Source organism: Fistularia commersonii, chromosome 33, assembly GCF_037954325.1.
Source record: "Fistularia commersonii isolate RoL2024-O1a breed Wild chromosome 33, RoL_Fcom_v1.0, whole genome shotgun sequence".
Taxonomy (NCBI): domain Eukaryota; kingdom Metazoa; phylum Chordata; class Actinopteri; order Syngnathiformes; family Fistulariidae; genus Fistularia; species Fistularia commersonii.
In genome coordinates, this window is record NC_141316.1 from 7,107,376 (window position 1) to 7,177,272 (window position 69,897).

Here is a 69,897-nt window from a genome sequence, read left to right on the forward strand (position 1 = left end):
AGAGGCTCTCAACCAAATCACAACTAGACTCCATAAGGATATTGTTTGACTGCATATTGGACAAAAAAAGCCCCAAAAACCCAAATTAAATCCAATTTACCCAACATGTAAATCAACAAAATGCAAAAAAATGAAAATAAACATGAGACCGCCATCCGCTCACAAAATGGAAAAAAAAAAAATCACATCTATTAGATGATATATATTTATCGGGTGCAATAACAAGTTTGCGCGAAAGATTTTATTTCTTTATAATGGTCTTTTCTAAAGTGACAGGGAATTTTGACAAGCCCAACCCGTGCCGGAGAAATGCGATACTATTGTGCTTGTATCAGATTTGTGATTTTACACGCCAAAGTCACCGGCTCAATAGATCAAAAAATATAAATACAGTTGTTGTTGAAATCCTCGTTGTGGCAGCAGGACTTGAATTTCTTCACTCAAATGACTTTTGGGGAGATTCCGACCGTAACTGCCGGATTATTGGGCGGGTCTAGGTTATGGTGGTTTGTTGTGTAAATGTAAGAGTTGATCGGAAGAAACTCAATCTCAGTGGGTTGTCGTGCTAATGTGGGTGTCGTTAGCTGGTAATCCCTAAAAGAGCAACTTTTGGGGATTATTGGGACTTACCGGTCCAAACCCGTCCAGGTATCGATCCCAGTACGGCGTTATACATTTGTGAAAAGTTGTGTCTGAGGCCCCGCCTCCTCTGTTCGGAGATGGTTTTTCTGTTTTGACACTCTTTGAGTGCCTGATCTGTCTTCTCCGGCCAGAATACCGGAGAATTGCCGTCTTGAAAAGAATGGCCCTCGTCCTTCAGGTGGAGATGGACCGCGAAGTCCTGTCTTGAAGTGGTGGCTCTCCTGTGTTGGCCCATTCCTTCGTGCAGAAGTTTGTTTGGTCTCTCCAATGTAGACGTCATTACGATCCCTAGTGCGAGTGACAGCAAACACCGCATTCTCCATTTATGCTGGGGCGTTTTGTCCTTGCGATGCATCCGTTTTTGTCTCGGAGTGTTGTGGGGTTTGAAATCAAGAATCAAGATTTTTTTAATTGTCATTGTTCAAACAGTGACATTTTGCATGTACAATAGACAGACAAGTTATTTCCACAGTTTGTAGTTATACACATGATGCGGATGGTTTGCAGTTTCTCCGGAACACCAGCAACATGTTGAGATACAGGTTCAATATATCTGAAAATAGACTTCCCATCAATGGCGTACTTGTTTGTTTTAGTCTCAAGCAGTTGCCATAGTGATAATGCCAATGTGGTGATACAGCGTAAACCTGCTGTTATTCGACCCTCATCAAAAAATAGGCCCCTTTATTTTCCTTTTTAAGGACGTTTTAGGAGTTGAACACACCTATTTTGAGGTTTGGAAGCTGGAACTGTCGGGTCTTTAATATTAGCAAATAACAATATAAAGATAATCATCCACGCTCGTGGAGGCGCCGGAGTCTGTCCCAGCTGTCAACGGACGAGAGACGGGCCTCATATTTAGAATATTTCGAAATATTTGATCATCAAAATATTTATGCAGTAATACAGAGGAGGCATACAAGTCACAGCGCCTGATGACTCCCTACATCGAGCCTGAGTCAGAGCTGCCCCGAAATTACTTCGCCGCAAAAGAAAAGTCATAAATTTGTGGAAGAGGTCCAGGTAAATCCCGGCCTCTACGTGCATCGTAGCTTAGATTATTACCCTCGGCAATGAATCATCTCACACAGTGCTCGTGCAGGCAAGGTTGTTTTGTTGTTTAGATATTTTCAGCTCCTCTCTTTCCTGGTCGCCTCATTGCAAAATTGCCATTGTAAATTATTAAGACATACGTATGTTTGCAGCCACTCCACACCTTTCATCCGGTACCAATATCCCTTATCAGTAATCCAGTGAGAGAGGTCTGAGCGTCTCTGCAGAGACTGACAAAACAGGTAAAAGCATGTGTGTGTGTGTGTAAGTGTGTGCGTGTGTGTGTGTGTGTGTGTGTGTGTGTGTGTGTGTGTCTAAGGGGGACGGAGGTAACAGGTGTTTCTTCAAAGTGTAGAGGGGGTTATACCGACGACTCACCAGATGGGTATGGGTGTGGAGTCCATGTCTGAAGTGATGCCAGGAGTTATCCCACCCCACCCCACCATGCAGTGCACACACACACACACACACACACACACACACTGTGTGTGATAGTGTAAAAGGTCAGGACTGTCCAGCGTGTGTGCAGCCTCAGAAAACATCAACACCTGAGGTTGCGCTCACGTGAGGTTCCATGTGCACGGGAGTGCTAACTTCTCATCCATGCACGCACACACACTTACTTGCACACAGTGGACTTTTTCTGGTAGAAACAATGGATTTCTGACATGCCTGCTACGGGAATAAGCCAAATATGATTTTGCACGAGTGAGAGATCGCAATGTGCCACGGCTTCACCGACGCGGACGAAAAAGCCGCAGGTCCAAAGCAGACGCCGCCACGCCTTCGGTTGCAGTGAGTTGGACCAGAAGTAAATAAAGATTATCTCAAAGCCATCCATGCACGTGGTCATAGTATTGATATCACATGACCGTTCTGTTGTCATGTAAAGGGATTGATCCTTGGTTTAATCAGGATCTTTGTTAATCTTTTACATGAGCCAATCGTGAAATACCAGCTAATGTTTATGGGATGGTAAATGAAAATGGTCTGATAACAGATTTGAGTAAAAGGGCGGGATGTTGGCAGACTGTGAGGTTTATGCCTATTGTTATTATGGACAGCAGAAAACGTTCATCCACCCCTTATCAACCGCTTATCCTGCAGGTGAACCCCGAGAAATGGGGATCAGATAAACGTTTCGCCCAACAAAATCCATAAATTAACCGCATCATCATTTAAACCGCAGTGTTCAAAGTCTATGAAAAATGTAGCGGCTTATAGTCCGGAAATTACGGTATTTTAGATTCATAGATTTTTTTTTTAATATAATTTCATTTATTAATTCACTCATAATCTACTCCGCTTATCCTGCACTATGCTGGCTGTCATTGGGTGGGAGGCCACGGAGCGGGCGCTAGTCGATCACTTGGATAAAAGAAACATTGTTCACAAGGGGTTCCCAAAGTTTGCAGCCCGCGACCCCCAAAATAACGGTGACAGAGACTGGCGACCCCCTCCATCTCCTAATAATACATATCAAGAAACACGGGCATAATAACAGCACAAAAGAATAGAACAGGCAGACGTCCGTGATGTGATTCTACAAGTTAGCAGAACAGTTAGCCAAAGTTAACTGGCACGCCGTAAACAGCTGTTTTTAAGGCGTGGTCACTTGACAGTGCATCCGGTGCACCATGCATGTTGGGTAGCTTATGACTTCAGTAAACAGTGATCTTATCCACACACATTTTTATGGGGTTGTTCAATCCGCCAGGCTTAAAGCCAAGTGTTTTGATTTGAGCTGTTCAGATCTACCATCTATGGTTCCGACTAAATACAATACACAAATGTTGTTAATCAGTCTTAATCACTTCAGGAGGAGTCTGACAATGGTCTCATAACTTTTTTTTTTTTCACACATAAAACGTGCGGCTTTTCATCGTCGTCACCTCATTGTGCAGCAGCATGGGTGCGGCCAAACCGCAAGGTCGATGCCAGGACTGCACGAGACGAAGGTTTCTCATGGAATTAATTTGTGAGATCACGGAGAAGCTGAAGAACAAGTTCTCTGTCGACATGCTGGTGTAAACCTGTGAGGAGTTTCCATTATTAAGGGAATACGTGTCATAATTCCCCAATGGCCTGGTATCTGACTTGGCTTAGTTGCATATTTCATAAAACTGGCTTCCCCCTTACCTTGTATCTTATGGTCCATTGATATGGACCATCACAGTGTGTTTTGTTTCTAATTTTGATGCAGGATTTTTTCCAGTCAACAACCTGAAGTTTTTTGTTTGGAAGGAGGATTAAATTAGAATTAGTAAATCAGCCACACTGGAGCATTCTCCATTTAGGTTGTTTGGGATTAACTGCTGCATTCATGTGTTGAGGTAATGTTGCAGATAAAAACAAAATAAAATAGAATACGCTACATTCTGAGGCAGAAAGTTTTAATAAACTCTTTTAACTCATTTACAGGACTGTCTCAGAAAATAAGAATATTGTGATAAAGTCTTCTATCTTCTGTAATGCAATTAAAAAAAACAAAAATTACTTTTTCATGATATTCTTATATTTTGAGATAGGATCTTTGAGTTTTCTTAAGATATAAGCCATAATCAGCAATATTAAAATAATAAAAGGCCTGCACTATTTCTGTTGATTTGTAATGAATCCAGAATGTATGACATTTTTGTTTTTGTAATTGCATTACAGAAGATAAAGAACTTTATCACAATATTCTAAATTTCTGAGACAGTCCTGTAGAAAGACTCAATCCCTTACTTTATCACCTTCAGAAATACCGCAATTTACGGACTATCGAGCTCAAAATAAATATATGTGTACATATATAGGCCGTACTTTCTTATAAACTGCAGGTGTTGATGCTGTAACACGAGATATTTACACAGAAACATTTTTTTTTACTTTTAATTAGATACACACTAATAATATCCACAAATACGTACCGGAAATGCTTTTTTCTGAACAGTGTCTGTAGCATGGCTGATAAAAAAGATTAATAATAAATAACAAGGAAAATCCATCCATTTTCAATCCCCGCTTTGTCCTACTCCAGCTGATCGCGATATTTGTCTTCCTCCTGCGCACCAACGCCATTAAAGTGGTCTTCGTCAGAGTCGGAATTGAACAGCCTCCGAATTTCACGGTAATTTTATTGGTCTGATGTGACGAGGCTAAATGTTTGGCAGCTTTGACGCTTGTTACCCTAAAAAATAGCCATAAAATAGCCACATCATTGTTTAAGCTGCAGTGTTCGATGCCTGTGGATAAAGTGGCAGTTTATAGTCCGGAAATTACAGCATTGGTTTTCACTGAAGGGATAGGAAACATACCAAAAGACGCAGGATAAGCGGTATAGGTGAGTGAATGAATGAATGAATAAATGAATGAATGAAAACTCCACACAAACAAATGAGAGCCACCTTTTCAGGACAGGAGGCAACCTGGTTGCTGCAAAACAACCAGAACTGCACCCAACCCAAGCCAGCCGGGAACTTTGCGAGGTTCATTTAGAGCTGAGCCTCTCGGTTGAGGAGGTGAAAGGTCTCCAAGACAAAGATCCAGTCACCACGACAAGATTCGGCAGCAATAAACCCTCACCCTGATGACTGCGATACCAAGAACAGAACAACTGAACATTCATTCATTGAATTTGGTGTCAGATTCACTGCTGAGAGGTCTTTTAAAAGTACGCGTATTGAGAAAAAGCCTTTCACCCAATTGAATTATTGAAAAATAAAGAACAAAAGAGCTCTCCGAAGGAATTTGTCACATTATATCGCAGAACAATCTAATCACAATCCTGCCTTTGTTAGAAGCTCCTGGAAACTAAAATCATCCACGTGCGTTGAGTCATACATTTCATGATTCATTTCATTTTCATCTCTTGGCAAGTTGATTGCTCTCACAAGAGGAGAACAAATCAAAGAAAACAATGCAAATTAGACTGACAGATTCTGCACAAAGCACCCGTAGATTTTTTTATATTTACTCACGTACTTGCACGTGCCTACGAACACACAAACCAGGAAGGGCAAGAAGGAGGAAGCAAAAAGGCCTTCTCTTTATCACCATTCCTGTAACATGGAAGGAAATGATGGCATTGTTTTATACATATGCACACCGCATTTGCCCGCTGGCGCTGTCATTCTGGTAAAACACTGATGGAATGATAATTGAATGTAAAAATTCTCATGCATTAACTGGCAACGTGGTCCCTGTTTAAAGACCACTCGAACATGGCGGCTAGTTTTAAACAAAAAAAAAACAATTATGTTTGTATATTAAATTGACTGACAGTATTTGTGTTTAGAAAACATGAATGAAATGATTGCGGTTTACAGACGGCATTACTCATGTCGTAATAGGCGGAGTGGCGAGATAAGAGCGTGCGCCTTCTGAGAAGTTGAAAAACATTTACCATGCGGGGTTCAACAATGTGGTGGTGCATCAATGAACACAACTGTTGTGTATTGACTGCCCGGAAAAGCAGCCACGCACGGCTCCGCCTTAACTTTCAGGAAATGTATTTTCAAATACCAATTAAGGCGCGGCTCTCGCGATCAACGTAAAGGATTGGAAAGCCTAAAGCGTGAGTCACTCTTCTCAAGTCCACCTATTGAATCTTCGTATGGGACTTTTTGTGATGAGGCAACTTTAAAACAAACGCTGCATTCAAGGACGGGGTTATTTTGACCCAAGTGTGCCAACGTGTTCTGTCAAAAAGAACCACCTAGCCAGGTGAACCGCCTCCAACTCAACATCTCCAAGATCAGGGAGGTGGTTGTTGACTTAAGGAAGAATCAGAGGAGGCATTTATCAATCATCATCCAGGGTGAGGAGGCGGAGATCCTACAAATACCTTGGGGTCCACATTAACTGGACTGGTCACACAACACAGATGCACTCTTCTGCAGGGGTACACACACTTTTTCAGCATGCGAGCTACTTATACAATGACCGAGTCAAAATGATCCACCCACAACAAAAATGCAAAACATACGTACAATATATGTTGATGTACCTCACAGAACCGCATAAGCCAGTATTGCTTGCTTCCAAAGTAAATGAATACTTTGGAAGCAAAGTAACTGCTTCCAGCCAGCCTTATTAACGGTGACGTGACTCACCCGGAACGAGGCTTCGGTCGCGGTTTCCGCTTTGGAAGGATGTTGCGTGAAAAATGACTGCTGTTCAGGAAACTAGGATTGTAGTTCCTTCACCTTTCTCATTCTCACCTCGCTTTTCGGCAGGATGTCCGTGTCGTATTTTTCACGAACGGTCCGAAAATGCTGCTCCACATTACCTTCTTTGTATTGCGATGTTAGTCCGGCAGCTGAGGCGAACGCATGTTGAAAATGTCATTGTGAAAAAAAGTCCTTCTCCCATTCCATATGAAAGTGATACATTTTTTAACCCTCTTATTATGTTAAGGGTCAATTTGACCCATTTCACCCGTTGACCCAATGGGTCAAATTGACCCTTAACATAATATGAGGGTTAATGTATATTTTGTCATGCGATCGTGCGATCTACCGGTATTACCCTTGCGATCGACTGGGAGATCGCGATCGACGTATTGAGCACCCCTGCTCTACAGGAAGGGTCAGAGCGGGATGTTCATCCTGAGGAGACTGAGGTTGTTGAGGTTGGTGTCTGCAGCTCCTCAGGACTTTCTACCAGTCTATGGTAGTCAGCGCACTCTTCTTTGCTATGGTGTGCTGGCGAGTTCAGTTGCCTCAGCAAGTTAGTGAGGAAAGCCTCGGTTTTGGGACTGAACTTGGACAATCTTGAATCGGAGGCGGCGGGGAGGGTGACGGACAAACTGGGATCTATCCTGGACAATCCTTCCCACCCCCTGCACGACCAGCTGCGGCCGAAGGGCAGTTCGTCCCACCCCGGTGCAGAGCTGAATGCTTCAGATGCTTCTTTGTGCCCGCGGCCATCAGACTGTATAAGAGCAGTCTGGACTCCACACAACTCCGACCGGCCGTCTGTGCTACCGCTACCTCACTACTGCACGTAGTCACACACGCCATGTCCTAATTCTGTTATCTTTCTTTTTTTATCCTTGATGTTGTCACTCCATTCTCACCCTGCTTATCCAATTGTACCCTTTTTTTTTCATTCTGTTGTCTATTTTTATCCTTGCTGCTGTTGTTGTCCCTTGTTTCTTCTATTTATATATTTATATTCATATTTATTGATATTGTTTTTTTGCACTGCCGTGACAACAAATTTCCCCTGTGATGATCAATAAAGTAATCATTTCCGGACGATAAGTCGCGACTTTTCTCCCTTAAACAACGTTGCGGCTAATATATGGATTTTTTTGTTGGGGGGGGGCTAACGAGCTCCACGCCGCTAAAACATTTATCCTCGTCACATTATACCGATGAAATGACCGATAATTCTGAGTCTGTTCAACTTCGACACCGAAGAAGACGACTTTGACGGTATTAGTGCGCAGGAGCAAGCCCAAGATAGCGATCGGCTAGCTGGTGCGGCTTATATTGAGGTGCGCTAAATAGTCCGGAATTTACGGTATCTTATTTGATAAAAGTCAAAAATCCTGATTTTTAAACTCCATTCTGGCATTAACATCACACCAGCACACCCAGTGCCTAGTTAGATGTGTGTCAATTAGTGAGCAGAAGTGAGACAGCATGGCAGGCGGAACAGGTGGATGTTACGCCGCTACAAGACCCCGGAGCAGCCACCGGGTGTCGGGCGCCGGGTGCTTTTGGGGTCCCCTCCGTGGGACCACATTGGGATTGGGAGGGGTCCTTTTCTGTTTCCGCACAACGTTGACTACTCCAAGGTCATGCAGGACACGGTTTAGTGAGTTAGGCGTTGCTGGCGGACTCACACAGAGCCTTGACCTCACATTCATCCCCTTCTACTCGGAGCAGGATGTCATCATAGTGTCTGCAGGTAAAATGTATGGGTGTTTCAGAACCTCTGTATATGCGGCAGATAAAAGAAATAGGAGGAGACGTATTTTTCACTTGTTAAACTGAAGTTTCATTACATTTTACAGGATTGAAATGACCTTTTACAATCCGCTAGGTGGTATTCAATATCCAATTTTCCTGCAAGACTTTTGTTAGCTGTGATTCACCTTTGACAAATGGACTGAAACTTCTTACCCCGATCACTTTTCGCAGAGGTTTGGGAACCAGAGCATTCAGAGGTGGCGGCAGTAAAAACACAAGCCCTAAATCCTAGCCAAATCAGTCACACTCCCCGTCGCTATCAAAACATTTTGAATGTTGCCAAATAAATCAATGCTGGTGACAATGAATCCCTCAGGTGGGGCTGCATTTCTGCCGCATCGGTGGTCAAGGGATCCTTTGTCACTCTATTGTTTGTAAAACATTGCTTTGATTCCAGTTTTGTGCCTGCAGGTAACACCAGTACACGTGCACAATTACTTGCTATGCAAAACACTTTTTAGCTCAACGTGGTTGCTAAATTTATAGGTCAGTCAAAACTATTCTTGTTAAAACTAAGACATCAATCAAATGATCCTACGGTTTATTGCACAATTGCCTCAGCTGACTTCATTTATCTCTTTCACAAAAAAGAGGGTGTGACCATAAAGTGACTTCAGGGCGCTTTGCTGTGCTGGCAGATTCACAGTTGCTTGAGGGTGTTTCTGGTGGACGAGTGAATAACTCAATATTTCTGTGCAAATGGAGGAGAAGACTTGATCAATAAGACGTTTTCGGCGGTACTGGGCCCTAAGGCGCCTGTGAGATAAGGATGGATAAAATTTCCACAACCTGAAATCACCGCCGTTGAGATATCCAAGATTGTTAAAGGAAAGCAAATACATAAATGGTTGAATGAATTTTTAAATAAATTTGACTTTTGAATTTGACGTTCTTTTTTCAAGAATAGCTTTCTTTTTGTGAAAGTTTTTGTTAAAACATTTTTAATTTTTGTACATTGATTACCTGTAAATTACCAATTGTTAGCGTCCGTGCCGGAAGCTCGTGTCGACCATGAGATGTACTTTGATTGAACAAAAAACATTTTTGGAAATTAATTAACTGTTACCTGTAAATAATTAGACATTGAGAAATGTAATTTATTGGGCTAAAACCTTTTTTTTTCTGTAGATTAATAAATTGTGACCAAGAAAAAAGGCCCTGAGCTAGAGGCAAGACAGTGAAAGCTAACTTTAGCCTAAGACGATCAGAAGGCACTGCCTCTGCTATGCTGATGTAAAGCTATAAAACTATCCAACGGCTCTGTGGCACCACAAAAACACTCATACGAAACGAACACTCCAAGATGAAATGTTGACTATTTTTTTCACCTTTGTGAACGCACGGGGAAACTGGTGATGTCATTGACAAAAAAAAACACAAAGGCGAATGAACGTACCTTAAAAGCTAGCTTAAGAGTTGCTGAGCTCATAGCTTAGCTACCGAGTTGCTAAACGCGTAGCTAAATCCAAGAAGAAAATGAAATTAGTGTAAATGCCCAACTCTTCGCCAGTGTGTGTTTTGTTGAAGGAGACGTGATAAAAAGACAAGTTCCTATAAGAGCTGGCAAAAGAGTTTCCATTCTGGAAAAATCTGAGCTATTTCGATACTGCTCGCATATTCCACAACATATCTGTGTAAGCTTAGCTTCTCAAGTATAACCGCTATAAGACTAAAAACAGAGACTGGAAACAGTTTGGAAAGAACTTTTTGTCATTCTTCAATTCCTGCCACAATATCAGCATTGTGTTCATCTAAAAACCACGTGAGTATAAATGAATTAAAAGATAATATCGTCATTATATATACTGAATTAGGATGTCCTGCTAACTGCTAACGGTTTCTGTCTGAGGTTTAATGCCCGGTAAAGGGCAAGGTTTCAGTAGATCACAGAGAAACTTCTGTCACGACATCATGACACTACAAAATTCATTGTCTTAAGTATGATCCCGATAATTAGGTCATATAACCAGTTTTGTCTAGTTGTGGGTGTTGGTAAGTGCACGTGTTACTTTTTTCCTCATTAGTTTGCAGAAAAAAATCCGGGTTCAAGAGGATAGAGACAGGTGTGCTGGCGTCGACTCAGATGATCCGTTAGACATCCGTCTTTTTTTATCGATTATTTTGCCGATAAAAACATTTAAGTTTAGGGCCGGTACAGGGTAAATTGAGTCAGGAGAGGCAGTGAATCCTCTATAGGGTGTTATGCATGACTTGTACATGACCCGCTCAATCACTCCTCTTACGTGAGTCACAAACTAAGTTTATAAACTCTGTTTATGTACACTACTGTCACAGCACAAAGGACCCTAATTCAATTTTCCACAGGGAGGCTGTCTTTGTGGAGTTTGCATTTTCCTTTCACAGTCCACAAACATGAATGTTAATTGGGAGAAATCGAGGAAAACTGAGAAAAATGTCCCTAATGTGTGAATGTGACCCTGCAATTGCCTGCCGACGGGTCCAGGGTGTACCCTGCCTCTCGCCCAAGTTGGTTTTGAGAATAAATTACTTTCCGGTTCTGTAATAATTTAATCAGGATCGATCTATAACGGGCCTATTAAACTGTGTCTATTTTTAATTACAATACACAGAGAATGCTAATAGAAAAGTACAGAGAAGGCCAGAGGGAGTTGCATTGCATTTTTGTAGACCTAGAAAAAGCATATGACAGGGTGCCAAGAGAGGAGCTCTGGTATTGTATGAGGAAGTCTGGAGTGGCAGAGAAGTATGTTAGACTGGTGCAGGACATGTATGCCAGCTGTGAGACACCGGCACGGTGTGCTGTAGGGGTAACAGAGAAGTTCAAGGTGGAGGTGGGACTCCATCAGGGATCAGCTCTGAGCCCCTTCTTGTTCGCAATGGTGATGGATAGGCTGACAGATGAGGTTAGACAGGAATCCTCATGGACCATGATGTTTGCGGATGACATTGTGATCTGTAGTGAGAGCAGACAACAGGTAGAGGAAAATCTAGAGAGGTGGAGGTATGCTCTGGAAAGGAGAGGAATGAAAGTTAGTCGCAGCAAGACAGAATATATGTGTGTGAACGAGAGGAACTCGGGTGGAGCGGTGAGGCTACAGGGAATGGAGATCAAGAAGCTGGAGGATTTCAGGTACTAAGGGTCAACAGTCCAGAGCAACGGAGAGTGCGGAAAAGAGGTGAAGAGACGGGTCCAAGCAGGTTGGAATGGGTGGAGAAAAGTGTCAGGGGTACTATGTGATAGAAGGCTATCGGCCAGAATAAAAGGAAAGGTGTACAAGACAGTAGTGAGACCAGTGATGATGTATGGACTAGAAACTGTTACAATGACCAAAAGACAGCAGGCAGAACTAGAGGTTGCAGAGATGAAGATGTTGAGGTTCTCTTTGGGAGTGACCAGGATGGATAGGATCAGGAATGAATCTATCAGAGGGACTGCACATGTTCGATGTTTTGGAGAGAAGGTCAGAGAAGCCAGACTGAGATGGTTCGGTCATGTACAGAGAAGAGATAGTGAATATATTGGTAGACGGATGCTGGAATTGGAGCTGCCAGGCAAGAGGTCTCGAGGAAGACCAAAGAGAAGATTTATGGACGTAGTGAGAGAGGATATGAAGGTAGCTGGTGTGAGAGAGGAAGATACAGAGAATAGGGTTAGATGGAGAAAGTTGACTCGCTGTGGCGACCCCTGACGGGAAAAGCCGAAAGAAGAAGAAGAAGAAGAAGACACAGAGATTGATGGAAGAAAGAAAAATAATGTTGAAATAAGCCCCTGGACAAGATAAATATGTTTGAGAGAAGATGTGAGATTTCCTCAGGTGATGTTTTCATATTTGGTATCACAGTGGAACAATGTGGGAAGGAAGGAAGAGCGAAAAACCAAAGACTGCAGGGTTCATTAATGCACACTAGAGGGCAGTGCAGGGTCAAATACATAAATACAGTTTGGGATTTGTATTCAAAAACCTTTGGCGCTCTATCAACAAGTACAGGTGATCAATATTGAGTGTGTGAGTCAGAAAACGCAGGACGCAGGGAAGGGTGTTTTGATATGATCTTTTTTTTTTTTTTCCAAATTCCATATTTCATTCTTTACAGTCACACTTTTACAATCAAAACTCAGGCTCATTCTCAAACAAACACACTTCTGTTTATAATACAACTCTTGATAATCTTTTAGAAAGATGGCACCATCACATGAAAAGGGAACATGATTAGGGTAATTCTTAGGCAATTTAACAAAAATATTTCCTTTCGTGAAGATAGATTCTGTTTTCATATACTATAGGGATAGAATAAAATGTCTCTGAAATCCGACTGCCTTGTGTTTTGGAGAGTGCCACGTTCAAAGTGTTGCATAGTTGAGGGAAAGTAAAATGTTCGGCTGGGAGGGGACTGAGGAGGGGGTCTTAATTTAAAAAGGGACACAAAAGGAGTAAAAAGCTCTTTCTCTAAAGCAGATCTGGGTAAAAAATACTCTTTTTTTGAATACTTGACTCTGATTGTTTTGGCTCTGGATGCTCCAAACAGTCAAACTCTTTTAAAACTAGTTAAAAACCTCTTTACTCAAAGGATGGGGGGGTTGGGGGGGGGCGTGAGATAAAAGCATTAGTAACATGTCATCCACCTTTGTGCAAATGTAACTTGACAGAACAAGATCCACAGCAATCGCGCGCATGTGTGTGTGTGTGTGTGTGTGTGTGACAAAAAAATCTCCTAAGCGATTTGATGGACACAGAGGGGGAGAGCCTGTCTTATGCATTGCCCACAACAACACAGAACCAGCTTAGCATCAAAGAAATACTCTGTCCAGCTTATGGGCTGATTTTTTTTTCCACTTATAAACCCCCGAAGAGCCATAATCATGAACCCAAGCCTCTCTCTTTTCTCTCTGAAGCAAAAAACACCTTCTCCTTCGCACAGTTCGTTCAGCGTTTTTTCAAAGAGCGGATTCCCCGGAAGGGAATCCTTGTCCGACAGTAGTCGAGTGGGCTCGCGCTCATTCTGCACCGGCGTGTCCAAAAAAGCTGGGAAAGTTTCTAAAACAAGGGGGAATCCCAACTTAGCTTATAAAGTGTCTTGAGAACTGCACCAAGTGTTTTTTTTTTTTTTTATAGTTTTTAAAGCCAGACATGAACACAAATGAACAAACAGGAACACTAGGAGAACCGCACCCCTGGGTCTGATGCCGGTCCTGACTTTACAAGCTCCAGCCAGGGAGCAGAACTGCATTTCTCTTTTGTTCTTTTTTCCTCTTCTCCTCCGTACATACATTCACATGTCCTGCCGCAATCCGCCGATCCGTACTTCGTCCGTCCGCTTATAGACAACACGTAGGATTTGACACTTTTGCAAAAAGCCCCAGTCGAGATTCTAGTCTTTCGCTTTTTTCCCCTCCACGTCAGTAGCATCCACAGACCTCTGCTTTGCCTCCAGTCTTTGTCCGTTAAAGAAAAAAAAAAGGGAAAAAAACAGATCCGCGATGCCAGCCGGGGTCACCGGAACTCATAGATAGCTGCGCTGTGCTCGGGAACGTGGGTGAGGTTTAGAGACTGGTACCTGTGGAGCAAAAACACACCATGTATTACGATAAAAAGAAAACCGCCGGGCACATCAGGTTAGACGGACCAGCTCTTCTTTCAGTAATGAAATTATTAAAAACAAGCAAAGCTAATTGAGAGGCAGATTCATGTCATGTTCTTACTTAATTTCTCTAACACATAATTTAAATTCACTCATTTGTTATCTATGACACCTTTCCTGCACTTAGGGTATGAGTTATCCAAACAGTCACAGGGCGAGAGACCCTTGACTGGTCACCAATCACTCGTCAGACAGAGACATAACCATTCACCCTCCCGTTCACACATCATATAGAGACGTCTAATTATTCACCCTCTTATTCATGTGCCCTGTGGATATGCAACTGTTCACTATCTCATACACACATCTGGGTAATTTAGGATATTCAGTGAACCTCCTGCACTGTGGACTATGGGAGGAAACCCACACACAGTGCATGCCTACTCTGCACAGAAAAGGGTCCCCGTCAGAATGCAACCAGGAACCTTCTAGCTGCGGGGCGGAGCCGCAAACCACCGTGGTTTTCGGTATCGACCTTTTGGGTTCAGAACGAGTGCAGTTTTCAGCGCCCTCTTAGGCCATTGCTGCAGGGAAGGACTAGTGCATTAAGTATGGCAGGTGCTTATAATCTGGGATTACGTTTATATTCTGAACGTCCAAAGTCACATCTGGTTCAGTCTGCATCACCAGATCATCTGAACACAAGAGGCAACAGAATGTTGTGTCCGTCAGCTGATGCTGCCCTGCCAACTCACTAACAAAAACCGAAAAATAAATAATACACATTGCAGGGGATTTACCATTCGGAGCTCCGGTGATAGTAGTAGCCCTCGATCGTTGCTGTGGATTTCTGGAAGCATATGTAGTAGAACCCAGCAAAGGAAGCCCCGCTGATGTCTTTGATCGTGTGGTCGGGGACCAGGAACTGCTCCTGATGAGAGGACCAGGTGATGAATGCGTTCCGGTTTTACCGGCAAAGCGCAGTTCTGGAAAAGAACTCCACAGCGCCTTACCTTCCACCTCATGAAAATATAGTCAGAGTTCTTGAGATCCTCATAGTCGAACTCGTCTGAGTTAAATGTCTTTGCATACTGGTAGAAGGCCTGGAACTTTCCCTTAAAGCGCACAGAAGAGAGAGAATTTCAGGTACCCGCCGGGCTGTCGCGCACATCTCGGACGAGGCTTTCGCCTTACCCAGTGTTTACGATCCACGTCCTCATCCGCGTCCCATTTCCGTGTGAGAAACGGCCGCTTTCGGCTGATAATCTCTCCGGCGAAGAACGTGGTTAGCATCGGGTATTCCTGTGAGAGCGGTCACAGGAGAGGCACAATGAGCTTTGGCTTTGTCCGCTCGGCTGCGGCCAACCTGACACACAGGGTTTTTGTCTGTTCTTCTGTTTGTATGTGAAAGAATGTTGCACCCCGCTGGTAAGATAGATAGTTCAATGTCCACTGTTTGTTTTCAATTACCAGCCCGTTTTCATTGTGCAACAAAACACGGGAAATAAAATGCTCCGGGGTTTTGGTTCGTGGGATGAACACATGTAAACATCAAAAAGTAGTATTGCTGTTGTTTTTCCACATCACACATGAGAACAAGGACAGCATAATAGTCTACAGTTCAGCCGACAGTCCAATACCCTTATACTTTTGCCTGCAGGTAACAGCAACTCAGATAATTCAATAAGAACCTGGCAGGCTGAAGTTTTTGGTATTTCTGCTTTGCAATTACACCTGTTTACCATGAATAATTTTCAACGGTTGATTAATCGTCCATCCAATCTCAAGAGCACGAGTATATCGAAAATATGCGATGAATTTTGATGACGTGTACAGACTGAAGAAGTTTCAAGAAAAATAAGGGGAAAGGTTAGTGTAAACGTAAAGGTGTTGTGCTCCCGGCGATTTCCAAACGTTATTGACGCCTAGATTTCTTATCAATGACTTAACAATGACTGCGGTCTACAGGGTCACCCATATAAAACCTGTGATAGGTGACGGGCAGCGTCATCTGCTCTTGTACTATTAAAACTGGGCCATCACGACGCTGATCACCTGGGGAGGAGGGCGGTGGAACAGTGAAGACCCGGTGCTCACAAAGTCACCGCGAGTACGACAGGTCTATGCAGATCGAGGGCCATCGGACAGGGTGCGACAGTTGCACACATTGCAAATAAATAGCTGTCACTTTAAAAAGTTCCCAAAAACGTCTTGCTGCAAATGTCTAAAAAAAAAAAAACATTGGCCAACATGCCGCCATCTTGGGTCTGGTTCAGACTGCACTGTCAGATCGTTAGGTTTTTCTTAGTATGAAGTTTCGCTGCCTGGATACAAACATGGCCCATTTAAATGTCGACTTTTCTCTTGTCACTTTATGTCAAATAAATCAAACTGATCACTTTCAAAATAAAGTGAAATATGCTCTGAGTAAGTGGATGGTCAGCGACCTTCAAACTCAGCAAAGCATTATCTATTAACTGGCAACATATTACCTTTAAAACAGAAAAAAAGGAGTGAGCAGTAACAAGAAAATATAGGCAGAAAGTATAGTGTATGAAGAATGAATACCCCTTTCCCAACTCGTGAAAATTGTGGTTATGACGTATTTATAGATTATATTGATATTCTTTTTTTAATATATACATATACTTTACACAGGGATTGGCTGTACAGAGGTGATCAGCTGAATTTTTAATGAATTTAAACACTCTGCATAAGACTTGTGCAAACATTAACTCCAATGTCCTTTGACTTGTCTGTTCTTACTTTTAGTATGACGGCGTTCAATCTGGTGCGGCAAATCAGATTCCACTTTTGCTCTGTGACATTTGAATTGGTTGCATTGTGGGTGGATTTTCAGAGATTACCGCGACACCTACGCTTTGAGGCAAGCAATATAACATAAATGTGAGAAAACTTAGCCGCCTGTCCCGTCCAGCTCTGGCAAAGATTTTGCAGCACAGTTTGAAGTTTCACTCGGGAGTCGCTTCTTCTTACCTCAGTTAGTCCTTTTATCTTCAAGTAGCCACACAAGTAGGAATCCTCCATGGTGACATGCTGGAAAAGGAAAACAAAAACAATCTGAGTGTTGCCACTGGTTTACATTACAAGTGCATACAGCTGGACGATATTTCCTCACTTTGGAGCATTCTCTCCTAAGTAAACAATCATGTTGTTCATGAGGGGTTCAGGGTATTAGGTGATGATATTGATCGTTTAATCGAACAGGCACTTATAAAGAGTTCTGGCTGGTCTGCTGCATCCAAGCTAAGCTAGCCGAGTTACCAACGGCAGGCCTGATCTCATTGATTTTCCAGCTGTCAATCATAACAGCGCCCATTTGACAGATCGCCGAAAATGTCTTTGACAGCTCGTCCTAACAGCGGGATCTGAATTAAAAAGTCCTCACCTGCAAGACAACTTCCACGTCATAGGAGTTCCCTTTGCTCTTCTGGTGGCCCCTGAACTTGGACCCGCTGTACAGCAGCGAGGTGACGACGCCAGGCTGCCGAGTGTTGATCGGGGGCGGCGGGATAAGGGAGACCGAGGATGCGAAGGCCGCGCAGTGGGAGTCGCTGAGATATCCAGCGGGGACAGGCATGGCTCCCGCTTTGCTTGGCGGACACGGACCCTGGTCAATGGCCGTCTGCGCGATGGACTCTGCCGACGTCCACGAAGAGGCGAAGGAGGCCTGGAGTGGTCCTCCAACATCCAAATCCCCCTCGATTCCTCTACAGATGAGTTTATCAGGCAGAGAGCTCCTGGAAAAGTGAGTGGACTTTGACGCGGCGCCGTTCGGGAGCAGCACCCACTTCTCTCATTGGCCGATCGAGTTCACCTGGCTAAGATCTTCAGTTCTCATTGGTTAATATGGCGGACAGTTGCACGGGATTTCGAGTGTAGTTTTTTCGAGTTGGATAATGGTGAGCGGGGTCCCTGATTTAACTACATTTCCCAGTTGCCCAGACTTGCCTGCCAATGTAGAAGGTCACACGCGTGCTCATGAACCCGGGTGCCGATGTGAAGACTTGGGGGGCAATGTGGGGCAAAAAGTGAAGATTTAGCGAGTTTGAACTGGTGTTTACTGCGCCGTAGCATATGCAAGGGCGAACAAATGTAATGGTACAAAAATGCAGATTTTAAATTAACAAGAACGGACACGGTGAAGTTTCCGTAGCGTGTCGAGTCTTGTCTGCTAGCATCATCTCATAGCTGCTACTATGTTTTCAAGCGTTGCTAGTCGGTTCGGGAATGTGTTTTCATTCTGCACAGTGATCCGTGACCGTCAACAACTCAAATCGGTGCTGAAATATTCAACAGCAGCCACAGCTGGTAAGCAAACTGTAATCTTCCAGGATTTTATGTAATCGTGGTGATACATTTGTGTGGTTTAACCCGATGGTTATCTGGCTTTTTCTAGAAAGAAAGAGATTTTATCAAGATGTCAGCATATCCCAAAGTGAAGGTATGTGTCACTCTTTGTTGTGACATAGAAGACAATTTGTTGTATATCAGTGTCAAAAATGACGTTGCGGATATATTTACTGTGCTTTTCCTCTCATTGCCTAGCCCTTTGTCAAGGGAGATGCTCATCTCTTTTAGTTTCAATTTCTTGATACAGCAATCCTGGATAGACGATTCATTCCTCTTACCTTTTACAATCTTGTTTTTATTCAGGGGGTTTATATGAGATCAACCTCGACAGGAGAAAACTGAAAACTCCCGGAGGGAAGCTGTTCACGGCTCCAAATGAAGCCCTCGCCATAGCTGTCGCAACTGAATGGGATGCTCAAAGAGACACGCTGAAATTCTACTCAATGCATCTGGTACGACCTTGAAGGTGGCGGTGTGTGTAGTCAGACACACATTTCTCGTCTGCTGAAACAGCTGTGGGTGATGTCACAGATACATTCAGAAAAAACACACTGTGATAGTGTTTTCACAGACAGTCTTTATATGATATTACAGTCCCAAAATTAATTTGAAACTATGGGCATGATAATCTACCACATGCCCACTCATTTTTGTGGATTATGTTGCTGATAATATCTACATTAGGGAGAGGTACAGAAAGTCTAGTCTAAAAGTATATTGAAAAATGTATGTATCTCAGATCACAGTCAGCTTTATTGGCCAGATATGTTCACACATAGAAGTGTTTTGACTCTAGTTTACATTCATAACTTGGACTGACATTGATTGCGCTATAATCCATATTGAAAACGTGATGATCAGGCAAAGATGTTGTTGTAGGTGCGTGACATGGTATGTAAAGTGTCGTAGGCTGTTCCAGTGTCAGGTAATGTTAGCGTACAGTGATCTCTACCTCCATCCATAGGGGGGAGGGGAAGTAAAGGTTGTGTACAGGGGTGTTATGGGTTCGCAGTGATCTTTGCTGCCCGCTCCCTGACGAATGGGTATAGGTCCAGAATAGAGTTCAGTTTGGCATCTATTATTCTCTCCCAGTATTCTTGGCTTTACAAATTTATGTGTAATAGCAGCAAACGTGTTGATGATTTTCAGCAGAAAATTAAGCTGACTTCTTGTTGGCCTACTCTCTCCAGACTACACTGTGCAACACGGCTTTGGACAATCCCACCCAACGCAGCAAGGACCAGATGATTAATTCCGCTCTGAAGTACTTGGATACCGATACTGTCTGGTATGCCCCATCAAAATGCGACTATAATTCCTAGGTCTATTAAAAATAAACCTTTAGGTAGATAATTCCTCTTGAAAAAGTAATCGAAAAATGATCGGGTGACTAATGGTGTTGATGTTTTGCATAGTTACAGAGTAGATGAGCCTTACGGTTTGGTTGAGCTACAGAAAAACGAGTGGGACCCTGTGCTTCAATGGATTGAAAACAGGTGAGAGCTGACTTCACTGTAGACAGTCAAAAGTGGCAAGGTGAAAGAAAATCAAACATTGCGCCTCCATATTAACACACTTATCATTCCTGATAATCATCTCCCTTCTCTCAAATGCAGATACAATGTCACTATTGGATCTTCGCCTAGTATTATGGGTCCTGATATTCCAGAGGCAACCAAGGACACGTTCCGGCAACACCTGAAGTCATACAACTTCTGGTCTTTGACAGGTAACAGCATTGCAAAGTTGTCTAAAAGAACACTTTCAGTAGGTGAATAGATCTTTGATTAGATGTTGTGTGCGGTTATCTTTGGTACTAAAGTGCGATGACGGTGGTGGTTCATTGAAATATAAAAAAAGGTTATTCCAGTCATAAACATAAAACGTAATTAGGTCATGCATAGCTCATTGAATGTTTGATCTGGAATGATGGGTAAACTCAGTTGTAATCATCTGCCGTGGTGTAGAAGTACATCTAATAACACAGTTTCTCCTGTGCAGGGCTCGAGTTCATCATTACTCAGCTGAAATCTATGGTGTTGGCATTTGGGATGGTTGACAGATATCTGAGTGTGGAGCAGGCTGTCCTGCTCTCCAGACTTGAAGAGGAATATCAGGTAGGACACTGGCAGGGTGCCTTTTATCACCTTTTTTCATACAACTGTCCAACCAAAGGTCCATGTTTTTGTAAAACAGCCATAAACAAGAGGGTCAAGATGAGGCTTTCTCTTGCATGTGTCATTTCTTTTTTTTTCTTTTGCTACTTCTGCATTATACACCTTAATTTCTCACAAAAAAATCAGAGTGGCCGTCTCAGAGTGCTCTATATTTTGTTTTTTGTTCAATCGTCAGACACAAGAGTTTGCTTTGTTGTTCTGGGGGGAAGTACCCCCTCTCCCTCCACATTTCCCATTAAATCTACCACAATGAACAATACAGAATGGAGCGTGACTTTGCTCTTCTTAGTTTTGGGACAGCCTTTATGCTGGTATTCTAAAAGTCAAGGGAAAGAAAAAAAAAAAAACTATTGACAAATGTTGTGATGAAAATACATCACCGACAATACAAAAATAGAAAAGTGCTAAATGTTTTGAAAGTCTTTTTTTTTTTTTCTCTTCTCGAGGAGAGTGACTGAAACACATTATGGCCATGGGGTTGTTGTGATAGAAATAGGAAAAGATGCTGAAATATGTCTTACGGTATTGATTCTTGCCATCACATGTTCACTCACAGAGGGAAAACGATAACTTACAAAAACCGTATGAAAATGAGATAATTCCAGTAATAGAATAGTAAATATTGTTAAGAAACCCTAAAGTGTCTTGATTTGGAATAAAAAAATAGATACAGTCAAACACAAAGAGTAGATCTCTTCAACTTGAATGAGTTCAAAATTCTATACAATTGGAAACAATCCCTCATAAAATTGTCAAGAAGCTAGATTCAACCAAAGCAAGAAAGTATTTGTAGTAGGAGGAGCTATAAAATAGGAATGTATTAGTGTCTGCATTACAGACTGACAGATAACTGGCAATTATCCCGAACCCACAGTTGAAATCTTGCTGTAATTTGCAGACACCTGACTGACTAACAATCTGTAAATTTACTTCTCTGTGGTTTATTTTTAGCAATCCACTGTAGTCATTGAGGTGTTTTCCCTTGTGCAGATCCGGTGCTGGGGCAACGTGGAATGGGCCCACGACTACGACATGTACGAGCTGAGGGCACGAACCGCTGCCGGAGCTCTCTTCGTTCACCTCTCAACTGAGAGTTCTACGGTCAAAAGCAAACTTCTGCAGGACTGAGGGAAAAAGACACAAATGTGAAGTCCAGAGCTTACAGCAAGTCTGCCCCCAAACAAAAAAAAAAAAATACCCACAGCTACTTCATCAGTACCAAACGGAACACAGCCAGTGTTTAATATTGAGCAGTGACAGCTGCTCTGTCTGGGATCCCTAATGGAGTCATCTCACCTCCAAAATACACCTTGGCTCTCTTGTTAGCAGTGTTTACATATAGCAGCTGCCAACTGCGATACTGCTCCCTGAGTTTCCAGTTGGTTCCCAGTTATCTCTGACACTGCACACTGGGCCAGCGTTGCTGTTTGGTTCTGGTATTTTAATTCCGTGTCTGCTTCCTTGTCTATGCGCAAGTGGAATCTAGCAAAACAAAGGTGCTATCCTAGCACTACAGTCTACAATAGTCTATGTTCTATATTTATTGCTGCAAAATTTAATTGTATTTGTGGCATATATACTGTATGTGCTGATGAATTGATTAAATATGTACAGAGAAGTCTCCTTTTTTAGTATTTGTCTGCAGTGTGTGGTTTTTGACAACTAAAACTTATTGGAAATGTTAAATGTTTAGCATAGACATGCAGGACATGAAGTTAGTTGGTGAGAGAGGAGGAAACAAAAGTGTTTGATGGAGGAGGTTGATTGTCTGTAGCTACCCCTGAAGGGAATAGCTAAGGAAAAGAAGAAAAAGCATTGACATGCATTCTCATTTAGTTGCCATTTAATTTGGGAAATTTGTATTATTTGCGTTTTCACCAAAATCATATAATTTGAAACATATTTTTCCAACACAACACTAGAACAAGTTCTGCAAAATTAATTGAAATGAAAAGCCCCAAAATTGAGTTGGGATATATTTTTTACGATATGCGCATGAGGTATCCATTAATTCTCAATTTATATTAATCCTGTCATAAAATATAATTTAGTTTTTTTGCAACCTTTGGAACCTTTTATTTACAATTGTCCCTCCCATGAAGGGCGTTTATGGTGAACCAATCAGCGTAAAGGTCAGAATATCTTGGCCAATGACATGGCGCCAGGGGCGGGACTTGCTGGACGTTTCCTCGCAGCATCATCGGTTCGTATTCCATGGGCTGACTTGTTTGTTGTCGCGCAAGATGGAGTTCCTTTTAGGGAATCCTTACAGCACCCCAGTAGGGCATTGCATTGGTATGTAACGACACATCAGAAATGACAATGTGTTCAGATAATTTTCGGTGTCCGGAAATGTTTTCAGTTCATGCTGAAGACGATTTTAGGAGTCGCTTCCTTTAGCAGGCGAGCGTCACTGGAAGAGTTCTCTGCAGCTGGAAAGCCAGCGTTAGCCAAATAGCTAACACACAGTTCAAGTTCCGTTTGCTGTCATTGTGCCAACATTGCATTTAAATAGCCGTTTATTTGTTGTCTTTCAATTTAAACAGTTTAGCCGACCGAAAACTGAATGTAGGGGACACAGGCAGTTCGCGGAACGCCTGCGTTTAGCCTACTTAGCCAACAGTTCACGTTAGCTAGCGATTAGTCATCGTTTTGCAATTAACTCCAGATTGTCGCTTCATGTTCTTCTTCCTTGTGCGCTTGGTTTGCAGAGAGAGCCACCGACGGCTCTCTGCAAAGCGAAGACTGGACCCTCAACATGGAAATATGTGATATCATCAATGAAACAGAGGACGGGTGAGTGCGCAGAGGAAATATCATGAGAGTTTTGGTTCAACGTTCACTTCCATGTACTATAATGTCCTTGTTCCTTGGTGTGTTGACATGACGCCACATTACTGCAGCATGCTGCACACTTAGTCTTTCAGTCCTGTCTCTTCTATTTTCCGTGTCATACTGAGAACAGAAGCACAGCTCTGGCTGTGTCAAGTGGATTTATGCAAGGCCTTACTTCTTATCTTAGTACTCCATTAACCTTGTACTTTGTGTTGAACCTGGTGTGTGTGAAGTCCAGGTCTGTTTGATTAGTGGGTTATAAACAGCTTGTGGTGGGTCTAACCTACTGCTCTGCAGTTTGTCAGCAGTCTGTGCCGTGTCTACTGATGTCTGCATTACTTTGATTTATGGGAATCATAGGTGTTTAATGCTGACATTCTTTAAGGCTGACTTGATATTGGCAGTGGTCAGTGAGCTATTTAATAGTCAATTCATAGTACCCAAAATCTGCAATGCCAGACTTCAATGCAACCATTTGGAAAGTTAAGTAATCATTCACATGCTCTCTTGGATTAAGCATTGATAATGTCACTCAAAAAACAATAAACCTAACCTTTTGTTGACTGCTGGTACTATCAGGAGAAATAATTACGGTAAAGCATCAAAATTGCCCACATCAGTGAAGGATTTTTGCTTTAAAATGCAGACCTTAGTGTCCAGAGACCTTCATCATTAAGATCCTGAGAATCGTCTGTTTTTAGGGCTGGAGCCATGCGTGATTTTGAGACTAGTGTTATTCTTGGGGAGTGATAACTGATTAACTGATTGTCAGTGTTCCAGCAGCCATAGCAAATTTTCAGTTGGTTACTAACATAGATCTCTTATGTTCATTGTGTATATATTTTGCATCAACAGTTTCAGTAAACTGATAACTTTTAAAAATAACAATTAAAGTACATGTAACACTGAGAGTATGTCATTTGTTTTGCCAGTGGGCCAAGTTTGGTGACACACTCTCTTAATCACCTAATGCAATTGTTTCTTGTCATTTTGTTGTTGTAAGGAGCAAAAAACACACATCCCTGAACTGTCGCGCTTGCCCGATCCTATTTTTTTCTTACATCTCTACCCTGTTATGCCAACATTTAATATATTCAAATGTGTCATGTTCAGGCCCAAGGATGCAATTAGAGCAGTGAAGAAGAGGTTGAATGGCAATAGGAACTATAGGGAAGTGATGCTGGCTTTAACGGTGAGTGAACATGAGCAAAGAGTTTACATATATTTACACATCACAGTTAAAAACACGCTCTAGGAAGCCTGCTTCTCTTCATTTGGCTGTCAAAGGAAAAAAAAACAAAGCTGAAATTCATTTACTTTCAATATTTGTGTTACATTGTATAGTGTGACAACCTATATTGTCATATAATTTGTGTGTGTACCTTTTCAAACATGTGCTCCCTCTCTGTAACCATTAGGTGCTGGAAACCTGTGTGAAGAACTGTGGCCATCGATTTCATGCCCTGGTCACTAGCAGGGACTTTGTTGATGGCGTACTAGTTAAAATTATCTCTCCTAAAAACAACCCTCCCACTATTGTTCAAGATAAAGTTCTGGCCCTGATTCAGGTGAGGCAGTGGTAAACCTGCATGCATGTAGTCTGTATTTGCAGAAAACCTGTTCTTTTTAGATGGTATTCCTTGCAATTGTTATCAGAACAATACCGTCACCCAGTGTTCTAGTCTTTTATTTTTTTCAAGAGAAGAAGAACGCTTTTCGACTGCTATTGCTGGGGAAGTAAAGGGACATTTTTAAGCTGGTGTTTATTTGTGCAGAATTCTGGTCTGTCAACCCCAGGCAGTCAGTGAAGCACACTCCCCCAGGACCTCAGCCTGCGCAGCTCAGGTTACAGCACCGATCTCGTCTCAGGTGTCCCTGTAAGGCTCACCGGGGCTGCTCTTGTTACCCCTTTGAGAGAAACCAAGCGACTGCAGCTTGGACTCTAGAGATGGTACCATGTAACCTCGTGCTAAACATCTGTACGAAAATATTGTCCGGCTCAGGAAGCTTTAAGGGGGAAATATGTGTTTAAGGAACAACGACTATCGAGATTTCTTAAATGGCTATTTTGACATGGAGTTGAGGGTGTTTTGCTTTGGTTTCGGCTCATGCCGGAGAAAATGCATGCTTTCACTCGTCCGATGTGTTTTGTAACATTTGGAAATTTAATTCGGTCCGTGAACCCGGTCTTCTTTTTCCAGACAAGCGAGTTTTTGTCATGTTTAACCCAGTTTTATTCCTGTCAGGCCAAGAAGCCTCTGTCTAGACCATCAGCTTTGATATTCTTCCCAAACCCGCTATGACCAAAATTAGGGTTTGAAATTGGTATTTATTTTTAATGTCAGTTTGACGTCGCCCAGAAGAACACCTCTCATTTAAGAACTCAAAAGGTTGTTTGTAAAAGTCTGTCTTATGTTTTGCAAAGTCCCATCAGAAGTCCGGCCAGTAGTATTTGTTGCTTTTTTGACTGAAACTATTGAAGGCAGACAAACCAAAGTCATCAGAGAACAAGGCTCTTTTACTAATCATGTGTGCCTCGCTTTGTTTGCTGCGTCAGCTCCCCCTTTTATCCGTTCCTCCTTCCAGCACAGCGTTGCCACATTTTTCACGTTCTAAATGCCTGTCTCCTGCAGGCGTGGGCCGACGCGTTCAGGAGCAGTCCAGATCTCACGGGCGTAGTCCAAATTTATGAAGAACTAAAGAGGAAAGGCATAGAGTTCCCCATGTCAGACTTAGAGACCCTGTCACCTATACACACTCCTCAGCGGGTAAGTGCCAACCCAGCGTCGTGATCGGGACAAAAGAGGAGAGTTCCGCTGTCACCTTGACAAATTTATTTTCTGATTCTGTTTGCAGTCAGCGTCTGCCCCGGAGGGAGACTCGGTCCTACATAAGTACAGCACTGTCCCCCAGCCTGCGCCACACGCTGTCCCCCCGACCTACACACCCGCTCAAGTCCCCAACATTCAAGCCACTGGATCCATTAACCCCACGCCTGAACAGGTAAGGGTGTTACTCCTATTTACACTCTGAACACCGTGCGCTCACTCTGCAGCAGCATTTAGTTCTTTTTTTAGCAGATAAATCCCCCATACATAGCAGACAGTTAATGAGCCAAATGCAAATACTTATGTAGACCAAAGAGCATTTACGTACTGCTTTGCCTTTTCAACAGGCCAATCACATTTTTTTGCATTTATTCCCCAATTTATGCAAATCATTTGTCTACATAAGCACACCTTGACTCCACATTCTAGCATAAATGTCATGTGATGGGCAATTTTTCTGAAAATCGAAATGAAATCGAGACGCATTGCCTTTTTTTTGTCGGTGAATCTGTCCATTATTCTAACGGCTCAGTATTGTGTGTTAAAAAAAACAAACAAAAAAACACTTACATTCCTGCACAGCTGTGGCCCCAATAGGCAATCACTCATTTTCATTTCCACATTTATGTTTAAAATGAAAACGTAAATTTGAATAGCTTGTATGCATGATTGTCATGCCAGTGATAGACCGTGTTGCTATTGGCATCGGTATCAGTTCATAAATAGCTATGGCGCAGTCACTGTACTCCCTGTACCTCGCACGTGTTTCAAATAAAACCATAAATATATGAGCCTGTGTATTAGTTGGATGGCTTACATACATGGCACTAGGCCCGATTTGATATAAAACACATGGAGCAAGCGGTCTCCGCTCCATCTCTCTTGAACCTGAAAAAGGTTCAAGATCCCTGCTGTAGTTGAACCAACCCGAGCTGGGTCTTCCAGAGCGACTCCCATTGGTACTGAATGACCGAGCTTCTGTCTATGGTCTAGATTTGCCGGCTGCGCAGCGAGTTGGACATAGTGCGTGGAAACACTAAGGTCATGTCGGAGATGTTGACTGAGATGGTCCCAGGACAGGAGGATGCCTCTGACTATGAGTTACTGCAGGCAAGGACTCAACCTTATTTTTCTGTCTACTCATCAGTGTTCACATTTTTAGATGCTTATTTTTATGTTTAATAAATACTCAATGCAGCCACAGAGTGATGAGTTCATTTTTGTGTGCGTTCGTGTGTGTGTGTGTGTGTGTGTGTGTGCGTGCTTGCGCACTATCAGGAGTTGAACAGAACTTGCAGAGCCATGCAGCAGAGGATAGTGGAGCTCATCTCCTGTGTTTCCAACGAGGCCGTGACCGAGGAGCTCCTCCATGTAAACGATGACCTCAATAACATTTTCTTGCGCTACGAAAGGTTAAAATATACTCACTCACACACACACACACACACACATGCAGTACAACCTACACGCTAGTGCATGTGTGCTTAGATGCGGCGTGATATACCTGTTTCATTCATTTCGTTTTCTTTTGGGTCCAGGTATGAAAGGTTCAGGTCCGGAAGGTCTTCGGCTCAGACTGTCAACAACGGGGTGAGTCGTCAGGTTGTGAAACACAACACACGAAATTCTTTGATCACCAACTTACATTTGCTGTCTTTCTCCTTCATTCATTCTGCTAGTTTGTCACTCAATGATTTGAGCACCTGTCAGATTCATAGTCAAAAACCAAATCTGAAGATAATGGATTAGTCACTGATTTTCATTATATTTAAAAAAAGACCATATTAAATGCAAGATAAATATAAACTAATTTTATTTTTTGTTGTAGCTATGAATAGAGCTTTCCCAGCAGTGGCATGGCTCTCACACCGGGGAAGGTTACATTCTTGTCCTATCCAGTAGGGGGACACACAGGTTGTGATTACAACTGAAGTCAATGCAACCTTGACCGTATTCAACAATTGATGCATGTAGTTCCTGTCAGTCCAACGGGGAATTCGAAGCAGGCCTCTCAAAGGCATTCGCACAACACGGTTCCCACACTTCTTGGAAAAACCTGGAACACTTGACTAATTTTTCAAGTAATGGAAAAAGCATGTTAAAGTGACGGGAACATGGCAAATGTTCCCCTTGAAAAACGATCTGAAATGAATCTTGTTAAAACCCCCGAGACCATGGGTGTAAGAAATCAAGCAACCGCACTGCATTGTTATTTATTATTTTTTTTTTTTTAAATTAAGTTTAGTCAGTTCACATTCAAGTAAGAGATGCCATTTTGAAAACAAATAAGAAATTGCTTGGAGACAACGTTGAAAGAGGTTATCTATGAAAAAGGAGACATTAGTTAAAAATCGGAGAGGGAACATATTCAAAGCAGGAGAAGGAGAAGCACAATTCCAGCACAATTGGAAGGTAAATTCAATAAAATAAAAAAGTGGGAACCCTCATTATTGGCCAGAACTGAACTAAAAACAGTTATTTGCAATTTGGAATGACTGTATTTGCAAAGTTATTTTTATTCCTAATATTCATCTAACAGATGCCACCTCGGTGCCTCCTCGTCATCTCTACGCCTTTGCTTTACTTAAATGCCCCTCTTGCTCCACAGTGGTTGTGGGTGTATCACATGGCTGCGGTTGCTTCTGCTAAAAGCTTCCTTTGCTCCATATGTATTATTTCGTCAACCCGCTCGTTGTTTTCATTCACGGCGGTACCTTTCCTCACTAAATGCTCCGAAACCGAATTGCAATTGTGCCGGGATAGCAACAAACGGCACATAGGAAAGGCATCCCGTGGAAAGCTTTTTTTTTCCTTTTCTTTTCGGTTCTCGTATTAATTTGGCATGACATGTCTTCCATAGTCGCCATGACATTGTGTCCCCACACAGGCATGTCGATGGTATTCACTGTCTCTTGTTTTCTGTTCCTTTCTGTTCCTCTGTTTCTGTGGCTAGCTGAGACAGGCAAGTATGGACATATTGTCAACCTCCCTCATTGACTTGTGTCACCTGGTAATGTGTTTGTATTTGACCCTCCCTGCACAGCAGCTGTTAAAACAGGGGCAGATAATGTGAACTCGGGCTCCTCCAGTACCTCTCTCACCCAAAACGGCATGCTATTGACTATGTAGCCCCCCTAGTAGGCACTGACACGATCGGCCTGGAGGTAGAAAATCGACCTGTCCCTTTTATCAACCACGTTCTGTTTTTTTGCATCGTCTCAAACAGTCAGGGTTTGGGATTTGCGACACGATCTTGATAGTTACTCCCGCATAAGCCCTAAATCCAGGCTTCCTCCTGTTATGTTTCTTCTTAAGGGGATTTTATGAACCTTGAAGGAAAGTCAGCCCCATGTTTATATGTTAACAAAGCAAAGTTTTGAGTTTCCTCCAAAAAAAAAAAAAAATGTAAAGAAAGACATTTTTATTCAAATGCAGTGTAATTTGGTTTAACCGCATTTTCCTGAGCCCCCTTAAGAAATGATTTTTCCAAAAATCTTTTTTTTTTTTTTTTGTTATCCTCAATCACGGATGATTTCATGCTGTCCCGAGGCTAACCAAGAAAAGAGCACCTTGTGTTAATTTTATTTTAGTATTTTTCAGTGGATAGCCGGGAAGCTCCACATTGCTGAACGCTGGCCTCTCAGAGAAGGCCTTGTTCTCCGCTCATCAGCCTCGAACCTTCTCGCTCCCTCTCTGCAACAGGTCCTGAGCGAGGCCACAGAAGATAACCTCATAGACCTCGGGCCGGCCTCCCCGGCTGTCGTCAGCAACATGCCGAACGCAGCCCCGACCAGCCTGCCGCCGACGGTCACGGCGCCCGCGGGAGGGCCCTCTTCCCCGGCCACGCTGGCCTCCCGTCTGGCTGGACTCGGTAAGACATCCTCCGAAGACGACTAAAGCTGCGATCCTCTTCTGATAATTGGACACTTAAGCACAGGTGACATTTAAATGAAGCCAAAAATATCCTGAAAAGCAGTAGTGAGCGGCGGAGTCAACACTTAAATGGACACTAAGGCGCGAGCGTTTTGCAAGCCCTGTCTTAGAGCCCTTATTTTTTTTTTTTTATCATCACAAAGAACTTCCACAAGCTGTGTCTCCTGGCCCCTTGACAATGCAGTGTATTTCCCAATCCAGACGTGGGCGCAGACAGCGTGAGCAGCACTCTGAGCTCCCTGTCCAACTGTAAGCCTCCGCCTACACAGGACGATTTTGACGTGTTCGCCCAAACCAGGACCGGAGCTCTGTCCGAGCCGCCCGAGAGGTAAGGCTGCACGGGGGACAATGGAACCCAAAAAAAGAGCAAATACCGTCCTTATTACAACATAGGTTTACTTTCTGTCTCAGCGCTACATCAGAAGAAAGCCGTGCTGTTGCCGGCCCGCCTCCCACTCTGGAAGTCCTGCAGCCAGCAGCTGGAGGGGTGAGTCTCAGTCACACACTCTCCTGCCCAGTTGAGGATATAATCTACATATCTAGTCAGATGACATTTGGAGTGTATGCGTCCCCCAGTGCTCTGCTGCCGGGCGCCATAAGAGCACTTACCACATTATTATTTTTTTTTAGTTTAACATTTTTTGATCTCCAGTTTGAGGTGCAAAAGCTACTTTTCCAGATTTTGCGTCGCTTCTAAGCACCTAAACTGGCACATGCTGTGCTTTTTTTCTTTTTTTTTTCTCCTTATGATTCACCAACAAAACCTGCACGCACAGTATTCCATCCTATCGTATTTACTGAACGTGGCCTTGTTTCCATAATTTTGATAGTTTACACACTGATCTGTGAGGCGAAAGAGGACAGAATATGAGCCCCTTGTCGCTTATTTTTTAGACACTACACAAATAAAGTCACTTGAAGGTCACTGGAAGCCCCCAGCTTGGCATCAACATGCATCTCTAGTTATTTAGTCCCAGGACGACAGACCTGAATAAGACCCGACCTAAACGTCCGTGCAAATATGGCCTCTCGTAGAGAGAGGACAAACTTTCTCTCAAAGTACCCTCCAACACAGGGGTGTCAAACTCAAATACACAGTGGGCCAAAATTGAGAAGTGGGACAAGGTTGCGGGCCAACATTGATATTTACTGAAAAAAAATCTTCCTCCAGATATAACAATGAACCTTTTCATATGGACCCAAACAGGTTTTGCTTAAAAACTGATTCATAGTGTCATCTAATGTTGTCCTTGGTTTATAGCCACATTGGCTCCACATACAAGACAAACAGGTCTGTCTTCTCCATATGTAAACAGATATTTTGCCTCCGACCTGTCCAGAAAGCCCCTGTTTTCTGCTTTTTCGTCTTTTTTTCGGAGGAGTAGAACGATGCCAGTATCAGCATAAGGTCGCTATGAATACTGTCAACCGAAGAGAGGGCGTTTATGGGCCCTGTTGGGATCTTTGCACCAAAACACCAGTAGAGCATTCTGGGATTTGAAGCGTCAGCAGTACATGCACTGCAGGCTATAATACCGGCGGGCCAGCTTTAATAGTCATTTGGTATGGCTTCGTGGGCCAAATATAATTACACTGTGGGCCAGAGTTTGACACCTTTGCTCTAACAGTTTTGATTGTAATAATACACAGTCAGACTCAAATGTAAGGTGTTTGTTTGCACTATACCTGTAAACAGTGATTATCCAGTGATCAAAAAACTATTACATCACTCCGCTTAAAGATAAATGTATGACACATGAATTCATCTTTAATGCATAAATGTAATCTAAAATTAACATGCAGTAGGTTAATCCCCTTGAGTCCCTCTCTTCAGGACAGGCAGAGTAAACGCATTGAATGCGCTTCTTTGTTCATTTGCACCCTACTTGTGACCCTTCAGCCTTGTGCAGCACTTCAATGGAGGGCTCTCAATAAATATATTTATTATTAGTGTTAATTTAAAAAGCTGCAAGAAATTATTACGAGTATGAACCGGAGACAAACTGATTTTTAGCCAGTTTTCCGAAAAATCAGTGGCAATTTCCTTAAAAAAAAATCAACCAGAAAATTGGTCGGGAGGGGGAAAACGCACATATGTGTGTTCCAAGCATCCACAGCTGAGCACATATTTGGAAAGACGCTCGCAAAACTTAAAAAAAAAAAAAAAAATCACTGTCAATTCACTTGTTGTCATTAGAACGTATAAGTGCTAGGTTAGACTCCGAAATGAAGGGGATCAAAATGAGAACCCGTGACATTCAGCCCTTCAAGTCGTGGAGTTTTCGGTCAACCAAACACGGTCAACAAGCCTGCGTCGGTTGCACGAGATGAAGTCGGACCCGGTTTCGCCGAACGTTTTCTGTGTCCGTGCTCTCCACCTGTCCTCTTTGTGCTCCACGTGACGCCGCCTCCGTGCATTTTTAGCCGACCTTCTCCACCCACCCCTGCGACATGTTGTTTTTTAAGTTGCATTTGAGTTAACCCTTTAATTTCTGAACTCCTATTTCTTGTTGTGTTTGGGGGCTGGATTTTTGGTTTCTTTTGTGGCTTTGCCGCCCCTCCCCCCTCCGGCCACCTGTGGCGGTCTTCATGTTGCCCCCCCCCTAGGGTGTTGGAGGCCAGTCCTCTGTCATGGATGACATTGAGGAGTGGCTAAGTACCGACGTGGTGAGATCATCATGATTTCTTTTTTTGTCATCTCTGCATTTGTTTTTACCTTTTCCTCCCTGTCATACCTCTCTTTAAATGGCCTTTCATGCCAAAAAGTAACATTTAACTTTTTCCCCCGCTTGTTTGACCCATCATAACATCCATTTTTGTGTTTTTCAGTCACTAATTGTGTGTTTTTGGCACCGACTGACATTAACATCTCTGCATTTTGTGAGAATGAGCACGATGCCACAGGTAGTCCTCAATGTTGAACATCTGCAGACACAAAGTAGGTCAAGCTCCCCCTGGTGGCAGAACTCTGCCGGTACCAAACCCGGCTGCTAAAAGTTCCATTGCGCAATTCTGACAGCAGGCGGATTAGGGGAATTAATTCTCCACGCTCGGGTTTGTTTTCTCTTGTTTAGTTTATTTATACGCTTACATTTGACAGCCATACAGAAGAAGAATCAGAAACAGGTAAAGCAAAACCTGTATTATGCAGTCACACTCACACACCATCTCGTTTTCCAATCCCAGCCAAATTGTCAAAAAATCAAAAGACCGCTGCCGCTCATTTTTACAAATGCAAAGTTGTGTTGGGTTGTTGTTGCATGTTCTTGTTTTTTGGGGAAACACATCGGTGGATTTGCGGGTTGTCGGCGTTTAGTTTAATTGCGCCTTGCTCGATTTGGGGTGTTTGGTAACAGGCAAGTGCGCACACGTCTGCTGTGGAGGGATTGTTTGAGGCGTGTGTGTTTCCATGTGGCTCGCGGTGTGTCAGTTGTTTTGCGTGACTCCTCTCTCTTCCTCAACAGAAAGGAGATGAAGGTGAGGAAGGCGTGACAAGTGAAGGTAAGAGCCACTGAATATCTAATCACAACTAAGGGATGCATATTATGTTCTCACCTTCTCGCTGATCCCTTAACACACATTGGATATCATGTGGCAAGTATGAAAGAAACATATTAATGACTTCCAAAGCCAGCACACCTTGATCATTCAGAATTTGTACGCATGATAATTAAGATGAATACAGAGAAATTCCAACCTTTATGAACTTTAAATTACACAGATTGTATCTGTGAGATATAACAAGCATCATAATTTCCGGACTATTGAGCGCACCTGAATATAAGCCGCACCTGTTAAAAATAATTTTGGCGTACATATATAGGCCGCTCTATAAGCTGTAGGTGTCGACGCTGTAACATGAGATATTTACACAGAAACATTTTCTTTTTACTTTTAATTAAATACATAGCGGTAAAATCCACAAATCCGTAATGGAAATGCTTTTTTCTGAACAGTGGCTGTAACACGGCCGATGAAAACGTTTAATAATAAATAACACAAGGAAAAGTCCATCCATTTTCTATCCCCGCTTTGTCCGACTCCAGCTGATCGCTATCTTCGTCTTTCCTCCTGCGCCTTAAAACCCATTAAATTGAACAGACTCAGAATTTCATTGGTCCAATTCAATGAGGCTAAATGAGGCGGCATGAAGCTTCGTAGCCCAGAAAAAAATCCAAAAATCCAATTCAAAGCATGTGGTAATTTTTGTATTCGAGGTGATTCCAAAAAAACAACAAAAATCTGTCATCTAATGTTGTCGTCTTCTCATCGTCTTGTCATGTGGTGCAGCGATTCATTAATCAAGTAACGGTCGGCTCCCCGGATGGACGCGGGAACACGTTTCTCCAGTCCATTCACATTCGCGGCCGTCTTTTTTTTCTTTCCTTTCCTTCATCGCCGCAGAGTTCGACAAGTTCCTGGAGGAGAGAGCCAAAGCGGCAGAGCTGGCCCCCAGCCTACCGTCTCCCCCTAGTGGCGACCCGGGCGCGGCGCAGGGCACCCCCAGTCGCAAGAAACCGGAAAGACCGGAGGATGCTTTGTTCGCCATGTAGACCTTCCGGCCGCCTCCCGCCTCCTCCCGCCTCCCTCCGCCCCTCGATCGCCGACCGGCTGAGCAGCATCATCATCCAGGAACAGACTGACCAGACACTAAAACACATCGCAGCTCCGTTCACTCACATCAGCAACTTCCACATGACGCCCCCCCCCGCCGCAAAAAAAAAAAAAAGGGAACCTTCCATCCGTTCATCCGTCAGCAGACGAAAGGGAAAAGCTCACAGATTTATTTTGATACGCCGCCAGACGATGGATATCATCCAAGCGACCAGCGCGGGAGACACTGAGGCAGCCCCGGTCCTTCGCTGTGTTCCAAGAAACTCGCCCCTCTTCGGACTGCAGAGCTACGTGTTGCAGCTTCACCCGTCTTAGCATTTCTTTGAAAGAGGCGTCCCAGAACGGAGGAGGAGTCTCGAAGCACGACGGTTATTTCGTTTTTTATTAACAAACAAGCACACTACTATCACATAAAGTACAAGCAGGCGCACTTATCATACCTACCAGAATATTATTATTGTTTTGTTTTTTGTTTTTTTTTGGGTGTTTGTTTTGTTTTAGTCTCTTGGCAAGTCAGTCTGCGTTGAATTGTAAATCTGTAAATGACAAACGTGGCTTTGTGTGTATATTTAAGCTACATATGTATGAAAGAGATTTAATGTTGATTTTTTCTGGAAAAAAAAAAAGGGTTTTTGGAACGGGTCCATGTTAAATGCTGCTTTATCACCAGGGATGTTCCTAATCGTGGCCTCCGTCTCTCTCAAGAAAAGGGATTAGTATATGTGATTTACTAGAAAATAATTTTGAGCAAAAGAAGGGACTTTAGTTTTGTGACTGGTGTAACTGTGCAGAGTTCTAACGTGTGTTTATTGACCTTCAGCTAAATCCGCCTCTACGTGTCGTAGATTTCTGTCCAAACTGCCGTCTCCTTAAAAGTTGGTCAGGGCAAGTTTTTGCTGGGTTGGTTTAGTCAGGTGAAAAGCCGCTTCAGTCTTTATTTTGAAATCGTCAGAGAACGTCCCTGTACGACTCAATGAGTTTTGTCAGTTGGACACGCATGCCAGGGTTCCCACATGTTAAAAATAAAAAAATCCTCAGTCACCGGGAATCGGTAAAAATGCCACAAATGTCCTGGAATATATGCCGTTGTCCTGAAGATTTTTTTATTTTGCTGTTTTCCAAAATAAAGAAGGGAGACTTCCCCAAAAAAGGAGTTAAGTCTTACTGGAAAACAAGTAAGAAATGACCGAAAAGGGAACCGTGGTTAAGATGAGCTTCGAAATTGGTTTTGACATGAGAGGAAAGCTAAGAATAAATTATTTATGGAATTGACAAGAAAGCACATGATGAAAGGAAAATTACCTGAAACTGAGGCTCACAAAAAGGGAGTGGGAATCCTGCGTGCTGCGTTCACTGACAGCTGGCATTTATGTGTGTTTGCTCCTCTGGAGTTGAGTTTAAAGGACCAAATGATTCCCTTCCTTTTGGGTGCGAGAGGAAGGAAGACGACGGAAGTCGACTCCGGTTGGAAGTCCCAGACTTCGATATCACGACATCCAACGTTTGCACTCCATTCCCGCGCCCTGTCTTGCTGTCTCTTTCTTTTTTTTTTGTTTTGTTTTTGAATTTCTCCATCGCCGACATCTTAAAAAGGCCTGACCTTTTGGCCCGACATTTGTTTTTCTGAAATGAGTTTCGCCATGAGACGTTTCTTTTCGAAACCCAACATGATCGCGACAAGCTTCGAACAAGCGCACTTTTTTTTTTTTTTTTTTTTCCGACAACCACATTACGTTTCGGACTCATGCTGTATATCAATTTGGACACTTAGCCAGGTGTAATAAATGACAAATGTTTGGAAATATTTCAGCATAACTGTAGAAATAATTTATTCAGCGCTGTTTGTTTTTCAGAGGAGTATTTTAAAATCATTTTATTGTATAAAAAGAAAACTATGTAGAGACATTATTTTTTTTTGTTGTTGTTTAGGTATTCATTGTTTTACTTTGCTGCTGGCTAATGTATCTTATGGTGTGTGTGCGTGCGCGTGCGTGTGTGTGTGTGTCTATTGTGTTGGTTGACCGTGTCCATGTAGTAAAACATATGGCCACAGTTCATAAGGGCAAATTATCATTGATTGTGAACAACAGCAATGATTAGTAGTGGCAAAGAGAATGGCAATTCTCCCTAGAGCCCGACCGATATGCAAAGTGCGCAGCGTCTCGTGCCGTCCGCTTATTTAAATAATATTTGAGTCAACCTCAGAGATGTTGCACTCCGTGTAACGCCGACACCGAATCCGTTAACCGGGCTTTAAAAATCAAAGAAATGTCAATTTTCAAAAGGTGAAGAAAAGCGGCCGAGATATCGCGGCGTTGACATCTGGAAGATGTTTGGTTCTCAACGGAGCAAAACTCCCCCATGGCGCCATCCAACTCCCGATGTGCCGTTGGATGGTTCGGCGTCACGGCCTTCTCCGCCGGCCGACGACGGTTGTCTACCTGGATATAAGAATATTGTAGACCAGATAAGCTCCTCTGAGTCTTGAACGTTGGCTGAATGCTGTATCTGTCGGGCTCTAGTCCATTCATCTCACGGCGGGCGCATATTTTTCCTGGAAACGCTGTCCGACACCAGATGGTAAAGACAGGTTTAATTAACCGACTTACGACGAAGCGTTGACGTTGCACATTTGAAAGGAAAGGATCCTTTCTCTTTGTTTTTCTTGTTTTTAAGTGTGAAACCTGTGTGTGTGTGTGTGTGTGTGTGTGTGTGTGTGTCTGCCGTGCTGTAACCCGAGTTGATTTAAAAAAAAAACAAAAAACCCACGTTGCTCCTCTCCCCGATCCGCCTTTTGAGTTTATTTCCTCGTGAGCTGAGGATGTGTGACCGAGCGTCGCCGCCTCAGAACCCGTTTGGCGGAGGAACAACCCTGTTCCTCTGCACGTCACTGGATCCCGAGAAGAGAGATGCTGTGCTGTGTGACTGCTCCTCTCCTCCCCTCTTTGTGTACTTTGACTTCTGCATGACCTCTAATAAAACATTAGCAGTATGCAACCCTCTGCGTTTTTGGCTTTATGTGCGGCGCCGCCCACCGCTCCTGCAATCCTTCGCCTTGATTCCTCTTGGGTTGGCACGAGCTGACCTGTAGTAAACCCTCTCCATTAACTTCCCCCTCCACCTCCCGCCCTACGCCGCCTCTCTCCGGAGACCCGCGGGCCCCACGACAGGGGCTTCCCTATTGGTCGTCCCGAATCGCCCCATCCAGCAACATGGCCCCCTCGCATTCTCCCTCCGTCACTGGAGGGACCCTTTTTTTTTTTCCCGGTCAAAGAGAATGAGGGGTGTGTCGGCCAGCGGAGGGATACACGCCACCGCGCAGGATCCCCAGATTTTTTTTTTTGCAACCGCTCCCCGGCATGTTAAAAGTGCATATCCACAGCGGAGCGGAGGGCGGATTGTTTCTCGGGAAGGTAAATGGATGGTTTTGCGTTAGAAATCCGACCGGCGAGGGCAAACTCCGGCTTTATATCAAATGAGAGATTGAACTGAAAACAAAGGGGATCAAACCGAGAGAGGGACCATGTGTTGTTTGTGGCTGCTATGACAACCGGTGTGCAGAAATTAATTTCACAATTTGACTTTTAAAGACACACTGAGCGTGTCTGATGGTATGTGTTTGTTTTGAACTGCTTGGAAGTTTTTATTTTTGTTGTTTTTTTTTTTAAACAGAGAATCAACTTTGGGGGTGATGCCTCCGCACGTGCGCGGAGTTAGCGCTCCCTGCGGGGCCGACGTGCCTTGAACCCTAAAGGCCGTCACCCCCTGAGCAACCGAATGTCTGCTCCTTCTCCGATTTCAAAAAAGCAAACATGTTTATCCTTATTTTGATATATTTCAGGGACGTGTACTGTGAAAATGTGCCTTCCTGGCCGGAGCTGCGGTGCATTGTAGTTGCATTGCATGTGACGCTGACACGATGCAATGCTCCTGCCCTGCAACGCAGAGCTGGGTCCCAGCGCCGCCACGGGAGGACGCTTCTCCTCGGCGGACAGAAGGGAGCAGCATTGCCTGCTCTTCATCCACGTGGCTGGACGTTCGAACGGCGGCCGTGCTTCTTCCCCACACTTTACCCGGAAAAGGTGCTTCCGGTTGCTGCGCGGCGTTCAAATGCAAGGAGCTGCGGATCAATATGCCACAGGCTCGGGTGTGAGGTTATGCTTGCAGGTATTCTTGTATTAAATTCCAAAATCAGCCCTGGTGTTTTATTTGACATCATAACATGAACGTAAGTGTATGTTTACACTGAAGCCTAAAATCACCTTTGGGGATGCATTTATTATTATTATCTTCCATTTCTCTCCTTTCTTTCTTCTCCTCTAACAAGATTTCCTCTATGAGTTTTCATCCGGGTTACGCCCGGCCTTTGAGTGGCTCCCCTCAGGTTGCAGACTTTGCTGCCCTGCCTGCAAAACTCAGAAGAGAAGGGCAACCTTTGTCCCAAGAGCCGTCCAACTCTTCAACTCTCAGCAACCCTGCAAACCCCTCATCACCTTACCAACCCCCCCACCCCCACCCCCCGCCAAGTGTAATGCCACTCATGATATATTTATTATATAAATGCAGAGCGAGCTACTTATTTACAATTTGCACTTGCAATTTGCAATTCTGGACAGTCATTTATTTATACATATACATAGATATTAAAAAATTAAATAAAAATATTTATATATTTTTTTAATTCAATTTTATTTATTTATTTTTTATTAATTTGTATTTATTTTTTATCTTATTTTATGTTCACAATTTGATGCTGCTACCCCATGTGCCCACCAATTGCCCCTCAGGGACAAATAAAGTCTTTTCTGGTTGGTTGGCATGGCCCACTGAGGAGTGCATAATATTTCAGCAATTCTGATTTTTTTTCTCCTTCCTTCATTCATTCATTCATTCATTCATTCATTCAGTCATTCATTCATTATCTATCCCGTTTATCCTTCACTCTGGAGGCACTGGAGCTTGTCTATCCCAGCCATCACTTGGAGAAAGACGGGGTTCACCCCCGACCGGGCGCCTGTCAATCACACGTCACATAGGTGGATATAACAATTAACACATCTGGGTAATTTCTGGTCTCCGCTGAACCTCCTGCATGTTTTTGGACGGTTTGGGGCAAACGGGGAATCCGGAGGAAACCCGGGGAGAAAAAGAGTCCACACAGAAAGGCCCCGTGTTGGAATTGAACCAGGTTCCTGTGAGGCGAAAGCCATTAAAACCTGAGATCTGTTTTTGGATGTTGCTCAAGTCTGGCTTAATATAAAGTATTTCCCAAATCCAAATGGAGTTTTTTTTTTTAGTTTTGTCCTGTTTTTTTTGTTTCTTCAGGAAAGGACCGAAGGAGTCGCGGCGGGGTGTTGGACGCGTGAGCGTGCCGAACCCCCTCTCGTGTAAATGGCGTGTTTACCCAATGAGAACTGACAAATTCAAACAGATATTATACATTTGAATGTCAAGCCCTTTCATTTATTAAACCGCCTGCTTTCCATTTTACCCCCCCCTGCTCCCCCGCCAGACGCCCTCCAGTCAGAGGGTCCGCCGCGTTTCCCGTCCTCGTCGCCACTCCCGAGCCGAAGCCAAATGTAAACACGTCGCCCCGCCGCCGTTGATTGACGTGCGACGTTGATTTCTCATTACGATCGCGCGCTCGGAGCCGGACGAGAAGGAGGCCGAGGCGCTGGCGGTCAGGAACGCGCCCGCTAAATGGCAAAGGCCAGGGATGTGTGTATGTCACAGACCCCGGGGTGTTTCACTGATCTTCATTAGCTGGGAGCTCATAATGATTTTGGTCTTTGCTGAGCCGCATCCGGAAAAACACAGCGAGGTGATATTCATGACCCGGAGGGAGAAATCTCAACTCAACAACACGCATCAAGTATTTCTCTTTATCCTGATAATCCTCGCACCAGCACTTCCGGTCCAAACGAGCCATTTTATTTACCGTTAACCATTTCCTGTACCTTCTTTGTAAATTACTTTATTTATGTAATTTAGTTACATATATTATAAAGTATATATAAAGTATTTATGTATAAAGTATAACTCTGACAGGAAGAAGCCCCCCAAACCCAAACCCTGGGAAAAAAATGGGAGAACGTTATCGTGCACGCGATGGGACGGAGGGAACCAAAACGGTGAGGTTTGACGGGAGCCGTTCGCCGCGCCGGTAGCGACACCGACAACGTGATATGTGCACTGACTTTTCGGGCCTGACTGACGCGCGGCTTTTCTTTTTAGCCGCCTCAAAAGACCCCTGTAGCCTCGGAGCACTTTATGCTAAGTTAATTTATCCAAATATATCCGCGGCGGCGGGGCGGCGGCGGCCTGCTAGTCAACATCAACAACTTTGTTAATGGAAACTTGCTGATCCATAAACGTTTGCGCGGCTGCATATGTTTGCTGGGGGGCAGCTCACGTATGAATGTTAAAAACCTGCAGATCGATGAGGAGGAGGGGGGTTGCAAAAAAGGCATAAGGTGCGTTTAATTATAATTGCATCAGGGTTTGTTGTTGGTGTGTGTGTGTGTTTGTGAGGGGGGAGCCCACCCTTCCTCTGTATTTAAATAGGGTCACATCTCGGCCTCACCTTGCAAGTGTTGCGCTATATTAAATGCCACTCATGTTAAGTGTGTTGAAACCCGCCCGCGATGTAGTCACGACAAAATATAAAGGTTAAATTGAAAAATGTCCCTTCAACGGCGCGGGAGCAAGCCGTGATTGATCTCCCTTGTAGAGGAAATAAATATGATTTTTTTTTTTTTTTTTTCATTAGGAGTCTTTAAGTGTGTGTTAAAAAATAAGCCGCTACAATAAGGAGCAGCCGGGTTAGGATTTAAGTGTCAGTCAATCAAGATCTCGAAAGGTCAGCGGGGAATGTGTTCGGCGAGCGGAGGGACTCACGGCGGGCCTTTTAAAGCGCCGTTACGACCGAAAAACGGGCGCCGCTAATGACAGCGGCAAAGCTGAGCTCCTCGGGGAAGATGGGGCCGAGAGGCTAGCAGGCTACGAGCTAATGCTCTGCAGGTTGGGGGCCCTTGTCTGTGCACGGAAAGAAGACGAAAGGATGGGCTGCGAAAGGCAAAAAAAAAAGCAAAAAGCAAATTATTGAAGAATTTGTCCTTCCTAAATAAATCTCATACATCACATTCTTTCTTGGTTCGGATTTTCGCGGACATGTCCTCCGATTCCTCGGGCTCCCTCGCAGCAGGAGTAACAGACACTGAGCATTTTCATTTTTATTCCCATCCATATTCTCACAGATGTATCGGACTGACTGGCTCATACATGATTCATAGGTGGATTTATTGAACATTCCATACCTTAAATAACGCCTATATTAATCGGCAGCGCTATATGTTTAATTGTGTGTGATTCATTTCTGCAGATTTCCAGAAAATGATGGGATTATTATAACATGAGTTTGCTTGTTTTCAGAAAAGCCTCGGATGTGTGTGTGTGGATTTCGACGCATCGCGGCTCCTGTTTTGTCTCACACAGACACACACACACACACACACAAGAGAACACGGCTAACCTGGTCTATGATGCACAGACACTGCACATACGGGATCACCACGATATGAACGTTGTATCTTCCACGTTTTGTTTCGCCCTCACGCACGCAAGCCAATCGAATCCATCGTACATTACCGTAACCCGTCCATCTCCAGGATCCTCCCTCGTATGTGTCTTCTGGTGTCCACAGTTTGAAACCACTTCCTTCTCACAGAGTCCAGAAATGCAGGTTCAGGTGTTGGGGTTCCAGAACCTGAACGGGAGGTCCGGGGGCCCCTATGTGCACGGGGCCTTGGGGGCATCTGAGCCCGTGCAGAGGGGGATCCGGCGTGGATAGAATGTAGTCAATGCTGAACTTGATCTCCGATTCCGGTTTCCCCTGAACGGGGTTGGAGAGGAGGTGCGCGGGCCGGGGGCCGGGCCTCGCCCTCTCAGGGTTCGAAGGGCAGCGGGCGGAGTCGGCTTCGGGTTGACGGGCGGCGGCGGCGGCGGAGGCGGAGGTGGGTGCGTGCTGAGCGCCGTTGCTCTCCACGTGATGGAAAGGAGTTTCTGACGAATCCCGGAGGCCGATTTTTATGTTCCTCCTGCGCCTACGGCGGCGGAAGTTGCCGTTTTCAAACAGGTCGAGCATGGATTCACAGCCGGTAGCGAAAGTCCAGTAGTTTCCTTTGCCCTTCTCGTTACCCTCTGTCCTGGGAACCTGCGACACAACGGCTCTTAGAAACACAGGGCTTCCAAAATAAATATGGACGTCGTCGGGAAAGGTAAACTCGGGTATCTCTCGCGAGTCAGATTTTATTTATATGACTCCGGAAACCCGACATTCCACAACGGCAAACAGAGAGGCGCAACGCAGGAGACCTTCTGTCTCGACCAGTTGGGTTAGAAAGAGAGAGAAGGACTGAGAAATAAAAAGTAAGAGAGTGATGGAGACAGCGGGGCGAGGACATGTGGGAAGGACGCACACAAATGGTCTTATAATAACGGCAGCTATCACATATATATCATATATAATACAATATATACATACACACATATATACGTGCGCATGTGTATTCATATATTTATACATATATGTGTGTGAGTGTGTAGATATATGTTTGTTTGTTTAATCACATTTCACATTTTCTATCATTTTTGTTTTCATTGTTTCTTTTAAATCTGTATTTTGTTTATATATTTATGTCTGTATGGTGTCCTTGAATTTCAAGTAAGGTGCCTCAAATGTATCATTATTATTGTTTTATACATATATGCATATACATATATATATATACATATGCATATACATATATATATATACATACATATATGCATATATATATACATACATATATACATATATATGTATATATATGTGTATGTATATATATGTATATGTGTGTGTGTGTGTATATATATGTATATATATGTATATACACACATATATACATATTAGCCATATATATTATATATATATATATATATATATATATATATATATATGTAATATATGTATGGCTTTAGATGATCAGCTAATGAGGATGAAATGGTTAAAACGGAGATATTACTTTGCTGTTTTCCTCAAACTTTAGCAGAGGTCATGAGTGAGAAATGGAGAAATGCATAACCTGCCGGTCCACAGATGCCATTTCCTTTTTTAAATAGCGAAAAATTAAAAGGTCAAACTGGGGTCGGAAACGACCCGGCAATTTGCAAATGGGACCTGTAAAAACAAAAGAAACCTTCAATAAAGTCAGGAAAAAAAAAAAGAGAAATGATCATAAATTAGAAAAAAAAAGGATGCAGCAATAGAATAACCAGAAAATTTGCAAAAATAAATAAAATTAAATGTAAAAAAACTGTATTGTTAATATATATACATATATAAATATGAATAGATATACACACATATCAGGGTAAAACCTCTTTTACAAACATTGGAAAAATGTGCATACACTCTGGAGGTGGTCTTCAAGCTTTCATGTGTGTGTGTGTGTGTGTGTGTGTGTGTGTTTGTGTGTGTGTGTGTGTGTGTGCATGCACCTTGATGAAGCAGCTGTTAAGGGAGAGGTTGTGTCGGATGGAGTTCTGCCAGGCTCTCTGGTTGGAGCGATAGTACGGGAATCTCTTCATGATGAATTCGTAGATGCCCGACAGAGTTACCCTCTGCTCGGGGCTCTGCTGGATGGCCATGGCGATCAGAGCAATGTAGCTGACACACACACACACACACACACACACACACACACACACTTGAATCCTCAAACTCTTGCATTAAGGCTATCATAAATTGGGCTCCAATTTTCTGAAAGCACACATAATGCTTTGTTTTATGACGGTAAAACGATTTAAACACATCAACAGCTAGAAGTGTGTGTGTGAAGTCATCCCAAAATCACAGAATTCATCAAACACCACTCCAGAACGATGTTAAAATGACTCAAAGTAGAGAACTTTCGGAGGAAATAATCCACACTGTCCCCTTGGATGCCATATTTAAAAACAGCTCCGTCGTGTATCAAAATGAATTTTGAATGTGAAAGTTCCGGTCTCCCCACGTCAAATGAATCAAATCCAAAACGTCTAAATAAATAATCGCTTCGTCTCGGAAGCGCGTTTGGCGACGCCGAAGACCCGGGCGGAGAGTTGCGAAGAAACAGAAGAGGAGTTTACCTGTACGCGGGTCTGCACATCTTTTTGTCGTCGTCGGCGCTGCAGGAGGGATATCCGTCGCCATCGTAGTTGAAGCAATTGAAGGGGTAGTGAGAGTTATCGAACATCTCTGCTCTTTGACCCGCTTGCGGCTCCTGAGACTCCAGCCTGCTGCTCTGCTCGACCAGCTGACTCCCTCTGAGCTGCTGGTGACGGCTGCCTGCCTGCAGCCCCCCGCTCCCCTCCTCAGCCCTGATGCTCTCCAGGAATGGCTGCAGGTCCCGAGTCCACCTCTCCTCTCTTTTGGAAAGCCGCTCCCGACCCTGCGCTTTTGTGACTCCCTCCATGCTTCTGAGCCGCATCTCTTTACACCCTTTTCTCATTTATCTTTATTTCCAGCGATGCCCGCTTTTTTTTTTTCCCGCACCCAACCCCACGGACGCGGTAATAAGTCCACGGCGTTCTCATTGGACGCTCCTTGTCGTTCTCACATTCTTACCGTTTCTTCGTGCCGTCATTCAAATGAATCGCTATTTCGAGGATTTCAAGTGATGCCGATCGTCGCTTCGAGTAAATAAAGGATTCATGTTCCAACTTTATTGGCCAAAACATATACACAGTGCACATATTGGGCGTTATTTTGGTTTGCATTGCACTGTATACAGCATTTTCATGAATTATTTCATGAAATAAATGAACATGTTTTACATTCAGGAGAATTTCTCCCGTGAAATTCACTATTCACTATATCTGTGAGTTGCTTAAGGTGTTTATGGTTTCTACCAAAACATACTGGATGACGACGTGCCAGAAATAGGATGTGGTGTTTGTGAGTCAAGAAGGCGGAGCAGGATACGTTTTGTTTTGTTTTTTTTTTCCTCTCAGATGTGTGTTTTCATCCCCTCTCTGGCCCGTTATCTTGGTCTGGCTTCGGTTGAGCTGTCCACAGATGACAAACCCTGGTTTCAGATCTTTTCCGGAAAGACGTCTGCGATCGGTCCTCTCGTTGTCATACTGACGACAAGGGAGACAAACTCATCGGTCTGTCCGGTCTGTGGCAGGATTGTGACGATATGATATCGATCCTTGATAAATGATACAAAAATATAAATTCACTTTATTCAGTATTTCATCCAGTCGTCCACCCCTCGGTCTTGATCACCTTTCCCAAATCAGGTGTGCGTGTTTTCCTTCGTCCGCTTCATGCCGGTCAGGTCGGTTGAATTTTCCAGAAAGGAGTTATCCTTTGCGCTTTGTTTTTTTTAGAACTTGTTTAGTAGTTAACTTGACAGAAGTTCAGATTTTTTTTCACTTCTATGTACGGTGACCTTTTCCTCATTGAGATAGTCTCCCTTTCATTCTCGGACCGGTCACCACTCTGGGCTTTCCATGTTTATATCTAAATTTTGAATGTTTACCAATGCATTTTTAGGCTTACCTGCACTTTGTGAGTTGCACACCAAGCTGCATTAGATTGTCTTATTTCACTGCCAACATCTTTCATATTTATAATAATGTTTACTCTCATTATTTCTTATCGATACATATCCAAATGCACGGCAAAGGAGGAATTTCACCGTTTCGACAACGCGCACGTGACGATAAACGCCTCGAGTCTTGAACCTTTAGCATTCAGCACATTTTCATTTCATTTTCAACTGTTTTTATATGAGAAAAAGGTTAATTTTTGCATTTGTTTGAGGATCAGTAGGCTTTTTACTTAAAATAGATACATCTTGGAGGATAAAGATACAGAGAAATTAATGTTAATTTCAGAATTTTGTTCAGATTTTTAGTCAGAACAACATTTTGTGTGCTGCTCCCGCTGCACTTGAGGTCGACCATATCCATAACAAGGCCGCATATAGAGCCATACAGGCGTTCTCTCACTCGCAAGGCCACATGTAGGGACACACATCTGGACAATTTAGGGTCTCCAATTAACCTCCTGCATGTGTTTGGGCTGTGGGGGGGGGGGACTGAAGGAAATCCCTGCAGATACAAGGAGATGGTGGAGACCCCACACAGAAAGGCCCCTGGAATTGAACCGGGGACTTTTCTTTTCGGAAAAATAACGTCCCCGTCCCAGACATTCTCCCGGTAGCGGCGCGGTTTGTCTGCCCCTGTCGCGGGTGTGCGTCCTCCGGCGGGAGCCTGGGTGGTCCGTCGCTCCCGCAGGCCTGCGGGCCTTTATGTTTTATTTTTGCTTCTTTTTATAGTCTAATCTCTGCAACCGTACTTAAAACAGCCAACCCCCCCCCAAACCAACAAAAAAAAAAAAGCTTTTGCATCTTTGTTTTCTTTTTCTCTCTGTTAACTCTTTGGGGGCGTGTGTGTGTGTCCACTCTGGCAGACGTTTAGTCAACAACGGGAAGTTTTGTAGATGCTATCTATAATGCCCTGTAATGGCCATAAATTGTTTCCGTGGCTATAAAACAGGGGGATGTGTATTTTGAAGGGCTCTTAACAGGGCAATTGGAAGTCTCCCGTGAGGCGACAGAGGCAGGGAAAACACCCCGAGGTCTGCCGGGCCGCTGTGTGTGGCCCGCCAGACCCAGCCGATGACTAAACTCCCCGATTCATTTAAATGTGAACATTAAAAAAGTGGGCAAAACTGCTGCTTTGACACGTCAGCCTGAGGAGGAAGGTTTCCTCCGTCGGTATCGACTCAAAACAGCCTTGAGACCATCTTGGTTCGGGAAATTTTATGGGGTTTGGAAGAAGTGAGACTTTTTTTGTGATTCCTGAACCGATGTCGAAAACAGAATTGATAACTATTTAGACGGGTTGTTATCTATATTTGTGTCTCAATACTACTCTTTTGTTGTTGATCCATTTTTAGTGCTTTTTGAATTTGTCAGAACTGGATAATCGGAAAAAGTCGCTTTCATTTTTCGCGTGGTCTAAAATTCGAGTGATCTACCCCCACAATGTTTTGTTAAATAAGTGAACGTATTATACAAAAGCACCATGTCCCAAGGGTTAAGGATAGTAATCCAGAATTATGTAAAACATTGCAGTATGTGGATGATATTTCATGTTTTTTTTTTTCTGAATATGCTTTGTATTTGCTAATAAACCCCTGTCTGATCTGGGCTGACGGGGTCAAGGTTTGATCAAGATGATTTTATTGATTGCACTTTCACGGCGCTGTCTCCTTCTGTATCTCTAAGCTCAAACACACACACACCCCATCTCGGCATCCCCGGAACGCGAGTGTGTGTGTGTGTGTGTGTGTGTGTGTGTGTGTGTGTGTGTGTGTGTGTGTTTCTATTCCTGACCTGAAGGACATCAGGTCAGCTGACTCAGATTGGTTTAAACTCCCGTCTTATAACATCCCTTTATCTCACAACCTTGTGAGCCTTTCCTCTGCTTGGGTCTTTTTTTATTTTTTAATTTTACTGTCTTGCAGTGGAAGTCATGGGGAAACTGTACTTTCTGAAGAAAAAGGCTCCAGAAATACAGGACTGTCTCAGAAAATTAGAATATTGTGAAAAAAAAAAACAAAAATGGCTTTTTCATGATATTCTAATATTTTGAGATAGGATTTTTGAGTTTTCTTAAGATGTAAGCCATAATCAGCAATATTAAAATCATAAAAGGCTTGCAACATTGCAGTTGATTTGTAATGAATCATTTTTGTTATTGTAATTGCATTACAGAAGATAAAGAACTTTATCACAATATTCAAATTTTCTGAGACAGCCCCGTAAATACATATCCATAGCGATGGTGAAGATTACAATTATCATATTGTAACACGGTCTTTAGAGCCAATGTTTTGTGTTTGTGACCGCGAGATGTTACAATCACGTTGCCGAATTTCTACTAAAATGTGTGGACGTTCGAACATTCAGCCGAAGGAACGTGAAGCCAACCTTTTCGGACTTTAAACAAACCGAAGGATTCGTGCTCCCTCTCTTTATCTGCCCGGCATAATCGCAGTTGTTTAACTCCAGACGAGGGGAAAAAACAGCTCGAAAAAACCGAGGGGTAAATAGGACCAGTCGGAGGAGAGAAGGTCACGGAATCAGGTTGGTCGCGGCGAGATCAGATAAGCGCCTCCGTGGCTCGCTCCCATGACGAGGCTTCCTCTGCCATCCTGTCTGCGGTGGACTCGACGATTAGAGCTCTTAGTTGCTCTCTGGTCACTCTCTGTCCTTCTGATGATTGTCTCGAACCCAGCTTCCTCCATTCATGTCTGCCTCTGTCTGTGTGTGTGTGTGCGTGTGTGTGTGTGTGTGTGCATGCATTTATGTAAACCAACCGAGTAGCTTTTCCGGGGGCTGTTCTGTGAGGAAAGGTTATCAAAACACAACGGCGTACCAGAAACTGTAAACACGCTTTTGAAAGCCGAGCTGAGATCCGGGGCCCGTTCTCCGCGTCGAGAACGGCTTTACCTGCAGAGCCGGCCCGTGCAAAGCAGGTAAAGCAAAAAAAAAAAAAAAACGTGCACAACTTTCAACCTCGGTGTGTTTCATTTGCTTCGAACACAAGTCACGCCGCGGTTGTTGTTCACAGCAGAAGGAATTCACGCTTCATCGCTGTAATGAAATGCTAATGTGCCGTGTAAAAACCCACGCAAAAAATAACTCAAATTCAAAAACAAATGACCGTTCACACTGAATATATTCAGTCTTTCACGCCCCGTGCAAATTCAGTGCCGTCAATGCCAAAAACAATTCGATCAAAAAGCACGAAAGGGTAAAAAAAAACCCAAAACATTCAATTTATATCACGCCATAGCTAAGACTACACCACGTATGACTCATTAAAAGATTATAGCGCTCCTTGGGTGGATATTTTGGTTTTATCAGTTTACGATGTGACTTCTCCAGATTGTAGTTTGATTGTTTTGGTTCATTGTTACTGCTCTCATTAGCCTTGTTAGCTGAACGCATCGCTGCAGGCAGCTGCTCGCCGCCTGTCGTTCACCACCTGCACAGACTCAGTCGCTCGCCGGTGAACATGGTGGAGCGTTTAGCCGCTAAATTCCTCACTTGTGGAGGACAAAAAAAACGAACCTAAAATTAAAGTGGGTATTAGACGAGGGTTGGGAGCAACTTGTCTGCTCGTGTTGAGTTATCCAGCGGGTACTCTGGACTCGCCTGCAGCCGGCAATCTTTACCCTTATGCATCTCTTTAAAAGGCTTGATTTGAGGTGTTTTATGGAGAAAAAAAATCTTCCTTAGTGTCAGTGTGATATTTATACTTAAAATGATTTACAGTAACACGCGTCATGCCTTAACCGATGTCTATTCTTATCCTCTCAGCCCACTCACTTCCTGCTTGATTTTGTTTATTTTTGTCATTGCTATTGTTACGCTGTTTATGATCCTATCCGTGTTGTTTTTTCTATTCTGTCTATTTATTCTAGGATGCCTTTTGCTATCATCAAATTGTCTCTGTTTACATTTGTATTTATTGATACTTTAACTATTACACTGCTGTGAGAAAAGAATTCCCCCTTTAGAGATCAATAAGGTTGATCTTATCTTATAACCCATCATTCCCCCATAAGGAGCCAGTTGGTGACGGCGGTGATCTCTCGCTAATAATAACAGTGGCGCTAACTTTTCCATGGTAATAGCTTTCTTCTTTTTGTCTTCCCGAAGCTAGCTTTATAGACACGTTCATTCACCTTTTCTCAATGACATCACCTGTTTCCCCATGGTTGAACAAAATAGTCCGCTTTTTTGTCTTGAAGTGTTTCATTTCAGTATTTTTGTGGCGCCACAGAGCTGTTGGATAGCTTTACACCTAGCATAGCGAAGTCAGTGCTTTCTGATCTTCTTAAGCTAAAGTTAGCTTTTGCTGGCTTTCTTTTGACCACCACTCACACCAGGGCCTTTTTTCTGTGTCACAATTTTGTCCAGAGCCCAGGTTGGAGTTTGTACATTTCCTTTTCAAAAAACTTCTCCATCACTGCAATCTCTCACTTGTGTCGCTAATTTCATTGCCGTAAGTAGAGTGGCCATTTGCCACCTCCTGCTACCCACTGACATGGAAGAACATGAACGTGAATCTTCCCGTCACCAGCTTGCAGCACATACACTGCCGATAGCTAATTATTTACAGGTAACAATTTATCATTTAACAGAAAAAAAACGATTTTTTGACCAGTAAATTACATTTCATGGTTGACACTGGCTTGCTGCACAGGTATTCTCAATGGCTAATTATTTACAGGTAACAGTTTATTTTTCTTTATTTTCCAAGCTTTTCCATCAAACCCTATTCTCTGTATCCTCATCTCACACCAACTAACTTCATATCCTCTGTCACCACATCCATAAATCTTATTTTGTCTTCCTCTAGACCTCCAATTCCAGCATCTGTCTATTCACTATACCTGACCCAACCATCTCAAACTAGCTTTTCTGACCTTCTCTCCAAAACATCTAACAGGTGGCGTCCCTCTGATGGACTCATCCCTGATCCTAACCCGAAGTGAGCGAGACTGGGGATTTGAGAGAAGATTTGAGGTTACTGTTATTTGTTGACGGATGGAAGGAATGTGAGAAGTGCATCGTGGAATATGCATAACAAGGAACAAGCCTAGCTCTCACTATGAGCGCTCGCAAGAGGTTTTAAGCCTGTTCTTAAACAAAGAGAAGGCCACTCTCTGGATGGAGATCGGTCGGTTCCACAGAATCATCTTCCTCCAGAACATTTTGTGAAAATCTTCTTGCTTCTTCAGTTCTAATGACCTGTGGCGTTTTTCGACTATAACCCCCAGAGTTTTGGGCTTATGGTGGCCACCACAACAAGAAGATTTCAACAAGAATTCACCTTAACCTGGATGACTGAGAACCTCCACAGACCTCCTACGGTTCTGTTCTGCTTTTACAGACTCCACGGATGACCTGCGTCCCAGCGTCCAGGGAGCATCGTTGGGTTTCTCGACTTAATGAACTACTTCGATCATTTTCAAAACCAAAATTAAAACCGTTAAGTAGCAAATATCAACAGACCTCACCGGAAACATCGGTTCTGCGGTACTAAGAGTTTAACTCTGACTGGTTTGGCCGGCGTTCTTCCAGTAGGAAGGTTGTTGGTTGGATCCACATGCCTGTATGCTGGAGTGTCCTTGTGCGAGATGGTCAGCGCCTTGCGTGGCAGCTCTGCAGCCATCGGTGTGTGTGTGTGTGCTTGTGTGTGTGCGCGCGCAAATGCAATCTAGTGTTGAACACTTTGAAACCGCAAGGTGTGAAAGTGAGGCTAATTAGAAATGCTCCATTTTCATTTAAGGAGTTTCTTTAGATAATTACGCCCTTTCACACCACAGACAAAGAAAACATCTAGCAGGCTAAAATTAACAACAAACCACAAATAATTTGATGCTATAACTAGCGACTATCCATGTTCTGTGAATGGTAGCGGCTGGAATTGAACTCGGTGCGACTCCTTGTGCAAACCCAGATCTAGAGCTGGAAGCAGACGAATAATTTTTCTGTTTTTTGCCGTCATAAAAACGATGGTGATAATCACACAGGTCTTTTGCAGGAAGAAAGAGGCTTAAACTAAGTTCAACCATGAAAGAACGTCCCCCAGTTTGCTGCATCGTATCACAAGGAAACACAGCTATATTAAAGGCTCGGCATGTGAGATAAAGACCAGCAGCACAGAATATAGTTATAGTCCATCTCTTTTACAATTTGTTCAATTTGAGTTAAAAAAAAAAACCTGTTAGATCGACATCAGTATAATCGTAAATAGGATCCGTATCATCCAATGATATCCGAGCCTCCGCTGTGACAGAGAGCCGTTTGAATAAAGTCATTAAAACATAAACACAATCATTGAAACATTTATGTTTTGTAGTTAAGACTCCCGTGGGTCTGACCGGCACGAGGGCAAACTCCTTTCAAGGAAAACCCAAATATAATGCAAAAAAATGCAGAACCAAGAGATGTGAAGGATGCCGATATTTTCTGCTTATCTTGTTTTATTGCACTTTTACCATGATGCAAAGTAATAGAAAATAATCCACGGGAACAATGTGCTGTTTTGGAGCAAAAAAAAAAAAAAAAAAAAAAAAAGGACCGTTTTTTTCCCTCGTAGAACACATTTATGTAATGTTCTCCGCCGACTCAACCATGAGTTCAGATGTGTTGCAGTGGCACAGGACTATGGAAACAGAAGACTGTATAAAAAAACCCTTATGGAGTCAGCACACACATATATGTAGACCTCCGCATCTTATCTATACTCATAATGGGGGAGGAATTTAAACCTTTTCCGCTATGAAACCAGACATTCAAGTATTTCTATCATTGCACAGGCACTAGAATTTCCTATTATATATATTAACTTTCAGCCGGTGACTGAATCGTTGACACCAACAGCTACACTATCAGCCGCTGTGAGTGAATGAAATATACATCCTGAAAAATAATCTCTCCACAACAGCAACATCAAATATATTACAAAGAAACAATAATATAAAACTATTTGTGTCACATTTGGCTTCTGGTACCATAAAATCTAAACTCACATCTGTTGCGGTGAAAGAAATCAGAAGAGAGAGAGAAAAAGGGGACAGACTGAATGTTGTAAACACAAGAGTAGATTTGTTTCTTTCAGTCTGATCAATAATTGGTAATCCAGTTTGATTCTGTTAATTGGGTGAATTATGGAGATTGAGTTTCTTCTGTGTGTTTGTGACGCCCCCTTTTGGACAAATGAGGAAGCACACGTCTGCGTCGAAAGCGTTAACTCCAATGACTGTAGCTGTAGCTTGTGAATTGTTTTACTTGTGATGTTTCATATTCCTTTCAAACAATAAATATGACTTTTTTTTTTCTTTAAATAAATACTCTTTCAAGAACATTAAGGGGTTTAAAATCAATGGATAAATCCAGGAGTTGACCTGCACTCCAATTAAAAACATTTCTGTTTATCTTGTAGCAATGTTGAAAAACTGATGGGGGGGGGGGGGGAAGCACACACAAAAAGTACTTTTTGCAGCAAATTCAAAGAAAATATTTTGGATAATTAAGACATGCCAAACTCCTCCTCCGTTTTGGATGCGCAACTAAAACTTTTCAAACAATGCGTACAAAGTAAAACACGATTCGGCGAGTGTGAAGAGCAGAGGGGACGTCGGAGGGGGTCTTTACATGTCCCTCTGAATTCACTGAATTCAAAAAAGGGTCCTGAACGAGACAAAGAGAAGGCATCTCTTGTAAGACTTTCATGGTTTGGTAGTGTTGCAGCGGGACGCCGGCTGTGTGACTCAGCTGCGGTGACACTGTCCTACTCGAGTCCGGGTCGGATATTTAAGGAGTCAAGGTGATGAGGGTCGTTTCTGTTCATGATCCGGGGCCTGGATCCGTCCAGAGGTCTTCAGGGTCACCTGCATCTCCACGTTTAAAGTCATCGCACCTGCGTGCTAACGTTCCCTCCGAGGCAGCCGGGCTTCTCCGTCAGTTCAAGCCCTCTGAAAAATTAAATGTTACAGGATGCCAGTCCAGTTTGGGGAGGATGAGCGTATCTGTTCAGTCCACGCCTCCAATCTTCGGTCTTTTCCGGCGGTGAGCTCTCACAGCCAGCTACCTCCGCCGCGGGACGGTGTGAGCGTGCTCCGTCCCTCGGTCCCCCTGGAGGTCGTCCTCCACGACGTAACTGTACCCCTCCTTCTCGATGCAGTCCGCCAGCACGTTCAGCACCTGGTGAATACCAACAGAAAAAGCTCGTCGCTATGGCAGCTGTGACTTCAGAAAAAGAAAAACGATGATCTGCGATGAGGTGAAAGCGCAGACCTGACGGAGTCGCCGGTCCATGGCGTCCAGGTGTGGCTGGATGAGGATCGGACTGAGACGGTCCCTCACCAGGGATTCTGCCATGAGCGTGGACAGCTTGTACTCCTCTTTGGCCAGTAGCTGCACACGCAGGTGGGTCGACTTCCTCACCCTGCGGCGACATAGCGGTCATTGCTCCTGTACTGTATATAGAAGCTAATCGCGAGAAGCTAATCACGCCAAACACCAATCACGATCTTGCACTCATTTTGAAAAGGATGCATTATGAAATCGGAGCGAGATCCGGTTTAAACCTTCGCACATAAAAGAAGCCTCGTCAGCATTTGGACGCCTCCTCGTGTCATCCGTGGGGATTTATTACCTGCAGCACTGGGTCAGCGGCACCAGAATGGACTTCTCGTCATGGGAGTGTTTCCCGAACCTGGGGTGGAAAAGAAGAAATCAGGATGATGATGGATGTGATGGCAGGGATCAGCTGGAAATATTGTATCTTTTTTTTTTTAAATTGATTTTGAAAGGTGGGATGCACCATGAGGTCTATGGCAATTTCAGACATGTGAATGAGAGGTTCTGCATTTCTATTTGCAGCCCTGTGATTGGTCCAATGCTGGCCAGGACAGGCTCAAGCCCCCACCAACCTGAGCGCAGGATAAGCGGCATGGATAATGAATGAATGAATGCTACGTTTATTAGCTATTGACCCACCAAAATATAAATACAGGACAGGAAGAGTTCTGCTGTGACCTTTTAATGTCATGTTGAGTGTGTGTGTGTGTGTGTGTGTGTGTGTGTGTGTGTGTGTGTGTGTGTGTGTGTGTGTCTGCTCACCCCCGGCCGTTGTCCAGGTGGATGATGAAGGTCTCATTTCCAAACTTCTCGAACGTTTCATAATGATGCCGATCCATGTTTCCTTTGATGGAAATAAGTAAAATGTTCAACAACACTGATGATAAAATAGGAAAAATAGACCTGTTTTCCTATGTAATATGTTTCATACATAAACAATTCACAGCATGCACTATACATCTGTCTCTCTTTGTTTGAGGTTGTATTTTGACTCACCCATAAGATAGTCAAAGATGGTCATGTCCATAATATCCAGAAGTCTTGTCCCACTGTCGTACGGCGGGGTCTGTTTGACCTCCTCACAGTAGTCCGGGTCCACCTCCCATCTGAGGAGGCAACACAACCGTTTCCATAGCGATGAGAAACACTAAACAGTCAAACCTCGGCTTATGAATTCAATTTGTTCTTGACTCCGTCCGTGAACCAAATCGTTTTTTCCCATTGAAATCAATGTAATCCCGTTGATTTGTCCTCCAGTCACAAAAAGCATATTGTTCACTTTTGTAAACCTTTTTATGGGTTTATTGCGGCAAAACACCGAAAAGAATTACAGATTACCTAAATTATTACCGTGTTTCTGTTTTTTCTCTGCTTGCCAGCACTTGCACAAAAGTAAAGTCTTCTTGCATATGAGACCCTAGCTAACGCTATCTCCAGCTAGCTGTCTTTCATTAAGCCAAACTGGTAATAGCTTTTCTATTTCTTCTAAGACTTGAGACCTTTGTTTCTATAACGTAAAAACGCCTTTAGCCACATCAGCCGTCTTTCGCACATCTTTGTTCTTGAGGATCGTACGGACGGTTGACTGAGCCGTGTCGTAGAGCTCGGTGAGATCTGTAACACGAACACCATTCTCAGGGTTTGCTATTATTTCCTTCTTCAGATCAATAGTAATTCTTAACTTCTCCCTTTCAACTTTTTTGGGAACTATAATGAAACTTTATAACAGGAAAACACGATGATGTGGACGATTTTAACAACGCAAAGTCCAACGCACGACTGGCGCCATGCAACGCCTAGTTGCTGAAAACCCATGAGTTTGTTTATTTTTGTGTTTATGCACCTAAGCTTGCTCGCAGCTTGATTTAAAATTTTAATCGAAAACCATTTTTATTTGTGATTAAATACGTTCGCAAGCAGGTTTGTCTATATTAAACTGTCTGACCTCTGACACCATATAGCGCTTTTTACACTAACACGCTAATGCTGTCAGAGCTGCTATGTTAGGTGCTAACCAGGCCATCGGAAGCTAGTAGGGGTTCATCGCTTACTCTGCCTTCTTGCGTTTGTGGTAGGAGCGTCTCCACGGGTTCCTCCAGGTTTTGCGTTTAGCCAGAGCGAGATCCGGGAGGAAGGCGGCGAGGGAACCTTCGATCTGGTCCGGTTTGCCGCACAGAGCGTGCTCGGTGGAGCAGTAGTAAGAACATTCCCCGTAGAAGCACACGTTGTTGGCTGAGCGACAAACAGATTAGGGATACAATCAGTCTTAGAAATGATGACTAAAACGTAACACCCTCTCCGTGCCGGTTTAAAATGCACGGCGCATACATTGAAAACCCAATTTGCACGAGATTAAACTGACCCGAGGGCATCCAGTGACTTGTATAATTGCTGAGATAGTCAGTAATTTTTAATCCTGTGAGACTTTTCCATGTGTATAATATATAAAGTCAAAGTTGCATGGCTAATTAAATGCAGTGCTTTGACACAAACTTAGGTCCCCTGATGACGCGGTTCTCAAGTGAATGAATGTCCTCATTAATTCGGGCTGCGGCGCTATCTCCCCCTCCACACTATTAACATGTAAAATTGTCCTTTTTGGTTTTGGTTTTAACTTTTGCATGTTGAAGAAGCTGTTAATGACTGTGACTTCTGGCAGTTTGTGCTTCTTTCTTTTTTTTTTTCTTTCCAAAGATCACCACTAAAATGAGGAGTCATTTAATTGCACATTTTAAAAGAAACATCCTCTCGATTTCTTTGGCAGACGGATAATATTTACTGATTTTTAAACAATGTCATAAATAATATTCTTGTCCCCCCTCCACCCCCCTGAGGTCACAGTGTATTTGGAATTTGAATAATTTCATTGCAAAAAAATTGTCAGCGCAAGCAAACAAGTAAACAGACAAAAAAAAAGCTATTTGGCAGGTAATGAGTCGAGAAAAACAAAAAGGCGACACATTTAGTATAATGATCATATTATGATGATATTCTGTATTTGGGATATTAATACATTTCCCTTCTAAATCAGTCTGACTGATTTGGGAATCAGTTAAATACCAAAAATGGAGTTCCACCTCGCATCATGTGTCAGTGAAAGGTATCTTCTGCGCACCTGGCGATATGAAGAATGTCCTCCACAGCTTTTTGTCTCGAGTGACGTCTCGGATCTCCTTAGTCATGTTGACGAGTCTGCCGGCGACAGGGGGGACGCGACGGAAATCCAGAATCCTGCAGGGCAGAAGTACATATTTGAGGAAATCTTTAAAAATATAGTAAGCAAGATTGCTCAAAAACAGGGCTGCTCAAAAATAAAGGCAGGGCAAGATATTTAAAAAACCTACATGAGGAAAGTTGGTCTGTTTTGGATATTCGGTCAAGCTGACGAGTTTTGATCTCATCAGTCACTGCGTGTGTGTGTGTGTGTGTGTGACTATAAATGGCAAAAGGCTGCGATCCCAGATCGGCCTCAAACCCACAATTCTTGTGGGAGGAAGCTGATGCTGAGTCCAACAGACCATCAGGCCCCAGACACTGCCAGGAGCTGACTTTTGCACCGGAGGAATAACTGACCTATACCATTTTTTTATTGATTACCAGACTCAGAATCTTTATGTATAGATGGAAAAACCCATCTATCTATCTATCTATCTATCTATCTATCTATCTATCTATCTATCTATCTATCTATCTATCTATCTATGTGTTTGTTTATTATTTGAATGACCGGAAGCTCAAGGCGTCCGTTTCGGTGACGTCACACGCTGTAGCCCATTTGCTTCTAGCAGTAATAGACAGACGTCTACGGAGTTTCTTCTTCTTCTTTTTTTTTTTACAATGTGGAAACAGTCGTATGAGGAGGCAGGGGAAGTGATTTCAAACACAAAGAAAGCTGGATTGAAGAGAGAATATTGGCAGTTCTTCTTAAAGTACGGGTTGACCGCGTCAGGTGATTCTCCTGCGTCAAGCTCAGGTGAGGGCTATTTGTTGTGTGTTGTCTCGTATTTATCATTATGCCCGTCTCCTACTTTTATGTTATTTTTTTAAATATTTATTTCTCAAATATCTTCTAGGCCGGGCTAAAGAACTGTAGTATGTTTAACATGAAAAATTAAAAATAATAAAAAGTTCGGGGACCGGAGACCGTAATCATGTCATTCCCAGCTTCTCCACCAGGGGGCGCTGTGGTATAACAAATTGTTACCCCACATGGCCATGAACCTCCCTAGGTTTTTTTTTTTTAATGTTTCTTAATTCTGCATCAGAAATATTTCAACGTCCAAACAGTCCTGATATAAACACTCCTTCGATGTTCAAACTGTTATTGTGCCCTGTTTTCAGCCAGAGCCGTTCTGTGTCCTGAGGTTATCTGGCAGCCTGGATGGTAGTTATGTGTTTACACATGAAATGAAAGCAAAGGAAAAGAAAGCACCCTTTTATAATGTCTCTCCCGGTCTTTTATGTGCGTGCAGAATACCTATTTTATGCATGTGTGGCTCCTGTCGTCAATACAACCTCAGCGAGGCCTCTTTAAAAATTGATATGTCTGACAACACCTAATGGCCTGGGCCTGAGGGTAGAGACACACACACAGCAAGACAGCAGCGAGATTAAAGATGAAGATGGAAAGAGGTGGGGAGAGACAGGGCAGAGGCAGGTGGAGGAAGGGAGGAAAAATGCCGCGGTAACAGAGAGCCCTCTGTACAGATGATGCCATTGAGTAGTGGGTGAAGGGAGGCAGACGCACACAGTTATTTCTCTTTGCTCCCCCGCTGTCAAACAAACAGATGGACACAGCGGCGTTTGCCCTGCTGTGTCCGGGCCTGCTGCCATTCTAAAGGGAACAGCGAGAACTTCCCTCAATTTACTTCCTCATTACTCACACCTTTTTGTCCTATATCCCTTCCCCTTGATAGACCCCCCCCACTCCCACGGAGGCCAATTTAAATTGGTGTTACAGTATAATCAGGGTGGGACTGATCATCTTTTTGGAAAATATCCAGCTAAAAAATGTGCAACATGCCCGTGGGTTAGATATTTTGGGCCATATCGGATCTTCTACTTCTACGTACCTGCTGAGTGCTCGCTCTCATTTTCCCCCCTCTAACGCACATCCCATTTAAATCCAATCTCATAATAAATGATACCTCTAGCCGGGTAGCCTATATAAGAGAAGACAGCGGTTCTATGTGCACACATGCCTCGGTGAATGCTGCTTTAAAAGAGCCTATGTGTGGCTGTGGGTCCCCTGGGAGGCAGTGTAGCTCAACTCTGCACCAGCAGCAGCAGGAGCAGTTCTGTAGCCAGGCTCTAATTTAGAACAGACAAAATAAGAAGAAAAAAAAAAAAAAGCGCTGCTTTTGGCAAACCCTGCCTGGCTTATATTTAGAATGGGCACAGGGCCTTTCATGCCTTTGGTTTCCTTCTCTTCCTCTTAACCCACACATATGCTGGGAGTGTGTAAGTGTATTTTCATATGTGTGTACAGAAGAGGACCAGATGTGTAGCAGACTGTTGAGGAAAGCTGCTGCTAATGCAATTGCTGCTGAACTGTGTCATTGCGCCTGAAGGAAGAGCAGATTCAACATCCTTATTCCGTCGGTGGCCCTGTCGTGCATTCGTGTGTGTGTGTGTGAGTGTGTTTCTGGGAGCATATGAAATGAGAATGGACTTGTGTGTGTGTGACCTCAGCCTCATCTTGTGTTAGTATAGGAAAAACACCAGCGTTCACACCAAAACACAATCCCCGTGCTGTTAATAACACGCAGCCTTGCCCGTTGCCTTTCCCTCCTCTGTCAGAGAGCCTCGTGAGGTTTTCCCTTTTCATTAAAGTCTGCAGCGGGAGGATCTGACCATGAAGTGTTAGCCTTGTAAAGGCAGTGAAGACAGAGAGCGGTGGTGGTTAGCTAAGTAAGGAGGCTGCCGTCATTGTTCAGTCAGATGCTAGCTGCGGGAGGGCGGCATTCACTCCCCATGAGTCACGGCCTCGCCGAGCGCACAACCATTACAATTTGAGTCCCGGTTACACAACACGCTGTTGGTAGAGAAAAACAAAATGATTTTCTGATGGAGTGAACAAGTGAAACAAGCGTACAAATGTCTTGCACTGAAGAAAAATGGCGTGCCTGTAATCCTACACACATACACACACACACACACACACACACACACTCTCCAGTTCAGGATTGCTACACACTTGAGTAGCTCTTACCTAATATTTTCCAACCTTAAGTCAACTTTAACCCTCACCTCAGCGCATTTCTTCTGCATTCTGGCTTTACGGAACGAGAACAGCAAAATGTCTGCCGAATGGATGAGTCACTGAGATGACATTTTAACAAACACGCTGCTTACACACTTAGGTAAAAACGTTAATTAGGAAATGGTTCAACATCAGCATGCTTGTCTTCATACAAAATATAGAACAAGTTAATGCAAACACATGTCCCAGGGCATTATTGTAAGAGTGGAACCCCCCCTTGGCTGGTGGTCTGCACGTTTTTTGTTCCTCACAGCCAGGCGGTTAATGAGCTGACACAAGTGGCAAATTAGCAATCAGGCGGGAACAAAAAAACCTGCAGGACATTGTTCCCCCCGGGAGCAGACAGAGCTTTTAGGGCGTGAAAGATTTAGAATCGATTCAAAAACATTTGCCGGTCCTCGTAAAGACAATGAAAACCCGAGCCCCGTCCCCGGACGGATCTGCCAATCGCAGTTTCATTTAAATCTGCGGATCAGTCTGGCCGCCCTTTTATTCAGGCCTGATTTCCACTCTGCTGAGCCATTCAAAACAGTTCTCCATGGGGATGAGGATGGGGGGGGGGGGGGGTGAATATGAGGACCGGCCAATAGTTGCTGAGAAACAGAAATGCCTTTGGAAATGACCGAAATGGCATCAAGCATTCCTGGAGGCGTGCGGCACTGGGGGTTGATTGAAGGACCTGGAATTTTTATTCCTGCAGGATTTGGTACCAACATGGACCCTATTTACACTTTCCCAAATTCTGTTTACAACAATTGGTTGACGTGTAACATTGTTTGTCCTATTTATTCAATTTCTCCATTTAACATGCTTTTGGATGCGATGCTATTAAGCTACATTGGAGCCCGTCCCGGCTGTCACTGGGCGAGAGGCGGGCTTCAATCCGGACCGGTCGCCTGCCGATCGCAGGGCCGCACACGGAGACACGCATCCCCTTGATGAAATCCACTTCGATAGAATTCTGTTAATAAAATCATATTGATGTAGCAGTACCCGGGACAGAAAAATGCAGTCATTTGTTGAATCTAGGGCACTGTTTTTACTTCTTGTGTCCTTCTGGTTTGCCTGGGACTGAATTACCAAAGTTTTAACCTGCTGCAAAACATAGGAGACTTGTTTCGCCTACAAAATGTAACTAATGCTGGGCTTGCACCTTACGATTTTCGCAGTCGCAGACGTAAAGCTGAACGTCGGAAGGAAATCCTAAGAGTCTTACGCTTACAGGTGTCGCAGCACGCTCCCATCGTCTCAGGGTGGTAATCTTATAATTTTGGAGCAGGCGTAGTTTAGTCTTTTTCCAGTCTTGGGGTTACGACAATATCAACCGTATTTCAAGTCTTTCAGTCGTTACGGTGACGTGACACAATCAACAACCAATAGATGAACTCCAATAAAACCGGAAACAGAAAACCAAACAATCGCCAAAGTGGCGGCACTGACACTATTTCTTTGCGGTATGGATGAACTTTGTCACTGACAACCTGGGCAACTTTGGATGTTTCGAACATGGTGCGTACATTCCAAGCTCCTAGGCGGATCTTTGTTTTGGGCCCGATCAGTATCTGACCTGAAGATGGCAAACCTTACATGGGGCGAAGCACAACGTGCTGCATAGGACAGGACCAGATGGAAGCAGATAGTCGAGGCCTTGTGTTCCACCCGGAACGAAGAGGATTAACTAACTAACTAACTAACTATGGATGAACGGGAACGGAGAAGGATGTCCACGATCAGCATGGACTTCCTGGAAAGAGGAGTGGATGGTGGAGGAAAAGCGATGGACCGAACTAGCAGAGGCTCTGCAAATACCCGCTGAAAACATTGTGTGATGGCAAAAAAAAATGCTGAAAGAATCTAGCTGTAGTTTCCATGACTCTTTTCCAAATCTTTTCAAGTCTTTAGACGTAAGGGTGGCATAAGACGCACGGAAATCCTGGTCGGAACCCCTAAGCAGGCCGGCCTCTTGCACTTTGTACCATCATTACACCAACCAGCTGACTGTGGCTCAGCATTTTGACTCACATGAGGATATTAATGGGTGTGTGGAATTATGAAATTTGCAATTTGGCGCTCCTCCAACCAAAGCCAAGCGAGGCAATCTGCTTAAAAGACCACGTTTAGCGACGTGCTATGTTTGTCTCATAAACGGCCTCATAAAATACTTCATTTAGATTTGTCGCGCATTGAAAGACCGACCGTACAACCAGCCTTTATTTTTCCTTTTGAACTCACCTATCCAGGTGAAAGGCAGCAATCTCGGCGTTGTGTCTCTCAAAGTCAGAGAAGTAGAAGAAGTCTGGGGGGGTCTCCTGCTCACGGGTCTGCCTGCAGAAACGCAAAGAAAGGGGCATACAGTTCGGTCAAAATGGGCGAGGTTTCAGAACATTGAGATCTTTGGTTGCTGATTTCACTGAGAAATGCTTTTTTTAATTGCCCGGTTTCTCAAAATAGGAATATTTCCACATTGGCTTAAATACCTCCATGTGTACATCCTCCATTTGTACCCTCACACACACACACACACAACCACAGGCCCGTCAGTGTTTAAACTCCGGCTTTACACCTGTGTACCCAATATTGCCAAAAGCATGTGTGAGCAATAACCGGGCCACAATAAAAAGAGTGTCCCTGCCTCACAAAACTCCCCCGTGGAAGTGACTGTGGGTGTTTTTGTGGGGAGCCAAACAGCAGGAACACTTCAAGGTCAAAGCCTCCTTCCTCAAGCATCAACCCCTGTTCCTGGTGAGTACCTATTTCTGTCCGACTCTTGATCCTTCCCCCAAATTGCCTCCCGCACACGTTCAGCCTTAAAGCTCTTACAAGAGGCAAAAGAGGCTCTTAAAGTCCTAAATCCCGGAGTTGATGGAGCGCAGGCCACGTAGGGGAAGGACAGACAGGCGGAAACACCCGAAGAAGTGTAGGTGAAAACACCAACGGAGGTTTTTTTTTTTTTGTTGTTTTTCCTCTTTATGAAAACGGCCTCCTCCTGGCTTTGTTTGTTATTGACAGCAGCAAATATCTTCCAGAAAATCAGTTGAGTGTAATGATTTGGCTGCAGCCTCTCAGATTTCTGCTTCAGCTTGGTGACGGTGGGTGAGAAGAATGGAAACTATCTTGGCGAGTCCTGTTTTTCTCTGCTTCTCTTTCTATTCTCCCTGGATGCCTCTCTGTTTATTTCACTCAAAACGCTCCCTCCCCTCTCGCCGAACCGCTCTCTCCTCTGTGTCGACAGCCTAATACTTCATCTGCTTGCCTCTCCCTTCCCCTGTCTGTTCCTTCCGCCACTTCTTCCCTCAGCTGGCCGGCCGATTCGGAATCCACAGCTGCGTGGCTTACACGCACCCATCATTAACAATCCTAACATGGAGCCCAGAAGCACTTATTCACTGAAAAGTCCTCTATTTCCTCCACTTCTTATTCCTCCCTTGTCCGCGTGTCATCTTTTTTTTTTTTTTTTTTTTTTTTTTTTTTACCATCTTCTGCCCTCTCCTTCTGACGTTCTGGAGTTTTTGCTGGCAGGCAGACGGATGAGCACAGCAAGTTTGAGCCGGCAGAAACTTTGGCCGGAGAACATATTGACATATTATTACACTTGCATCAAAAGTCGCAAACAATAACACACAGATTTGGATACGCGTCTCGTAAAAAAAAAAAAAAAAAAATCTTCCGGTGTTTTTTTTTTTTCTGTTCCAAAAAAAAACAAGCCGGCGTGATGGCCAAGACAGAGTACTTTTGCCTCACACCAAGAAGATCCCCGGCGGAGTGTCTTCTGTGTGGAGTCTCTGTGTTCTCACTGTGTCTGTTGTGGGTTCTCTGGTTTCCACCCACAGTCTAAATACATGCAGGAGGTTCATCTGAAACTGGCCAGACGTGTGAATGAGAGAGAAAGGCTTTATGTCTCTACGTGATGAGTGAATGGCGGTATGTCTCTATTTGTGTCCGATCCATGGGGAACCCTGCCTTGTGACGTCTGGAGCCTGTCACCGGTATAGATAATGAATGAATGTTGTCTCGAAGAAAAAAGAAAAACAAGATTTTTTTTTTTGGGATGGAAACTAGCAGTGTACTCTACTCCAACTGCTCCTCGGTTCAGTGAAGTTATTTTTGATTTTCCCAGCCTCTGCAAATATGATCTGAAGCAAAATCAGCTACTGAATATCATGAACTTCCCTCACAGACGTTACTTCATGTTTCAGGAAGACTCCAATGATCTCCATCCAAATTCATTTAGAAATGATAAATCTCCTCTCCCCCGGCTCCCTGTCTTTTTGGCAGTTTTCCTCTCTCCTCTCCTCTGCTCATCCCTCACTCCAGCACCGCCACTGAGGCGGTGTCAGGAAAGGCCGAGCGCTCTATCTGATGATTGTATCGCTGTCTTCTTCTGGATAGCCTCGATTCAGGGACACGTCTCAGGCTCTACATCAGGGAAAAAATGATACCGACTTTGAAAGTGAAGAGCCGCGTCTATTTACACCAGTGCCGCTCAGCCCTGAAACAGGACAACATCATTCAGTCTAGAATAGAGTCACACGCTGACAACTGTTTAATCAAAGGGGACAAGTGTAGGTTATGCGCAGCCAAAAGTCTATAAAATTTACCCAACGCGAAATGTGCGTGAGGGAATTGAAGCAAAACTTTAGAAATCGTGAAGACAGAAGAAGAGCCTGAGACATTTTTGGCTGATTTTATCGCCCAATATTCGCCATATATGTTAACTGACATGAATACATGGCAAATAAATGAATAAAATATGAGTTCTCAGCAGGAGCCCAGAGGAACATCAGTGCTGTTAAGATATTGCTGATTTGTTGTTAATTTGCGACATATGACCCATGCGTAACTTAAAGTGTTAAGGTGCGCATAATTTGATATTCATCTCCAACGCCGGTAGTTTGTTGGCTTTAACCCGCTGGTTAAGTTGCCCAGAGTGCTATCACCCTAAATCTGATTGTCTGATTTAGATTCATTTTCTGCGGTTGATTCTATGAAGATTTTTTTTTTTTTTTTTTTAATATCCAGGCAGCTGAAATTTAGAGATAATATTTCCAAATATCGATACGACGTACCATGACAATGGGGTGACGCGTATGCCAGCTGCATGCATCATCCGAGTACGGCGCTGCATGATGTGCTCATGTGTAGTAAAATAAAAGATTATCCAGTGACGGCAGATATAATGTGTTAAGATCCTGCAGACAAAAAAAAGTCTGACAGGGTCTTAACCTCCCTGAATTTCATGGCTACGCTGTCAGTGGAGGAGCGTAGTCATGGAGATTGGTTGGAGATAAGCAGGCGCAAACATACTAGTGCGACGATTCCTGATTATTTGGGGTTAAAGAAATTTGCTAGCATACTTCACATGTACTCTCCACATTGCTGCTTCCATAGGGGGAGGACGGCGCTATAAGTAGCTTTATTCATGCTTCTTCTCCGAGGCTCGGTACTGAAAGACATCTGTGTGCCGTCCCTGAGGTGCACACGTTTACCGTCACAGCTTTTCTCCCCCAAATGTGTGAGTGTCAGTAAGATCGAGGCGGATGTGAAAACCAGCTTGAAACACGTGATTCCATCTGTTTTTTTTTTTTTTTTCTGTTTTTTGGGCTTGAGCTGTTCCTGCGCGGATGTTAGTGTGGTGCCAGGAAGCGGGGAGGGCTTGATAATTACTGAGATCCACATCCAATTCAAATGTCAATAAAGTTATTTAGAGTGCGCGATGACACCATCTGCCCCCGCTGATCAGGAGGGAGGACGGCGAGCAAGGGGGGAGGACAGAAAGGGGAGGAAGTTAAACATCGAAGGCGCTGGATCGATGTGGCCGGGCCTTCAGGATGGCAGAGGACTCTTTGCGGTTACAGATACACAGGGTTGCGTAACATAATGTTCGAAACAGCAGCACCTGTGTTCTGGAAAAATACGAGTGTGTTCTGATCAAGCGAGCCATTAGGGGCATGTTGTTATGTGGAAACAGCGCTGCCAACAGAAGTCAGGGAAAACATACATAAATGCATGACCACATAATAAAGTCTTGGCTCTATAAATGTTTGAGCACACAGCGAGCTCCGAGAAACCAGAGAAGCGCAGATATGCTGCTTGCTCAAGAGCTACTCGTCCCTTTCACTTCCAGCAGCCCGCCCGAGCTTGGCCCTTAAAATATTTACAAAATTCGCAGCGGATTTATGCAGAACGATAAGTAGATATCTGGCACTCGGGTCGCCAAAAGAGGAATACGTTTCTTCTTGTTTTCGGCCCGGACGGCTGCCAAATACCGTTCCGTTTTTGAAGACAAAGGAAACCCTATATTTTCACGAGAGATCTGGCACCGCCGTAGCGCCTGTCAGCGCGAGCATCCTTTATCATCGGCAGCAGGTGAGACATAGCCGAGCGTGCCCAGCGTGACCCCGGCCCTCCTGTAAATACATAGTTTACACTGGGTGGCCAGACAGCTTCTTGGCTCCGCTTCCAGCTCAGAGGGGCCCCGGGAGCCGCCGGGGCAGCCGAGGTCTAACGGCAAACAGTGTGAGAATATAAAGGTGAATGGAAGCGCTGCATCTGGAAAAATCTACCTGCACATGCAACGTGTAGATGACCTCTGGAGAGAAACGAAAAGGGGGGGAGGGGGAGGGGAGAGGCGAGGAAGAGGCATTTCCTTCTCTGTTATTGACATTAAGATGGGGAAGGTATTTAGCCCCAGGCTGCAAAATGAAACACAGTTACTGTATTTGTTTGTCCAAGAGAAACACTGGCGTTTTTCACCGATCAGTTGGAAGGGAACGCGCTTGCCTGCACAGCAGCCCGAGCTCAGCCCCGAACAAGATCAATGCCCCGTGTCTTGTCGCTCTGGTAAAAACCCATAACAAACACACAACTAAGTAACCACGACTACGAGGCTGTCGTTTCGACTGTTTCGCAGGTTATTTCCCTGCTCGGTTGCGCCCGGCGCAGAGCGAGCTGTAGCCCCGTGACCTTCTGGCTTCCTTAACAATCAAAAGATTTCATTTCCAGCTTTAAATACATTTGCCCTGCTTTATCTCATCCTGACATTTGAATCCAACCGCTAGCATCTCCATACCATAATTCCCTTTTTCCTTTCCATGACCAGCATTTCACTGCAGCGGACACAAATCATTTCTTGTGAAGAATGTTGTTATTTCATTACTGATGATTCGCAAAGGGTTTCACCGTGAATTCCTTCCACAAAACCGAACAGAATTTTTATTTTCTCCTTCCTATTTTTCAGGTTCCTTCCCGGTCTGACCTTCGGAGGTTTAAATCATGTTCCTGGCGCGGTTTCGTCCGGACGTGCCCAACATAATGGAAATCCGAATGCTGTCACCGCAGAGAAGAGCAGGTATCTGATCCAACTAGGGCTAGACAACACAGGGATAAATCTAATATTCCCCCGTTTTTTTTTTTTTTTTTTTGAATGTAAGTGCGACTGGAGACCCGGTGTTGACCGTCGGTATGAATGTGAGAATGAATAGTGGTCTGTCTCTGAATGTCAGCCCTGTGATTGACTGGCTGCCGGTCCAGAATGTACCCCGGGACTGGCTTCAGCTCCCTGCGAGCGGGAAATGGAGTAGATGTGAACGACGGACGGCATTGTCTAATTTTGTGCGTATTTAAATCGCGGGCACGGTTTTAAAAAAAAAAAAACAGGGACCCATTTCAGGCAGTATAACTGCATTTATCTTATCGCTGCGATGTATCATTTTGAAATGTCTGATATATTACGTTACCATTTAAGCTCACCATATAAATACATACATATATAATCTGTAATTACGGTGTGTTTGATTTTTCTAATTTATTTCCGAGATATTTTCGTAATACGAGATCAAAATTATAGTTTCAATCCTGGTAAGGTATCTTATATCTGTATAAGATGAAATTAAAAGGCACCAAGAAAGCATGATATGAATTATCTGCTGTGGGGTTTCCCCAAAGCGGAAGCAGATGAATGATGATACGCTAAGAGAGTAAACCATGAAATCCAAGTGTCACCATGCGAATGCATGAGGGCAGAGGACGGAGGGGATGTTTTATTTAGTTTCAAAGTCAAACTGCCAATCAGTCATCATAAACTTATAGCTTCGGTGTGGTCACAGGCCACAGAATGGAGGGGAAGAAGGCTGGAGGGGTAAAAAGATCCGCTGTAAAATATAAAAGGACAAGGGCATCTTCCAGCCCCAGCAGGTTCCCACCAAAGGGCTGACTCTGCACACTTGTCACACACCATCCATCAAACCCACAAGCATGGCAAAGAGAACACACACGCAGAACTTGTAGATTCCACTCCCATACACAATCACGGGGTCTGCCATGCAAGCACACACACACACACACACACACACACATACACACACACACACACGGGGATTTGTCTTTTAAAACCTCAAGAGGGAGGTGTTGAGCTGCACGGAGGCAGGTGAGCTCTAAAAGCCCCATCGTGGAGATGAGGGGGGGGGATTTTTTTTTCTTTTTTTTTTTTTATCTCCAGCATAATGTGTGCAAAGGCTGACCTTTGGAGCAATGACATTTGATAAAGTGACGAAAAAGCCTTTCGCCCAGCATCTGAGACGGCCGCGCGGCGCCACGGCATCCTACAATACGCGACGGCTGTTTACTGGTGTCGCCGCTGTATCACGCCATAATTTGATGATGGCGAGGAGGAACCGACGT

General features: G+C 43.7%; 5 protein-coding genes across 6 annotated transcripts in view; 2 read left to right on the top strand and 3 right to left on the bottom strand.

Moving 5' to 3' along the window:
• Nucleotides 1–12,676: 12,676 nt before the first annotated feature.
• Nucleotides 12,677–17,950, bottom strand: LOC147214838 (glucose-induced degradation protein 4 homolog). The gene is made up of 6 exons (XM_086140782.1): nucleotides 17,629–17,950; nucleotides 17,217–17,276; nucleotides 15,414–15,521; nucleotides 15,233–15,334; nucleotides 15,020–15,150; nucleotides 12,677–14,195 (listed from the first exon to the last, which is right to left on the bottom strand). The coding sequence occupies exons 1-6, from the start codon at nucleotides 17,818–17,820 to the stop codon at nucleotides 14,132–14,134; spliced, it is 657 nt and encodes a 218-aa protein (XP_085996908.1). The 5' UTR covers nucleotides 17,821–17,950; the 3' UTR covers nucleotides 12,677–14,131.
• Nucleotides 17,951–18,199: 249 nt separating this feature from the next.
• On the top strand, nucleotides 18,200–22,391 carry atpaf2 (ATP synthase mitochondrial F1 complex assembly factor 2). Its single transcript, XM_086140299.1, has 8 exons — nucleotides 18,200–18,551; nucleotides 18,640–18,684; nucleotides 18,897–19,045; nucleotides 19,784–19,881; nucleotides 20,009–20,089; nucleotides 20,210–20,322; nucleotides 20,595–20,710; nucleotides 21,761–22,391. The coding sequence occupies exons 1-8, from the start codon at nucleotides 18,440–18,442 to the stop codon at nucleotides 21,896–21,898; spliced, it is 852 nt and encodes a 283-aa protein (XP_085996425.1). The 5' UTR covers nucleotides 18,200–18,439; the 3' UTR covers nucleotides 21,899–22,391.
• Nucleotides 22,392–22,991: 600 nt separating this feature from the next.
• Nucleotides 22,992–37,763, top strand: tom1l2b (target of myb1 like 2 membrane trafficking protein b). 2 transcript variants are annotated; one of them, XM_086140300.1, is made up of 15 exons: nucleotides 22,992–23,065; nucleotides 23,482–23,566; nucleotides 24,719–24,797; nucleotides 25,024–25,173; nucleotides 26,239–26,373; nucleotides 26,462–26,608; nucleotides 27,427–27,543; nucleotides 27,712–27,845; nucleotides 27,972–28,023; nucleotides 30,136–30,304; nucleotides 30,568–30,694; nucleotides 30,778–30,853; nucleotides 32,974–33,033; nucleotides 33,831–33,867; nucleotides 34,771–37,763. In XM_086140300.1, exons 1-15 carry the CDS (start codon nucleotides 23,014–23,016, stop codon nucleotides 34,917–34,919), a joined length of 1,569 nt encoding a protein of 522 aa, XP_085996426.1. In that variant the 5' UTR covers nucleotides 22,992–23,013; the 3' UTR covers nucleotides 34,920–37,763. The 2 variants fall into 2 exon arrangements, with proteins under 2 accessions (XP_085996426.1, XP_085996427.1); XM_086140301.1 differs by lacking the exon at nucleotides 32,974–33,033.
• A 4,437-nt stretch (nucleotides 37,764–42,200) lies between these two features.
• foxl3 (forkhead box L3) lies at nucleotides 42,201–45,483 on the bottom strand. Its single transcript, XM_086140815.1, has 3 exons — nucleotides 45,148–45,483; nucleotides 44,518–44,686; nucleotides 42,201–43,192 (listed from the first exon to the last, which is right to left on the bottom strand). Exons 1-3 carry the CDS (start codon nucleotides 45,471–45,473, stop codon nucleotides 42,701–42,703), a joined length of 987 nt encoding a protein of 328 aa, XP_085996941.1. The 5' UTR covers nucleotides 45,474–45,483; the 3' UTR covers nucleotides 42,201–42,700.
• A 7,573-nt stretch (nucleotides 45,484–53,056) lies between these two features.
• The window catches only part of fam20cb (FAM20C golgi associated secretory pathway kinase b), a 58,041-nt gene continuing 41,200 nt past the window's right edge, over nucleotides 53,057–69,897 (bottom strand). The window contains exons 4-11 of the mRNA XM_086140302.1: nucleotides 63,451–63,543; nucleotides 58,072–58,187; nucleotides 57,008–57,188; nucleotides 55,953–56,062; nucleotides 55,719–55,800; nucleotides 55,252–55,311; nucleotides 54,891–55,041; nucleotides 53,057–54,797 (exon numbers count right to left, since the gene is read on the bottom strand). Coding sequence (XP_085996428.1) covers nucleotides 54,681–54,797; nucleotides 54,891–55,041; nucleotides 55,252–55,311; nucleotides 55,719–55,800; nucleotides 55,953–56,062; nucleotides 57,008–57,188; nucleotides 58,072–58,187; nucleotides 63,451–63,543 — 910 coding nt within the window. The 3' untranslated portion in view covers nucleotides 53,057–54,680. The remainder of the gene's footprint in view (nucleotides 54,798–54,890; nucleotides 55,042–55,251; nucleotides 55,312–55,718; nucleotides 55,801–55,952; nucleotides 56,063–57,007; nucleotides 57,189–58,071; nucleotides 58,188–63,450; nucleotides 63,544–69,897) is intronic.

Excerpts from the sequence above, each read along its gene's own strand:
- tom1l2b (XM_086140300.1), top strand. The coding sequence starts at position 23,014 with ATGGAGTTCCTTTTAGGGAATCCTTACAGCACCCCAGTAGGGCATTGC. Across the intron at positions 23,066-23,481 it reads CCCAGTAGGGCATTGCATTG|AGAGAGCCACCGACGGCTCT; the intron begins GTATGTAACGAC and ends CTTGGTTTGCAG. Across the intron at positions 33,034-33,830 it reads AGTGGCTAAGTACCGACGTG|AAAGGAGATGAAGGTGAGGA; the intron begins GTGAGATCATCA and ends CTTCCTCAACAG.
- LOC147214838 (XM_086140782.1), bottom strand. The coding sequence starts at position 17,820 with ATGCCTGTCCCCGCTGGATATCTCAGCGACTCCCACTGCGCGGCCTTC. Across the intron at positions 17,277-17,628 it reads ACGTGGAAGTTGTCTTGCAG|CATGTCACCATGGAGGATTC; the intron begins GTGAGGACTTTT and ends TTCCTTTTCCAG. Across the intron at positions 15,335-15,413 it reads ACGTGGATCGTAAACACTGG|GGAAAGTTCCAGGCCTTCTA; the intron begins GTAAGGCGAAAG and ends GTGCGCTTTAAG.
- foxl3 (XM_086140815.1), bottom strand. The coding sequence starts at position 45,473 with ATGGAGGGAGTCACAAAAGCGCAGGGTCGGGAGCGGCTTTCCAAAAGA. Across the intron at positions 44,687-45,147 it reads ATGTGCAGACCCGCGTACAG|CTACATTGCTCTGATCGCCA; the intron begins GTAAACTCCTCT and ends TGTGTGTGTCAG. Across the intron at positions 43,193-44,517 it reads TTAACAGCTGCTTCATCAAG|GTTCCCAGGACAGAGGGTAA; the intron begins GTGCATGCACAC and ends GTTGTGTCGCAG.
- atpaf2 (XM_086140299.1), top strand. The coding sequence starts at position 18,440 with ATGTTTTCAAGCGTTGCTAGTCGGTTCGGGAATGTGTTTTCATTCTGC. Across the intron at positions 18,552-18,639 it reads TTCAACAGCAGCCACAGCTG|AAAGAAAGAGATTTTATCAA; the intron begins GTAAGCAAACTG and ends GGCTTTTTCTAG. Across the intron at positions 19,882-20,008 it reads TTGGATACCGATACTGTCTG|TTACAGAGTAGATGAGCCTT; the intron begins GTATGCCCCATC and ends TGTTTTGCATAG.